The following is a 72,089-nucleotide window of genomic DNA, read 5'->3' on the forward strand; positions in this document are numbered from 1 at the left end:
ATAAAACAAAAGCACGTTGAAATACAGTCTGAAATAATCAGTGCTATTTGTACAGTAATTGTAATGTTGTTCCACTCCTGTTTTTGTCAGAAATCAGTTTGCACTGATTATACGAATGCCTATTGTTTTGCTCAACATTAGACAACAGTTAATTCTGGTCCACTAATTTGGACGTGTGATGTTCAAAGACATTTAGTATAAACAGCACATTTCACTGCATAAACCGTTCATTACACCAAACTACGAGCTGTCAGTCAGTCGCATGGCCTCACAATGCTCTACCTAACTGTAACTTTTTTTGGGAACTAGATTCATCGGAGCAAAAATAAAACATTTGGTCATACGGTCTGAAGTGTCAGTTACTCAATATTAAGTCTTTGCTTATAGAACTGTTGCATAAATGTAAGACTCACAATCATGCAGTTGTACTGAATATCATGAATACTAAAAGCGCAAGAGCATGATTGAGAGGGCAATTGGTTTTATGCAATAGATCTATGGATGTTCAGCACTCTGGTTCATGGAAGACTTAAATAATGATTACTGAGATTTATTTTTAAAAGTCAATTAGTAAACAGTTAATGAAATGATCCACAGTCATTTGAATTCCCAAAATCATGTTCCATATGCTTACATATGTAGAGACTGTACTGTATCTTCTAGTCCTTGTTTATCTGCTCAAAACCTACAGGTCAAGGTTCATACAAGAATGTCAAGTTACATTTTAATTAATTAAAAAAAAAAAAAAAAAAAAAAAAAAAAAACCCACTTATTAGCATACTAGGCAAAACAGCATGACAAGATACAGTGCTTCTGGCCAGAGGAGTGGGATTCAAAAACCTATTCAAGTTTTAATTTAAGACACAAAATGTGTTTAATCCCATTATATTAGAAAACAGCCATTCCATAGCTGCATGAATACCCCTAGATAAAGACAGACAATGCTAGCCAGAACAGAAATGGATCTCTTTCCATTATCACATTACTACAAAAACACATTAGTGATTAAGGCTACTCAGGAATAAAACTTGTAGGCTAATGATCCATTTTATTAGGCTGATGCTTATTTAGAAAGTCTTTCATGTAGGCAGCGAGAGCTTGAGCATCTTCCACAGACACTGCATTGTACAGAGAAGCTCGTATTCCACCAACCGTTCTGTCAAAAGAAGACACACAGAAATAAAAGCTGCACCAGAGACTGTTTGTGACCTGATCATTTCGATGATTATGCTTAATTTGATAAAAACTAGATCTGATTTAATCCAAAATGAATAAATGTAAAGTGGAATTTAACCTGCGGTCCATAGTACATTTGTGCATGATGTACACTACCTGTGACCTTTCAATGACATCATTCCAAGTTTGGAAGCGCCTTCCAGAAACACTTTTTCCAGGGCTTCGTCTCCCTCGCTGGTTCCAATGCGGAACGGAATGTTCATGTGACTCCGGCATTTCACATCAATTAAGCATCTGAGGAACAAGTAGATTGTTCAGAGCCTATTTGATACTTGGTCCTAGTCAGCGAGTCATTTGGTAAATTTAAGAACTTAAACTTGTAATAAATTACTAATTAGCACATTTTATGACAAATTAGTAATAAGACTGAATTTTATACAGAGTCATCTTTAAATTTGAATCAAATTATTAAAAAATAGGCTTCTGATTTTTCACCGTTTCAGAAAGTTTTACCTTTAGAAGTATTTTTAGTGAAAATTGAAACCGAAAACACCAAATATAACGAAGTGCACACCTCCGCCAAGCATGCATCATCAAAAATCACCTGAATCAAGGATAATACTAAAAGTTGTACATCAAATATGTTCACTACTTTTTGTGTTACATTGAGAACAGACACCCCCCCCCCCCAAAAAAAAAAAAAAAAATCCTGGATCCACATACATATCTGGATTTGCATCAAAATCTAAATCAATTGTTTCTTGGCCCATGGCACCTCTCCTCAAAATTTCATCAAAATGCATTCACTAGAAAATCTGTTTTTTGAGTCATGCTGGGAAAAGACAAAACATAACCTCATCCAGCACAGCTGGTGGAGGTCATGATTAGATCCACTGAAGCTGTACCAATGAAATAAAACTCCAAATTCAAGCCTCATAGCAAAACAAGGTGCACTCTGCTCCAGCTTAAACACAGCATCTGCACATGAACGTTTCAAACCTTCGCCCTGAAGCGGTTTCTAGGAGAACCTCAAAATACACCTTTTAAGAGAATATGGACTGTCGCTAAACAAATTTCAAATGACCGTTACAGTTTTAAATTATAATACACGTTTTACTAACGAGTAAAATGCATTGGAGTTGTCAATGATGTCATAGATCAGAGAGGATTTCTGCTTGCTCAGTTTACTCATGGTGTCTGTGCCTCCGTTATTCTTGATCCACTCCAGAACCAGTTTCATAATGTAGATGCTATGAAGTAAAAATAAGAGAAACAAAATAAGTGTGTGGGTTAAAGAAAAAAAAAAAAACCCTGCAGCTATGACTCATGGCAATTTGATTTATGATGAGAATAAATCAGCCCGTTTATAAAATGATGCCTAGAACAGAGACCTTATTTCTCAGAGTAATACTGGGTCTGATTCCGTATGAAGCAACACTAATCAGAAGAAGCATACATATTACAGACCTCAAAAAGCATGACGTTCAGTCAGCATGTGACAAAATGTACAGAAACAGTTAGTCTAATTACATTGTAGGATGTTATGGAAGTCATGGGAAGCTAATTAACTGAGGAAACCCAAATATTACTGTAATAGTACATGACAAGAGTTTTTAGGTAAACTAAAATCCTTTTTAAAAAAAAAAAAAAAAAAAAGCGTGCCTCGTTCCCAAAGTACATGAAAGTGGGCACGTTTTCACTGTTCAAAAAAAATCCTTACAAAAGTCCAGTCTGCTTTCAGTTAATATGGGGCTTTATATTTTGATTTCCACATCCTTGACCAGGATAAAAAGCAGCTAATGAAGAAATCAGTGAATGAACATCAGAAGTACTTTGGTTATTGTGGTTCACTTTTACGTCATCTTTAGGATTTCTACATCACTGTAGCTGATGGAAACATTTCGTATGAAATTTTATTATGCTGCCTTTTTGGAAGTGAATTTTGCAATTGTGAAACATTTGAAAATTTATTAAAAAAGACTAAACTCACGCACACCGAAGTTAAACAAGCTCATACATTTTACCTGTAGGTAGGTGGGGTGTTGTGAAGGGAATTATTTGCAGCTTGCACTTTATAATCAAGTACAACAGGACACTCTTTCAAAGCTTTTCCCAACAGGTCCTCCCTTACGATCACAATAGTGACTCCTGCACATCCGACATTCTTCTGTGCGCCTGCAAATATCAGCCCGAACTTGGCACAAGACAAAGCAATACAAATTTAAAACCACTGAAGAGACAAAAATCTGGCAATACAACAGCAAATTTAAAACCCATACAATGGAAATTATATCCCACCTTTGATACATCTACTGGTCTTGATAGGAAATTTGACGACATATCACTGACAAGAATCACGTCCTTGGTGTCAGGAATGAAGTGAAACTCGATGCCATGGACCGTTTCGTTGCAGCAGTAGTAGACATAGGATGCTGAAGGGTTCAGTGACCAGCTGCTGCTGTTTGGGATCCCTAAAGGGAGGAGAAACATTTTCCATTTACAATAATTACCCGTCTTAATCTTAACCTGTGTTTTTATTCAAAATGAGTAAAAAGGTTGAATGGGATGAAAAAAAATAAATAAATGAACAAACCAACCAGGGGTTTCTTGAAAATATCAAGTACACTTCCTGGTGAAAGAATTTCAAAAGACTAGTTTTCACACTTAAGCTGTTGCCAGTCATATAATCTGTAAACTATATTTGAAAGTTCATCTCATTATCTCTAGCCGCTTTATCCTGTTCTACAGGGTCGCAGGCAAGCTGGAGCCTATTCCAGCTGACTACGGGCGAAAGGCGGGGTACACCCTGGACAAGTCGCCAGGTCATCACAGGGCTTATTTGAAAGTTTTTGTATTAAATTAAAAATTAGTGGGAAAAAAAAAAAAATTCTCTCTGTGGATGTTGGCCTGGACATGGTTAAGTGTAATCCATTCACTGTTTAAACAAAAACAGGGCTACATTTATGATGTAATCATGTACAGGAATGAAAAGGTTAAATCTATACACAGTTCACATTTTCCATCGACCATCATTATACTGGTCCGTCTTCACACTGCACCAGTGAGAGTTCAAAAACCCCTGGCCATGCTCTAGTTTTGCCAGAACTCACCAGTGTACCGGTCCACTTTTGGAAGCACCACGTTCACCCTGCCGTATTTCTCTGCCTCTTTGGCAGCCTTTGCAGAAAAGGTTCCAGTTACGATATAATCAGCACATCTGTCCTCCTTCAGACCGATCAGATTCAGAGGTACAGCACTGAACTGGCCTGTACCACCACCTTGCAGAAACAAAACCTTATAGTTTTCAGGTATATTCCTGTATAAAATATAGGAAGAAAAAAAAAAAGTGGGCAATAAGACCCATTTACTGTGAAAAAAGTAACAGGCATTTGCATATTACATTTAAATATTATAACAGCATACACTTCAGAAGTGTTCATGATAACATGGTAGGAATTAAAAATAACGAGGCATTGTTTTTAGGAAAAAAAAAAATTGCCAGGATGTTGTGATGAAGCTTGATGTGAAGTAAAATTATACTTTCCACTCAGAAGATTGAATTATTTTCCCATAACACCACTTTAGAAAGGGCTTTAATGCCACAGCATCTGCTCAAGATTACAATATTCAAGTAAAGACCAAAACACCATGCCTTTTATATACATTTATAGTTACAATTAATGTAACTGCTGTTCCATGGAATATCCATGAAACAAATTTATCATCGCTTACATTAGAATAGCCATCATCAAGTCTTTTCTTCATCAGCTTCCCTTCTCCCTCTCTGAGTTAATAAAACAACCCGTAGCTTGTCATGTCCCCAAATAATACACAAGGGTAAAGTCCCTTGTCCTGAAGACTCCCATAAAAGGAAGCTTACTGTTACAAAGAGCTGACACTGGAGACTCCTTCCATAAAACGTAAAGAAAGACCATTAATGATGGCTTAGCTCACTCCGGCCCCGTCTGGTCCAGAAAGAACAATCTAAAAGTGGGCCACCATGCGCAATAAATATTGCAAGCTACAGTGGTGCTTGAAAGTTTGTGAACCCTTTAGAATTTTCTATATTTCTGCATAAATGACCGAGAACATCATCAGATTTTCACACAAGTCCTAAAAGTAGATAAAGAGAACCCAGTTAAACAAATGAGACAAAAATATTATCCTTGGTCATTTATTTATTGAGGAAAATGATCCAATATTACATATCTGTGAGTGGCAAAAGTATGTGAACCTCTAGGATTAGCAGTGAATTTGAAGGTGAAATTAAAGTCAGGTGTTTCCAGTCAATCAATGGGATGACAATCGGGTGTGAATGGGCACCGTTTTATTTAAAGAACAGGGATCTATCAAAGTCTGATCTTCACAACACATGTTTGTGGAAGTGTATCATTGCACGAACAAAGGAGATTTCTGAGGACCTCAGAAAAACACTGTTGATGCTGATCAGGCTGGAAAAGGTTACAAAGCCATCGCTAAAGAGTTTGGACTCCACCAATCCACAGTCAGACAGATTGTGTACAAATGGAGGAAATTCAAGACTGTTGTTACCCTCCACAGGAGTGGTCGACCAACAAAGATCACTCCAAGAGCAAGGCTTGGAATAGTCAGTGAGGTCACAAAGGACCCCAGGGTAACTTCTAAGCAACTGAAGGCCTCTCTCACATTGGCTAATGTTAATGTTCATGAGTCCACCATCAGGAGAACACTGAACAACAATGGTGTGCATGGCAGGGTTGCAAGGAGAAAGCCACTGCTCTCCAAAAAGAACATTGCTGCTCGTCTGCAGTTTGCTAAAGATCACGTGGACAAGCCAGAAGGCTATTGGAAAAATGTTTTGTGGACGGATGAGACCAAACTAGAAATTTTTGATTTAAATGAGAAGCGTTATGTTTGGAGAAAGGAAAGCACTGCATTCCAGCATAAGAACCTTATCCCATCTATGAAACATGGTGGTGGTAGTATCATGGTTTGGGCTTGTTTTGCTGCATCTAGGCCAGGACGGCTTGCCATCATTGATGGAACAATGAATTCTGAATTATACCAGCGAATTCTAAAGGAAAATGTCAGGATATCTGTCCATGAACTGAATCTCGAGAGAAAGTGGGTCATGCAGCAAGACAATGACCCTAAGCACACAAGTCATTCTACCAAAGAATGGTTAAAGAAGAATAAAGTTAATATTTTGGAATGGCCAAGTCAAAGTCCTGACCTTAATCCAATCGAAATGTTGTGGAAGGACCTGAAGCAAGCAGTTCATGTGAGGAAACCCACCAACATCCCAGAGTTGAAGCTGTTCTGTACGGAGGAACGGGCTAAAATTCCTCCAAGCCGGTGTGCGGGACTGATCAACAGTTACTGGAAACATTTAGTTGCAGTTATTGTTGCACAAGGGGGTCACACCAGATACTGAAAGCAAAGGTTCACATACTTTTGCCACTCACAGATATGTAATATTGGATCATTTTCTTCAATAAATAAATGACCAAGTATAATATTTTTGTCTCATTTGTTTAACTGGGTTCTCTTTATCTACTTTTAGGACTTGTGTGAAAATCTGATTATGTTTTAGGTCATATTTATGCAAAAATATAGAAAATTCTAAAGGGTTCACAAACTTTCAAGCACCACCGTATATAGGAGCTATATCCACCCAAGGAATACTGACCTATTTGCCAGAAATAATCCAAAATGGCAAGGAATTGGCTGAGAAGTGATTTTTGTTGAACTGCTCATTAAGGTTTAATTAGTCCATGATTTAATTAATAATTGTAATTAAGCAAATCTGGGTAGAAATTATATGCCCCCTAGATGCCCCTACCTTCATGCCAGAAAGAATCAAAATTGGTGAAGAACTGAGAGGGAAGCAGCGATTTGTGTGGAAACTACTTGTTAGGGCTTAATTACTCCATATCTTCATTATTAATTGCAATTATGCAAATTTGGGCAGAAGCTATATGTATCCCAGGCAGCCCTACCTTCCTGCTAAAAATAAAATCGGTGAAGAATTGAGAGAGAGAGAAGCAGCGATTTACATGAAATGTGGACAATGCTGGACAACACGATGGCGCGAGCTCATCGCCTGTCGGCCGGATGAGCCAATATGTCGTCTTATTTGGCAGGTAATGATGCATCGTGCAATGACATACTGTAATACAAAATTTGACACTCTGAATCAATGAAATTTAAAAGATTATCAGGCTACGTAATCTTCGTTTTTCCAAGCTGTCATGGCATTGTTTTGACACCAGAAGGTCATACAATAGTGGGAATGCACGCGATTTTACCATAGGTAGAAGTAACACCGCTCTAATGTCACAAAACCACACACAAAAAGTAACAACGATCTAAAAATGAGGAAAATGCTGTTGTGTAAATTTACTGCACAAATAGATTTAACAAGAAATCAGAACTGTCCTTTTACAGACTTCTGAAAGAAAGAAAAGAAGCAAATGGAGGAAGCAGAAATAAGTTTATGAAGAAAAGGCCAATTTTATTAAACTTTGTTTTTAACAAAAGAAAAATTTTAGTTAGTCGGCCATAACATTTTACTCCAACCCTTACAAATGTTGCTAAATAAATTATTGCTGGTTCTTAAGAAAATGAAATGGGCTTTTTATAATTTAACAAAATGAACAAGTTGATAAAGAACAAAATAAATATTGCATTTCTCTGGGAATAAAATTTCTCTAATTTTTTTCTCAAAAATATCGTGGGAAAATTGAATCATAAATCGAGCAACTCGTAAAAGGCCTACTCCTTACAGAAAGCGTCACCAAGTCAACAAGATCAGCTTTTTCTTGTGAAATATGCACGTTAAAAAAAAAAAATCTGGTTATATGAACAGTGGCTTCACCATTACTATAGAAATGATAAAGCATTCGAACAGTCACACAAGTTGCAGCCGACGCTACCATCTGAGCGGTGCTGTTACAAGAAACGAAACACCTGAGTAAATCAGAATTGAGAATTCAACAATGCTGTGGTACAACATGACTTATTGCACATTGTTACTTTCATATGTAAATGGACTGTAGGGTTTAAGGACTCACAGAAGTTCACGAAGTAGAGTTTCAGCAGAGTTGATTATCTTGGAAAAATCTGATGACCTGTGGCTCATTTCTAGGTGAAGATCATTAAATGTTAGCACACATCTCACACACAAACACACACACACACGAAGCAATTTCATTTTATTCCAACACTACATACCAAGGACACTAATCCCAAGACCGTTGTAATCCAGCAGTTCCCTCTGGGCCTGAATCAAAACCTGAAGGAAAGCCAGTGTCATTTTTATTCATTAGTACAATAACTCCTTATAAGTTTAAAAAAAAAAGTTTTCAGACATGACCTCCATTTTCATAAGCCATCCAGCAGCAATACAAGCCTGGACTTTTGTTAGTTTTTTCTTTTTTTAATCAGACATCTAATTTTTTAGGTTTGTTTACCTGACATGTTTCGACGTACGACTGTCGTCTTCCTCAGAGTGTCACCGGATGTTATTGGTGACGCATCTTTTATCAGCTGATGTTTCCGAAGGCGTGATCTTCCTGTCTGGATTGACAGGTCGGTCACGCCTTCTACTGTCAGTTCGTCCCCTGCAAGATGGCACTCCAGGTATGGGAGAGCATGTATGCTCCCTCATCTCGGTTGATGGTCCTCGGACTTCGCTTACGGATCTCTATGGCCTCCCTGATCCAGCGCTGATGTTTATCATCTTCTGTGCGGATGACTCTGGCATTCCCCCAGTCCATAATATGATTTTTCCCTTTTGCAATGATTTGTTATGGCTGACTTATAAATTTTCCTGTTGTGCCTTTTCTTTTATTGTTCGGGTTTGTCTTGTAGCTGTCTCCTTTTCGCACTCTATGTTCATTTTTTCTTGTGTTGAAACTCCTTCCTGTCTCCCCGATGTAAGTTTTATTGCATAATTGGCATGGAATCTCATATATGGTGTTGCATCTGTTGTCCGGATGTATTCTGTCTTTGGGATGAGCCAGGATCTGACGGAGTGTTGTGTGTGGTTTGACAGGTGTGTTAATGTTGTATTTCCTCATTGCTCTTTGAATGCGTTCCGTTATTCCTCTGATGTATGGTAATGTCAGTAGAAGGCGTGACCGACCTGTCAAGCCAGACAGGAAGACCACGCCTTCGGAAACATCAGCTGATAAAAGATGCGTCACCAATAACATCCGGTGACACTCTGAGGAAGACGACAGTCATACGTCGAAACATGTCAGGTAAACAAACCTAAAAAATTAGATGTCTGATGATTTAAAAAAAAAAAAAAAAACAAAAAAAAAAACCCTAACAATATTCAATATAAGACAATGAACGTAATCGAAAGAAGCCTGGACTTTATCTTGTAGTGAATGAGGAGATAAAAGTTCTTCCTGGCTGGAACTGAAAGTTTTGTTTAGTTAATTACTATTGAACTCTCTATTAATCTTACACAAGCTGACTTGGTCATCCAATAGCCAAATGGGAAGATATACTGACAGGCAGAGGTGGACAGTAACAAAGTACATTTACTTGAGTACACAGAGTTATTTTTTTTTTGGAAACTTCTGACTAACTTCACTACGTTTGAAAGGCAAATATACTTTTTCACTCCACATTTCTATCAAGGTCCTCGTTACTATGAAGCAGCTTTGAAAGTGGACAGTTTTTTTTTGTCTTTTCTAAAACACGATTGTTTTTTTTTCGCAGGTGACACAGAGACAGCCCATCAGTAAATCACTAGGGTCACCTCACATCCATAGACTGTATAAAATCAAGTTCAATGATTTCTCAGCAGCATTATTTGAACACGATCAGTTGACGGCAGAATGGAAGGAGGTGGTTCTTCTGGGGAATGCATGCACCCATGACCCAGGTTTCAGTTTTCTGAAAGGATTAAAGATTCGTTTGAAATGTTTTCTTTGTTTGCCTAAAATGAACCACATCATTGAACGTGCAGAAGCATATTGAGGTATATAAACATTTTATTCCAAGAGAAAGCTTGCAACGCAGCTGTGTGTGCTTTTAGAGCTAGCAATAATGTTTCAATAGCTATGCAGTCTGGTTAGTCAAAGGACTTTCTATGAATTTGCCCACCAAGTTGCCGCAGCCTTGTCCACGGCTAATGTTAACACATAGCTAGTTAGCAGGTAAAAACGGAGTCATGCCAACATGAATAACGTTAACTTATCTGAAGTCCTTTCAGAAATGTGTTTTAGCATAATCTTGCCAAATAAACAATGTAGAAATCTCTCTTTTCTAGTAGCATTAGCTACCCAATATGATTCCAAGTTTGAAAAGAGTTTGCTAGCATGTCAGGTGGAGTTTCACTGATTAGCTAGCTTAACGTTAAGCCACCATGACGACACATGCATTCATTTTGTGAATTCACATTTCTGTCTTTGGTAACAGCATTAGGTATTGTAAGCATTGTGGCAATAATACAACGATGCGTTGACAGAAAACGTACTTTGAATACTTAAGTATTTTAAGCAAGTACTTCAACTTCAGTAAAAAATTGACTGTACAATTTTCACTTGTATCGGAGTAACATTTGACCAGTGGGATCTGTACTTTGACTCAAGTAATGACTCAAGTAATGAAGTTGGGTACGTTGTCCACCTCTGCTGACAGGGCAACAGTTATGTCAGAGGTGGGGCGAGAGGAGCGCATGGCTCAGCGTGTCATGCAAGCAAGCGAATGATGGCTGGAATTACAGAAGTGTGTTTATTTACAAAACAAGCAGCCAAACCATTCAAAAACAGGGTCATGAAACGGGCAACAGTCACTCAAGGCACAAACAGAATGGTGGAGGCAAAGAAAAACAACACGAGTCCAAATATACAAAATAATCAAAAAGGCAATACACAGGTACAAGGCTTGGTAATGTGAGACACTAGGTATAGCACATATACTTGAAGTCTGTGTGTTCAGAGAGTCACAAGTGCATGTTGGGATTGCGCTCCAATCTGGAAAAGGCACAGAATAATTAGTCCTAATGGTATTTGGCACACACAGTGCTAACGGGTGTGGACATAACAGGTTTTTTTTGAAGACTCTGACTCAGTCAGTGCGTTTACATGCACATAGAGAAAATCGAATTTCTGCCGTTGCTCGACTGAAATCGAAGCTCTAAATGGCATGTAAACACCTTAGCTCGGCTGAAATTGAACCAAACTTGATTTCTCACAATCGAGCTACACGATCTAGATTATGCGATTGTAGCCGAGCTACTTAGTGCATGTAAACCCTATCAAGCTACGGAGTCGAGCCGCTTACTTCAGCGCTGCCCCTTCCGGAAGTGACGAGTGACGAGACCAAAAGCGGGAAAAACAACAGCCTCGGTCGGCATGACAACGGCATGAATCTTTTCTTTTTGTGGCATTGCTTGCACTGTTAAAATTTAGCTCACTTACTGTATCACCAAATACATCTGTACAGCTGTTGCATAGCTGTGAATTGTGTACATAAACAAGTCATTGTATGTGTGTGTGTGTGTGTGTGTGTGTGTGTCCAACATCTGAAGAATGTCAATAAAAACAAAACAATTGAACTTCTTGTGTGTTTATTAAGACATAAGTTAAATTGTAAGCAAAAAAAAAATTTTGTAAGCAAAAAATGGACTTTAGAAAAATATTATTGTGCAAAACAAGTTGTCTTACAAAACAGTGGTCTGCGCCGGACAGTTTGTAGCCATACAGTCTGTTAGAGCAAGCCTAACATGGAACTACCAGTGTTGCCAGATTGGGGGGTTTTAAGTGCATTTTGGCGGATCTGACCATGTTTTGGGCTGGAATACGTCAGCAGTATCTGGCAACACTATAGCTCTTCATGACGACAACCGGAAGTGTACCAACACGATGGGGCGTGTAGCGCCATGTGTGGCTCGGGTGCACAATAGCCCGATTTCACTTGGGCATGTAGGATTGGATATCTCTGGCACCCCTGCTGGGACCCTTTGCTCGATTACCGACAGTAGCTCGATTTGGATGTGCATGTAAACGTACTGAGTGTCATTAAAAGCAGGGGACACAAAGTTTGTTACATGCAAAAGCTGAGCAGTGTGGATGGCACTTAGCCAGCATCCTTTGCTCAAGAGACTCAAATGATCCTAATGAGGGCAAGTGGAATATTTTTTCCACGTTAGTAATCAAGTTCTGAACATTAAAAAAAAAAAAAAGTCACTATTTAGAAACAAATTTAGTGATCACCAGTTATTACCTACTGGTTTAATTTCACAAAATTTCAGTTAAAAAAAAAAAAAAAATTCAATTGAAAGCCTTTTGCTTGAGACTAAGCCCAGTGCAAAATGCTCCATTTTTATATACAATACAGGATAAACTTTAACATGATTAATTATAAAATAATTCTTTAAAACCCCCACCACCAAAAAAAAAGTTTTAGGTTTCACAATTTCTATAATAAAATGTATGTTATTTCTCACAAGTCTGTTTCGATGCCTGTCTGCATATGAAGGACTGGTGGCCAGTAGGACACAGGAATGAACAGGTCAGCAGACTGCACAAGGCCCACACTCGGGGAAGCTGCACTGAATCTTTACAACCATTGCCAGCCTCTTTCATTTACAAATGATTCAGTCGTTGAATAAGTCCCAAAGTTGAATGAAGTGTTAAGGGACCATTCAGTATTTGAGAAACAGTCTTGGAGTTGTGTGAGTGCATTGTTGGGCCACGTTGTGATGGTTTTAATGCAGGGCTTAGCTGTCCTCCTAAGGCTACATCCACACGACAATGAGATTTTTTTAGCGGGTTTAAAAAAAAAAAAAAAAAAAAAACCCCTATCGCGTCCACATGGGCAATGGATCAGTAAAATATCAGGTACATATGGCAACGCAACGCTTGCTGAAAACGATGCAATACACATGCCACACCTCTACGTGTGCTGTAAGACGGTCCCATCGGAGACACCAGAACAATAGAAGTAGGACGCATGCGCATAAACCCCTTCTTCTACCCGGCGTGAAGCACTCACAGGAACAAACACAACAAGATGGCTGCAACTACGCGAGGAAAAACCGAGACTCTTGTCTGCTAAACTTAGCAGCGACTGCAGCACTGAAACTACTACTACTCTGGGGTCCGCCATTGTTGCTGTTGTTACGAATGATGCACGCGAGAGTGCTGCTTGTTCTAGTCATGTGGTTGTGACGTCATCATAAACAAATCCGTTCTACTCACCCAGACGACTTTGCAATGGCGTCGTTGCCAGATTTTTCCACTCTAGAAACCGTTCTCAAAAAATACCGTTTTGGGGCACCCAAAACGCCGGTGCCGTGTGGACGCCAGGCTGAAACGATAAATTTTAATCGGATTCACCTGAATCCGTTGCCGTGTGGACAGGGCCTAAGAGAGGTGTAAGCAGGGAGGAGGAGCAGAGAGAGATGATCTGAGAGGCCCAGATGGGGGAGAACCACTGTCCTGTACGCATGCTTTAAGTTGCAATAAACATGGTCAAGAATATGGTTTCCCCTGGTAGCACAATTCACATAGAGTGAATTTAGGGAGTACTGACTTTAAGCTCGCCTGATTAAAGTCCCCTGCAATCACATGGACCCCCTCAGGGTGCCGTTTCTGCTGCTTGCTGATAAGCTGGTGAAGGTGGGCAAGTCCAGCACTAGCATTAGCATCAGGGGCGATGCAAACAGCAGTCAGAATGACAACACTTATCTCTCTCGGCAGGTAAAAGGGCCTGCACAACACTGACAGAGACTCCAGATCCCGGGAGCAGTGACAGTCAATAATACGGCTCTGTGTACACCAGTTATTATTTCACATACACACTTAGACCTAGGGCTGCTCGATATTGGAAAAAATCAATCACGATTTTTTCAGTAAATATCGATATCGCGATTTTTAAAACGATATTTATACACCTTTTTTTAAAGCCCTGATCATCAACACCTGAGGCACCGGGCCACATTTTTATAGTACAGGCCTCATAGGCTACCTGTCAAACCTTCCCGTTGTACCCTGAAACGCCTTTTACTTAAACTATTTACTGTGCAAGCGCGTGCTTTGCATAGGTCCTATCGCCTGCACCATAGACGTCGCCAGACCCATTTTAGGGTAGCTCCAGCCACCCTATCTTATGGCAAAGCCACCCTATATTTTTTGCCCTTTTTTAAATTATTTATATTTTTATTTTTTTCCCCAAAAAAAACAAAGGCAGTAAAGCACTGAACATGAGCCATCAAGAACGCAAGTTAATCCGAACAACAGTTTCTGCTTGCTTATTTATTGTTTAATGCAATATTATTAATATCGTTATGATTCCTCCTCATTGGCTCTGTGTCAAGCGTCACGTCGAGTGGTAGGCTAGTAGGACTTAAAAAACTACGCGGGCATTCTGCAGCAGGCGCGGTGCGGGCTTCCATTGAGTTGGGTTTGCAGAGAGTCAGAATTCTATGCTTTCATTTGCAGACACACATGGTGAGATTGTAATTTGATGTCAGTAGTTTGCATTTGCTTAACTTTACCTAGGCTATATTGAGTCTTCTGTAGAATGTTTACATGATGATTTGTGAAGCACTTGCCCTCTTCAGTTTGCGCAGGAATGCATGACACCTACCATTGTTTTTTTCACATTTTTGTAGTTTAGCTGGTGAAGTTGCTTCAGCAAGCAATTAAATGATGAAAGCAATTTTAAAATAGAATAGAAATGGTGGGAAGTGTGTCCCCAAGGTGTGATGCTCTTGAAATAATGAATTGATTGACAGCCTTAGTAGGTGCTCTGAAAAATGTTCGGCGCGCGCTGCGCGCGCACAATACCTTTTCTCCTCTGGGTGCTAAGCTACCCCTGTCTCTCAAACCTAGTGACGTCCCTGGCCTGCACAAGGCTCACGTTCTCCTCACTCAACATTTCCGATCACAGAGGATGGAGCCAGCGCTGGTATTACCAGTGATTACTGCGTAACGTCCACACTGGCTCGTAGCCAGCCAAGGATAAAATCTCTCTCTCACACACACACACACACTACAACGTAAGCTTGTGTGTTGTTAAGACACCAACATTAAACACGCACACACACGGACTGGCCATTGGGAGTAGCGGGAGTTTGTGGGCCGGCGGAGAAAAAAAAAAAAAAAAAACCCAGTTGCGCGCTGGCCTTTAATATGATAAGCAATGTTAACAGTTTCTTTAACAGTTAACATTGCTTATCATATTAAAGGCCAGCGCGCAACTGTTTTGTTTTTTTCTCCGCCGGCCCACACTGAACCACCGGGAAAACTCCCGCTACTCCCGATGGCCAGTCCGTGTGTGAACACGCACAATATAGAGACAAGTCCTTAAGAATTAACATACATGAAAATAGCTCAGCGGCATGTAAACATTCCCTGAAAGTGTAGGTGGCACTGCGGCTAGATGCTACGTGAAATGGCACAAGGCAAACACCATGCTTCGCTCAGTCAACAGGCAAAATCCACGAACCCAGTAGTCCTCCTACTACTGTGGGTTAGTGTTCTGTGGCCAAAAACACCCCATGCACAGTCATTCCAAAACATCCCCACTAGTTGCAGGTTATGTCTCAAATACAGATATGCGTTGTGGATTAAGCGATCTATTTTCAAGCATCAGGCTTCTCTTCCTTCATCTTCCAAATGTGGACTCCGCTATCTTTTTGGCATGTCAGCATTGAAATACCATTTGCAGAGATATTTCACTCAAAGTAAAAGCAACACATGATTAGGGCTACATGATTAGCAGGGGGACACCGTTTTAAGCGCACGGAATTTTAAAAACAATGTAATTACATCTGAGTCCGTCTACATCGCGCAATAAACCCGTCCTTAGCAGAACCTACTTCAAAGCATGATGCTAGCTGCAGATGCACAAGTCAAAATCAAATGAACCCAAGTAAACATGCCGCGGCGGGCAACATTAATAACCAAATTGCCTTACCTTAAAACGCTGCCTTGACCACAGGACGACTCGCAGTTATTCCACTTAAATCCACACGGTTTAACACATCTAACACAGCTAGCAAGCTGGATATGTGCTAATATTGTTGTGCTTGTTTTCTTCCGTAGATGCCATTTTTACATTACCCAGTCCCACATCCAAAAATATGACGTAAATATGTTAATTGTATTATTATAACTATTAGCAAGCAAATCAAACAACATATTAACAAATCAATATATCAAATCACCCGACACGTATGAAAACAGAAGAATTGATTTTTTACTGTTGCGGAGATATCGCGGGAGTAGAATGGATGACGTATGCAAGGCTACGGTGTGCCTTAGGGGACAGAAGGGTTCGTTTTACCTTACTGTCACGTCAATGTTATTGTTGTTTTATTGCCATTGTAGAAATATTGTGCACGTCCCTTTCGACAAATGACAAAAAATCGTTTCATATCGATATTATGAATTTTGATATCGTTTGACACCAATATCGATATCGCGATAAAAATACGATATATTGCACAGCTCTACTTAGACCCCCCTCCTCTGCTCTTACCGGTGTCACTGGATCTGTCCTGTCTGTGTAGCGTCCTGCTGGCTAGCTCAACGGCAGTGTCCGGGATGGAAGAGTTGAGCCATGTCTCTGTAAAGATCATGGCATTTATATTCCGTAAGGTGTTATTAGCGGCTAGAAGAAGCTCCAGTTCACCGATCTTGTGGGTGATGGACCTGGCGTTTGAGAGAAAGAGGCTGGGAATTGGTGGTTTGTGCGGGTCTTTCCGTAGCCTAGCACGGATGCCCGCCCTGCAGCCCCCTCTCTCTCCGGCATCTGCGTTGCTTTTCCAGGAGGGTAACCCACGGGGAGCCTGGAACTCCAGCGATAGTGGTAGGGATACTGTGAGTCCGCTGGAATGACGTCGTTATTGCCCTACTATGGGCAACTCCGAAGTCTATCAATTCCTGCTGACTATAGTGCTGCATTGACCGATATAGGTCGATTCGTAACAGCCAAAAACACACAAACAAGTACCAACTAGGAGAGCGAAGAGCCACTGCATTCACGCGCGCCGCCATCTTGAGTACCGAGTTGGAGTAGCAGCATAATTTCGTTGTACTTGACGTATAATGACAAAAGGCATTGAATTGAAGCGAAGTGGTGTTGGTCCCTGGTGTGCAGAAAGTCGTGTCTTTCATTTAGTTCCTGCTGACAGGATTTGCAATTTCAGACCACAAAATTGAAATGTGCAAAGCAGAACATTTAATTTCCAGAGATTTTTATGCAAGTTTTGTTTCTCTCTCTTTTTTTTTTAAATAACTTGCATACCTAACATATGGTGTACTTGAAGTTGTGCGTGTCCCAAATCAGCAGAATGTTCAGCCATAACTGATGTGAATCCATCCAGTCTTCGAGTCACTGAGTTCAAGGATTCGCCTTTACACGGCTCAAGCTGTCTGCCTTAAGGCCTCTGCATGCTCTTGCAACAAGGCTTTCGCAGATAGCTTTTCGCAGACAGTTGTAATTTATCGTTGAGCGGGGAGTAATAGGCGTGCGCGATGTTATTCACCGCCACAACGCAAGGGGGCGCGAAGTCGCTAGGAGTAGTTGGTGGGTGTGGTTAGTGGAGTGTTTATCCTCCGGTTACTTATAATGACTAGAACTGGAGTCGTATAGATGTACGTACTTCCTCACTTCCTCGATCAACCGCTCTTCGTGCTGCTCCATCTTCGCTCGTGTTTTTAAAAATGGCGGTCGTGAAAACAAACCAAACCAGGAAAGTAAGGAAGCGGAAGTGCGTGTACAGCAGATGTAGAGTGGACCAATCAGAGCCCTCGTCTGCGAGGCTTCTGCGGTGGTCACAATTTTTGGGAAGTGCGCGCAGAGCGTCTGCGAAGGTGGGGGGGGGCTACGCAGACACTGTCTGCAATGCTATCTGCGAGGACTGGGTTGTCAGCATAAATTGGCCTTTAAAGAGCAGCATTAACAGATGGATGAATGGACTAAAATGACAAGTCACAGAAGTATAAAAAGGTCATCTATGCTCTGAGCAACATTTGGGTTTAATCAACTGTAATATGGACTCCATTCTTCTTCACAGGTCTGTTGTAACTTCAAACATCAGACAGCCTTTAAATCAGGGTTTCATCCTGAGAGTTGTAGCATCACTTGTCCGAATTATTTTCTGTCAGTTGTGTCAAGTTATCGTACGTTTCTCTTTTTTTCACAGAAAGATAGTTTGCATATTTATTTTACCATTCACTCAGATACACTCACTGGCCACTTTAATAGGAACTTGTTCTTTATTTTAACATTCCTGTTCTTGGCTGGCAGGACTGGAACCCAAGGTGGTGTTCTGCTGTTACATGCAGAGATGCTTTTCTGCTCAACATGGTTGTAAAGAGTTGCTATATCCTTCCTAGCAGCTCAAGCCAATCTGTTTTTTTGCACCATTCTGCATAACCTCTAGAGACTGTTGTGAGAGAAAACCTCAGGAGATTAGCAGTTTCTGAAATACTTGAACCAGTTCATCTGGCTCAAACCAACACCCATGCCACATAGTGCAGCAGATAACTGAATATTTTAGGAGAATATTTCAAAATGGTGATACAAGCACCAAAATTGGCTCAAATATTCCACAGGCATGACTCTTTTGAAAAATCCCAAGGGCCACTCAAAATTCAAGATGGCTGCCAGTTTTCAAGATGGCCACCATTTCTGGTATGATTAAAATTACATTTTGCAATAGAATTGCACAGATTTGTTCGATTTGAATGATTCTATGCAGAAACCAAATTTGGACCTCTAGAAACACTCAAGTTTCCTTCAACTAGATTTCATATATTGTCACCATAATCTACTAACTGACAGCTCCAACACGCATGCATGAATCTGCTCTACTTTTGGGGTGTAGAAGCATAGTAGTAGAGGTAGTACTTTTGCTTCACAAGTCGGCCACATCCCCTGGATGGACTCCTAGCACTAGTCCTCACTACTGACCCAACTCACACCTATGGCTCCAAGAAGTTGTTCGTGCACAGCAACGGCCACACTCCAGTACCCAGTGTTGGCTCATAGGCAAAACTAGGTGAGGGTAGCACACAGAGCGTGTGTGATGGATTATGTTAGACTCCAAAACCTTATGTGCATGAAGTCAGCTTGTCCATGACTAGTAGATGTAGACCTCACAAGAAAGATGAGAACTGGAAAATGGATGCAACCACCAAGAGGAGTCAGAGAACCAAAACAGAGTGGATGTCAAGGCACAACCAGGGCACACTGGTGACATCACTGCTGTGAAACTCAGCATGGGGTTCAGTGTCCACTAACTAATAATTGCTCACCACAGTAGTTGTAGTGTCCCAAATGCTATCTAAATAGGCCCCACATATAACTAGTACAGCGGTTTTCAAAGTGGGGGCCTCAGAAATTTGGAGGAACGATAAATTCCAAAAAAAAAATATACTTTTTAAAAATTATTAAAAATTGTAATTAGTTTAATTATTATAAAATATAATTATTAATAATAAATCATATTGAAACGTTGTTTGATATTGTTTGTTGTCTCTCTGATTGCCTGTGACGTTGCAGTTTGCGCCATTTATCAAGCTGCTTTGCTCCTCAAGCTAGCGTATTGCTAGCGCAAAATGGACAGGTTTTTGAAGAAGAGACAGAAGGAACAAACCAACAGCCCTGCTGTGGAGGACACTGCTGTGAAAAAAACTAAGTCCTGGCCAACTAAAATCCGAAAATATGAGGCAGCATACATCAAGTATGGCTTTACAGCCATACAGAAAAATGGCCATGATTGCCCAAAATGCATCCTCTGTCTGGAGACCCAGGGCTCGAAATTAACTTTTTCTTTGTGTCCCCCAGTGGTCCCGAATTCTGTGTTGTATTGTCCCGAATGGAAGCAATAGTGTCCCCATTTTTTTCCTCTCTGAAATAACCAGTGGTTAATATTATCATATGAAGTTACTATTATATTTGTAACTATGCGATTTTGAACCCTTTATATCATTTTTACAATAAGTCACAAAACACAAGTGACATGTCCTATACATCATCTACTTCAAAATTACAGTTATTGCATTTTCAGTTTATTAAACTTTGGCGATCTCACTGTATGAATAGATACCTGTTTATTTAAAGGGGCCAACTAGCTCATTCAGAAAATGTTTCAACTCACTACATCTGCAGTACACTTTAGTTGAAAATAAGACCCCTTTTATGTTCATTTCATCTACTTATACCTTGAATATCTGTTGGCATTTATAAGCCCAACTTATCATTTTCACCATTACCGTTATCCATTTTTATGTAATATACCTGTTGCCCCATTCAGAGATGTTTTGAAAGCCATCAGCCATACCATCAATAGATGCAATGCCCTTGAGCAAGGCACCGACCCCAACATTGCTACAGGGACTGTAACACTGTAAAAACCCGTAAAGTCACTTTGGATAAAAGTGTCATATCATACAAGTGCAAACAAAGCAATGTAATCCAAGTTTTTTTTTTACTGTAACCTTTAGTCACAGAAATCATTTACATTATTTACAGTGCTTAATTTCATTTTCTTTGACCTAGATAAATTTCCCATTCATTTCTATGGAATTATTTGAAAAACTACACACATTTTCAAACATCCGCTGCTCTGGCATGCTTTCACCTAGAGACATGATTCAAACTTTAAAACGTAGAGAAACTTCTCCTCTGTGGATCTGGCATTCAACTTTTTGCTAGGTTCTATACTTTTGGCTCAGACCCAGCTCAAACACCATGTGGGTTCCTGGAGAAATTCCGGCTTTATAATGGGTGTTTATTGCGTTACACACCAATGGAGCTCGTTAAGTTAGAGTGTAGAGAGCTTAGAAAAATAGCTCAAACTTTCTCATTTAAACTGTGTTTTCAGCCCCAATTTTCACTCTACACACAATTTTCTCAAAAGTAGTAGTCACACTTGTCCTGATTCACACAATGTGTCTACCTACACGATAGGACTTGCAGTTTTTGAATGAGAAGCCTGAAAGTGAGGAGAGGACAGGCGTGCAGCCCCATAGACTGCCATTATAAACGTGGCTGCGCTTTGACTGTTAAATCAGAAAAGCCACTCGTTTTTAACTCGCTCTAGTGTCCTCAATTTTTACACTACAGACAAAAAAAGTACATCAGTGTGTTCAGGAGACCCTTGCGGCACTCAATGTGAAATAAGTTTGTGAATATCTCCTTCCGTTTTCGTGTAAACCCCCGTTGTTTGGAGGGAGCGCTCTGACGGAAAGCTGCCCTTTTTGTGTGCCCCTCCCCCACCCGCACGCTGAGCAGAGAGAGACAGAAATACAGTCCAGCTCAGCTCCGGCAACTGTGACTGCTACGCGCACTGCATCACTCTCACGATTTCCCCCGGGGGAATTGTCGTCTCTAGATCTATTTTTTTTCCATTGTCCCGGGATTGTCCCAGATATGATAATTTTGTGTCCCGATGACATTTTTTATGGCCCCCGGGACATCGGGACACCGTTAGTTTCGAGCGCTGTGGAGACCCTGTCAAACGAGTGCTTAAAACCTTCAAAACTTCAGCGTCACTTGGTACAAAAACATCCAACAGATACCGAAAAAAACAGTAGATTTCTTCAGACGCAAAGAGCATTTGGTCAGGCAATCTGCTGCATTCACCCAGCAAGCTACTGTCCCCGAGCGGGCCCTGAAGGCATCATTTTTAGCCTTGTACCACATTGCCCATGCTAAAAAACCTCACTCAATTGGAGAAGATTTGATTTTACCAGCCACCAAAAGACATTGTCCGAGAATTGTTTGGTGAAGATGCCGCAAAAAAACAAAACAAACAACAAAAAAAAGCTGTCCCTCTCTCTGAGAACACCGTGAGCCGACGGATTGGTGACATGGCTCAAGACGCATCTGCTCAGCTGTTGGAGCAGGTGAGAGCCAGCGAATACTTCGCACTTCAGCTGGATGAGAGCACAGATTTATCCAATGAGGCCCAACTGCTTGTGTACATCAGATTTATTTCATTTATTAATTTCCTTCTGCTTAACTCTGACAAGACTGAAGTACTTGTACTAGGACCACATACAGCTAGAAGTTAGTTTTCTGATTACACAGTAACTCTGGATGGCCTTTGTGTTTCTTCACGTGCAGCAGTAAAAGACCTCAGAGTGATTATTGACCCCAGTCTTTCATTCGAAACTCACATTGATAACATCACCCGGATAGCTTTCTTTCTTCTCAGAAATATTGCAAAGATAAGAAATTTAATGTCATTGCATGATGCAGAAAAACTAGTCCATGCTTTCGTTACCTCCAGGTTGGATTATTGTAATGCCTTACTGTCTGGATGTTCCAATAAGTGCATAAACAAGCTCCAGTTAGTTCAAAATGCCGCAGCAAGAGTCCTTACTAGAACTAGAAAATATGACCACATCACGCCTGTCTTATCCACACTGCATTGGCTCCCAATCAAATTTTGTATTGATTATAAAATACTACTATTGACCTTTAAAGCACTAAATGGTCTCGCACCACAGTACCTGAGTGAACTTCTGCTCCTCTATGACCCGCCACGCCTACTTGGATCAAAAGGTGCAGGCTATCTGCTGGTACCTCGTATAGTGAAGGCTACATCAGGGGGCAGAGCCTTTTCTTACAAAGCCCCACTGTTATGGAACAGCCTTCCAAGTAATGTTCGGGAATCAGACACACTCTCAGCATTTAAGTCTAGGCTGAAAACATATCTGTTTAGTCAAGCCTTTTGTTAATGGTGTTTATGAGGTAAAGGAGTAGATCTGGAGGGTCCTCAGACAGTGTTTTGGTAAACTGGGATGTATGGATGCTGTCAGTCCCCACTCGCTTGCTCACTCGAGTTTGTTGACGGTGTAGTGGCTGGCTGCTTTATGTCCCGGGGCTCCCTCATGCCTGTGTTACCTTCTGGCTCTCTCCTTTTAGTTATGCTGTCATAGTTAGTTGCCGGAGTCCCTGCTTGCAGAGGCGATTCTAGGGTCTGGTGGGGCCCCAAGCAGAAATCCCCCCTCCATCCCACCCAGGGCATGCATGGCACACCGTGCGGTCTGTTGGAGAGCCAACTTAAGTTAACTAACTTTGCTGTCAAATTAAACCAGGCAGTGACTGTAATACAGTCATTAAAATCAACAAAAGAAAAGTATGGCCATGCTAACGTGAGTGAAACTAGACTAGCACCATTATATAGCACTACATCATTCATTATTATTTCGACTGACTTACCACTGTCTTGCTTTCTTCTCTCCTCTTCCTCTTTTTTCTTTTTACATTCCCGGGTGGATAGCTCCTCTTCATTTTCTTCTTGACGTCGTAATTAGAAGAATAGCTGGTTTATGTACGACAGGCACAATTTTCTATTTGCAGGTTAATACGCGCAATGACTTTTCAAAACGCAAAGTCAAATCTCGACTCTCTTTCGCCACCTAGTGGATCAGGGGCCCCAAGCAGCTGCCTGCCTTGACTGGTGACAAGATGCGCCTCTGCCTGCTTGTACTCGGTGCAATATGTATACTGTTCCTACTTATTCAGGTGACATTGGGCATACCCAACAACCTGTGTTTTCTTTCCCTCCCCCCCCCACCCCAAATCTGTCCCTCTGAGTTACATGGAGTCAACAGGAAATCTTTTGGTGGAGAGGGTGGAGACCTTGACTGGCTATCGTAGCCTGCAGGGAATCGGCCGTCAGACATTCTGTCGCATGTCCCAGACCCGGTGAAATGTAACTGAACTGTCTTGGCCAGCCCTAAGGGTCCCATCTGCATCTCATCATTGCTGAGGAGTGTGCTCCCATCACCCAATCAAGCATCCAGCCAGAGCAGGTCATGATATTTTTTACCATATTAACATGCCATTGTTGTGTGTTACGCCTGATGTAAAGACTCTCGTCTCTGCGAGCCTACCACACAGATTTAATACTTGTCATTTTTAGGGCATACCTAACAACGTGTTTTCTTTCTCTCGCACTCCCCCCCCAATCTGTCCCTCTGAGTTACATGTTGATCCTGGGATTGAGATGCTGGCCTCTTCTGCCCCTCGGACCTGCTTGATCCATCCTGGTGCCCTGTGTCTGGTCGGAGTTTTATCGCACCGCTCCTGTGAAGGACGGCCCCATGAGGACAGTTAAGGGTTATACCTGTTAAAACTGTTAATATTATAGTCAGGCTGTCTGTTGCCCAAATGAGGATGGGTTCCCTTTTGAGTCTGGTTCCTCTCAAGGTTTCTTCCTCATGTCGTCTGAGGGAGTTTTTCCTTGCCACCGTCGCCACAGGCTTGCTCATTGGGGATAGATTAGGGATAAAATTAGCTCATGTTTTAAGTCGTTCAAATTCTGTAAAGCTGCTTTGCGACAATGTTTATTGTTAAAAGCGCTATACAAATAAACTTGATTTGATTTGACAGGAAAGATTTGTCCCAACAGCCAGCCGCTGTGTCCGGGGATCAGGTCGTCAAGGCCCCTGCCTTCGACTGCCACCCAATCCACACTGCACCAAACCCCTACTGCTACCTCTGTGGGTGGTGAACCCACAGGAGGTCGGGCCCACGTCACCTCTTCGGGCTGAGCCCGGCCGGGCCCCATGGGCAAAGGCCCGGCCACCAAGCGCTCGCATACGAGCCCCAACCCCGGGCCTGGCTCCAGGGTGGGGCCCCGGCTGCGTCCTACCGGGCGACGTCACGGTCCTGGATTTTTCCTCCATAGGGGTTTTTTGGTGAACTGCTCTTGGTCTGGCCTGTCACCTAGGACCTGTCTGCCTTGGGAAACCCTAACAGGGGCATAATGCCCCCGACAACATAGCTCCTAGGATCATTCAAGCACACAAACCCCTCCACCACAATAAGGTGGCAGTTCTAGGAGGTTGCCTCGGATCCAGGAGGAACACCTCGGATCCAGGAGGAACCCTCGGATCCAGGAGGAACAATGCGGTTTTCGTCCTGGTCGCGGAACACTGGACCAGCTCTATACCCTTCATAGGGTGCTCGAGGGTTCATGGGAGTTTGCCCAACCAGTCCACATGTGCTTTGTGGATCTGGAGAAGGCATTCGACCGTGTCCCCCGTGGTATTCTGTGGGGGGTGCTTCGGGAGTATGGGGTTCGGGGCTCTTTGCTAAGGGCTGTCCGGTCCCTGTACGAACGGAGCAGGAGTCTGGTTCGCATTGCCGGCAGTAAGTCAGACCTGTTCCCAGTGCATGTTGGACTCCGGCAGGGCTGCCCTTTGTCACCGGTTCTGTTCATAATTTTTATGGACAGAATTTCTAGGCGCAGCCAGGGGCCGGAAGGAATCCTGTTTGGGAACCACAGGATTTCATCTCTGCTTTTTGCGGATGATGTTGTCCTGTTGGCTTCTTCAAACCAGGACCTTCAGCATGCACTGGGGCGGTTTGCAGTCGAGTGTGAAGCGGCTGGGATGAGAATCAGCACCTCCAAGTCCGAGGCCATGGTTCTCGACCGGAAAAGGGTGGCTTGCCCTCTCCAGGTTGGTGGAGAAGTCCTGCCTCAAGTGGAGGAGTTTAAGTATCTCGGGATCTTGTTCACGAGTGAGGGAAGGATGGAGCGTGAGATCGACAGGCGGATCGGTGCAGCCTCCGCAGTGATGCGGTCGCTTTACCGGTCCGTCGTGGTGAAGGAGCTGAGCCAAAAGGCGAAGCTCTCAATTTACCGGTCGATCTACGTTCCGACTCTCACCTATGGTCATGAGCTTTGGGTAATGACAGAAAGAACAAGATCGCGGATACAAGCGGCTGAAATGAGTTTCCTTCGCAGGGTGGCTGGGCGCTCCCTTAGAGATAGGGTGAGAAGCACAGTCACTCGGGAGGAGCTCGGAGTAGAGCCGCTGCTCCTTCACATCGAGAGGAACCAGCTGAGGTGGCTCGGGCATCTTTTTCGGATGCCTCCTGGACGCCTCCCTGGGGAGGTGTTCCAGGCATGTCCCCCCGGGAGGAGGCCCCGGGGAAGACCCAGGACACGCTGGAGGGACTATGTCTCTCGGCTGGCCTGGGAACGCCTCGGTGTTCTTCCCGAGGAGCTGGCCGAGGTGTCTGGGGAAAGGGAAGTTTGGGCTTCCATGCTTAGACTGCTGCCTCCGCGACCCGGTCCTGGATAAGCGGAAGAAGACGAGACGAGACGAGGAAAGATTTGTGGAGGAAATACTATTTTGTAAAGCACTTGAAAGAAGAACTACTGGGAAAGACATTTTTCAAGTTTTGGACGATTACATAGAGTCTAACGGATTGGACTGGACCCGTTGTGTGGGGGTGTGTTCGGATGGAGCCGCGGCAATGACCGGGAAGATCAGTGGAGTGACCGCTCTCATTAAGCAGAAGGCCCCGCATGTAGTGGCCACACACTGCATGCTCCATTGCGAGGCACTGGTCGCAAAAAGGATGGATAACGAGTTAAATCAGGTACTACAGGAGGTTATACAGTTTATTGTTCAGTGTGAAAATATTTGTGTTGAAAACATGTTAGTTAATAATATTCTTATGCTAAACAAATGTAACAATTATTGAATAAAAGTAAGCGAAAACATTCTAAAAGTTGATGTTGCTTTACATATTTTGTAGCATTGTCTGTGGGTTTGCAAAGGGGGTCCCCGGCCAGAAGCTAAATGCTGTTTGGGGGGCCTTGGCATGGAAAAAGTTTGGGAACCCCTGAACTAGTATATTAGTTAGAGAGCCACACCTGAATAGACAGGACGTGCCAGTGCAGGACAGCCGAGCCAAGGGTAACAGGGCTTCAGCTGCCTGGATGGTGTACAGATCGCATGGGACTTAAATGGCACTGGATGAATGATCGGGCTAGGTGTAGGCCATTTGCATGTCCAAACCTCATCATACTGTGTTAAAGGTGGTAAAAGGATAATCCCTTGGCCTTTCAACACCGACAGTCCAACAAAATGGCAAGTTTAGATCCAGTGCAATCTAAATGGAAAACAAAGTGCAGCAAATGTTGCCTTTGCCAAGAAGAGAAGAATGAAGATCTCAAATCACCACCAACACATTATCCACGTGAATGGAATTCTATGGTAAAATATACAATTTTGTACCAAAAGGGCAGCCATTTTGGAATTTTGATTGGCCCGTGGGATTTTTAACATATGGCCCCTGAAGGATGTCTGTACAAATTTTGGTGCTTGTATCACCATTTGAAATATTTTCTCACTTACTTGCTCCACTAAAAGCGAAAGACTCACTTTGAGATCACAATTTTTCCTCATTCTGATGTAAGGTATTAGGCAGAGACCCGTCCACCCGTAAATTTGACGGGCAATTGCCGATTTCAACGGGCAAGTATACACACAGACGGATACTGAAACGGACGATAATGCCGAAAATTTTCGCACATGAATACTCCCACATGTCATCCGATAAATCCAGTTATGTTCCGCCCACACACGGACTGGCCATCGGGAGTAGCGGGAGTTTTCCCGGTGGGCTGGTGGTTCAGCGTGGGCCGGCGGAGGAAAAAAAAAAAAAAAAAAAAAAAAAAACCAGTTGCGCGCTGGCCTTTAATATGATAAGCAATGTTAACAGTTTCTTTAACAAACTGTTAACATTGCTCATTACAGTTGCGCGCTGGCCTTTAATATGATAAGCAACGTTAACAGTTTGTTAAAGAAACTGTTAACATTGCTTATCATATTAAAGGCCAGCGCGCAACTGTTTTTTTTTTTTTTTTTCTCCGCTGGCCCACACTGAACCACCAGCCCACTGGGAAAACTCCCGCTACTCCCGATGGCCAGTCCATGTGTGGTTCCGCCATCATTTACAAATCGTAAGAAACACAGTTTAATACGAAAAATACTGAAAACTTGAAATGAAAAATCAGAATATTTCATCGTTTCCGCCATTTTGGCCTGCACTGAATCTTGTAACATGCGGACTGAATAAATCGCGAATTCTGATTGGTCGAAAATTGCCAAACACCCTGCGTTGTAGTTTCCTCTTTCTTGGCGGGAGAACCGCATTTTTTTTTGCTGACTCACTCTTCTGGATCAAGATGAATCCCAACAAACGCCCCAAATTGAATGTGACAAAAACTGATTCGTTTTTCCACAAAAAGACAGAAAAGGTATGTGTGATACATTGATTAACAAGGGGGGTTCATTGGGGTATGGTAAAATAGAATACTGTTGGGTTTTTTTTTTTTATTAAATACTGTAACTAGATCAAAAGATTATATACAATTCATTGTTGTTTATTTTCTTTTCACTTTTGTTACCAAATCAAACACCATACATACATCTGATACATTCAGGAGTGAAACTGAAAAAAATACAAAGTAAAAATATGCAATATTTCTGATCAAAAATTACACGCCATTTCACCCTGAAAATGTCCTAGAATGCAGGAAATGAAGTCTAAATTTCAAAAATTTTCTGGGGGGGCATGCCCCCAGACCCCCCTAGAGGGACTTCGCGCCTGCGGCGCTCGTCTTCGCACCTGCGGCGCTTATCAGGATTATATAAAATATTATTTTTGACTGGTAAATTTCTTTTTCTGCCTAATACCCTATTCTGATGTTTGAAGTGAACATTAACTGAAGCTCTTGATTTGTATCTGCATGATTTTATGCATCGTGCTGCTGTCAAGGGATTGGTTGATTGCATAAAATGGCAAGTGTATGGGCATTCCTAAAAAAGTAGCTGGCGAGTGTACACTGTCTAAGAGCGAGCCTCATCCACCACATCTTGTCCTATTTGTTACCAAATTTATGGGTTTTTCAAGCATACAAAACATACTTCTTATAGGGAAGAAGCTATTGAAAAGAAAAATTTCAGACATTTGACCTTGCTCCTGTTTGGATCAATTCCAAAATTGAATCTGTTCCATCTAGTGGTGGAGGCACAGAAACATAAATGCATGCAAATAAACATTAGCGCAATAAAACTAAAGAATCTTTGGCACTTCCCAAAAAGATTAGATTGAGGTTTTAGAACACTGCAGGTTTGTGGAAACAAACCTCATCAACACACCGCTGATATTACCTCAAGGTAACCTTGACATACTGTATTTGTAAAACTGCATTATTAGCATACCTGATTGAACTTCAACGTTGATTAGCCACATCAGACATGCCTGTGGTGGAAATTGCAAAATAAAGGGGTGCCATGACAATTACAATCCGAGGAGGAGAGGTTTGAAAATTGATAAGCTGAATGAAGTAAATACACCATACTGGACTTATAAGATGTGATACTTTAAGAAATTTAGGAAACAAATTAAGTTGAGGCCAGAAAATGCTGCACAAGACCAAAAATGAAGTCATTTCTATTGGGACCAGAAAGAAATCAGGCTCAAATGTTTGCTCATCATCCTCAGCTGTGAGAAAAGTCTTGCAGAAGACTGTTTCTCCAGCACGTTACTACACATTACAACGAAGCTACTTTTTATTATAAAACTACTCTGTGACTAGTGCACTAGAGGCCATAAATGATTGCAGAACAATCTGAGGCACAAAGTGGCCACAGAGTGACGTCCATCCATACTGTGACAGACTGACTGGCAGTTTCACGGCACTGATTAAAAATTAGTCCAGTCTCATTCAAGTCTATTTTAAAGTAACCATTCGCTGAGGGAGCAAATTAATCACGAAGTTTGAGTTTAGGCCATCAGTGTTTCCCCCAGCACTTTCCAGGCAAGGCGGCCTCCCTGGGTAACTCGACCGCCCGCCCTAGCAAGGTTCCAAGAAAAAAAAAAAAAAAAAACCGAAGTGGTAATGCATTTCAGCGTAGGGACTGACAGCTAGACTAAACTGCAGCACTTAGTGGTTGGATATATTACTACGCCATATGTCCTCGAGGCCATATTTACAAACATTTTAATTTTAAATTCAACGGTTCAGCGGGAAAGTCGAGACGTTGCCATTATCGTCGGTGGAAGAAGGTAAGTTGTATTTGTAACTGCTCATCTAAACGGTGCATTTGCACTGTTACAGTGAAATTTAATTTTCATGTACTAATATAAGATAATAATATAGCCTAATGCTATATAATGTTCATGTGCTAATATAAGTAGGCCTAATATAAATGTATTAAGGTAGGCAATATAAAATTTATATTTATATATTTTATATAATAAAATCACGATGTTAGATGACTACTGAGTTAAATATCTTATATTCATTTCTCTCTGTGTGTAGATCAAAACAGACCTGCGAAGTAGGCTGCAGGGTGACAGCCTCACAGCCTGCATGACGATTAGCATAAATGGCCCACCAGTAGGGCAGTTCAATTACAGCAGAGCACTGGAGCTGTTTTTTGAAAAACCCAGAAGGATGGCCTGCAAGGACAAGACTTGCAAGATGTGCCATAAGTAGCCTAGTAAATGTTGCACTCTATGTTGTTTCTAACCGTTTTTCCCTTATGTAAATGACCTGCACTTTTTGTTACTTTTTTCTTGCTGCTGTACTGAGAGCACTTTTATTGGCCAGGAAACCATTTTACCTCAGTTTTTGTAAGTAGTTGTGACATTTAAATTTCAATAAATACCTATTTTACAGTTCTACACAGCTTTGTTATTATTGTAGTACTACTACCCCCCCGGACTATCTGTGCAACGTGTGACACGTTACGGCCCGACAACCCCCCCCCCCCCGGACCACTATCCGTGCCGCGCGTGATGCCCACCGAAGACTCACCACCTTGACTAAGCAATTTTCTGCGGGAAACACTGGCCATTATTAAAAAATGTTCTGTTTCTGGTCCACCGGCCAGGTGAGTGCCGTTTGTGTGGTTGAAGTTTTTTTTTTTTAAAAACGCCAGTTTTTCGACTTTTTTTTTTTTAATATTTTTTTGGGCTTTTTTCACCTTTATTGGATAGGACAGTGTAGAGACAGGAAATGAGCAAGAGAGAGAGAGACGGGGAGGGATCAGGAAATGACCTCGGGTCGGAATCAAACCCGGGTCCCCGGATTTATGGTGTGGCACCTTATCCACGACGCCCCCAGGTTTCGACATTTTTTTTGGGTTCGTAAATCTAAAATCAAACTTGACATTTACGCATTCCCAGGGCTTTCCACCAAGGCTCATACTAGTCAGCCATGACAAATAAGTCGCCAGCCGGGGGGGGAGGGGACAAAAAACTCCTGTGCACGCAGTTCCCAGGATTAAAATGTATTTTCCACAGACCATTTATTTATTCACTTTACTCAAATACAAAGTAAAATGCAGTAAATCTTTTCTTTTCTTGCATATTGCATCATGAGGCGTTCCTGGCTTGTAAATCTCTTATTTTCAGTGCATGACACATTCACGCAGCTGAGCATGCTATGAATTAACAACGACAACGGTCTGCAGTGGTGGCTACACAAACACTCAGCGAACATTTCTCCATTTGTGGATGAAAATACACTCCAACGGCTCAGTTTGGTTTCATTTACAACCAATGGTGTCTTTTGATGCCAGCACGTAATTGAACGAGAGAAGACTGGTTTACCGGAGACAAAATAAGCGTTATCTCTGCTTCTGTTCCCTCCAACGGCCCCGACACACTACTGCCTCCGCCGAGTGCGCGCGCGTGCACACACCGCATGTTGGGGCCGCGGATGAGTTACTCTCCCTTGATCAACGAAGTCGGCGGGGAATTCGTGGTTATTATCGGTACAAACAGCGCGAATCACAACTTAATCACAACAGTGCGGTTCAGTTTGACATTGTCAGTCCGTTAGATAAACATTTAATTTTATTACAATCGAAAATTAATATTTAGAGCCTGTAGGATACAAAAATGGTCATTAAAGTAGCCGGCTGGACTTAATTGTGTGGCCGGCAGCCGGCGCTTGTGGAAAGCCCTGCATTCCGCGCAGAATATAGAACTGAATCAGCTCTGCGCATGCGCCGTGCAGCACAAAAAAAAAAATGGCAGCCACCATGAAGGAAGGAGATCCGGAGTTTTCAAACATTTGCTCAAGTGTGAAATCGCAAAATGGTATTCTAGCGAACAACAAAATAAAGATTCAGAAAAACAAGGTGGCTAAGGCACCATACCATAAAATCCGGGGACCCGGGTTCGATTCCGACCCGAGGTCATTTCCCGATCCCTCCCCGTCTCTCTCTCCCACTCATTTCCTGTCCTGTCTCTACACTGTCCTATCCAATAAAAAAGGTGAAAAAAAGCCCAAAAAATATCTTAAAAAAAAAAAAAAAAGTGTAATTTCATCCAAACTAGGCCTAACGGTTGATTTAGAACTACAAATAGTCCGTGTGTCGGACATTTTAAGTACCTTTGTAAAAATTTTGCAAATGTTGCAGTCAGCATTTAAAATGCTAACTTAGTTTTTGTACAAGTTTCAGTTGATTAAACTGTCATTTTATTAAACGTGTCTGCTTTTGTAATAAAAAAAAAAGTACTGAAAGAAAAAGCAAACAGCATTGCGATTTCTTATCCATCCATATTTTTTAAAAAAAATAATCCCTCCCTCCTGACTGAAATTTTTTTTTGCTCACCCGGTGGACAGGAAACGGATTTTTTTTTTAAAGATGGCCTTATGTGGGTCTAATCCACTGAAGAGATGAGGGGTCAGATGAGGAAAAAGCAGAGCAGCAGCTTCTCTGATGTACAGGTGCAGATATGGAGGGTTTATGAGCATAGAGTTTGTCTCTCCCAGTTCCTCTCCATGTTTATTCCTCATGCTGTCAGTGTTTCTTCTTGCCACTATTTGCATAATACAAACAAATTGAGCTGAACCGTTTGTGAAGACATGACCTGACTACTGTGAATTTAGTCAATGATTTCAAATGTGAGGTCCTGAACTGATAAGATTCTAGTGTCAAAAGGTCCCCGAATTTCACTTCATTGCTCAGTGTTGTATAGCAAGAATTTAATACCTTCAGATCGCTCCGGCTCACACCATAGTCAGAATGTGTTATTTAGCAAGTGCATTCAAAATGTAAAAAAGTTTGACAAAAACAAACAGCTGCTATTTTTAACATGCATGTAGGTTTTTAATTGGCAAGATGAAATTTCCAGCAAAAAGTAAAATTAAGCACGTTGTACTATTAAAATGTTCGCATTGTGGGAGTTGAAGCTTTATTTTTGGGCTGTTTCACAATCATGGTTGTCTTTTTGAATAACACCAACTGACTCCTGCAATTAGGTCATGTATATATCCTGGAGTTTCTTCTACTTTATTTTATAGGGACACACCAGCCTGACCTCCAACAATAATATCTCACAAGTTCTTATAAATGCATTTGTAAGGCCAAATCCCATTTCACCCCTTGGACCAACCCCTTGGCCCTTCCCCTCCATTTTGCGCGTTCACGTGAAGGGGTAGGGGTATCCCAATCCCAGTTAACGCGGAGGGGTAGGGGAAGGGGTAGGGCTTCTGTACCCCTCCAAACGGAGATTTTCCTGGAGCTGACTCCAAACGAAGGGGTTTGAGTGATTTCCCACAATGCCATGCGGATTTCAGCGAGATTTCATGCGGATTTCAGAAAGATGGCGGTTCCCGCGGCGAAAGATTGTCATAAATGTATTTTCTCCATTATTTACGTGTTTTAAGTTGTTATCCAGAGGAAACACGCCGCTTGATTCGCTTTCGAGCTGAGAATGAGCAGCGATTTCTGAAATCCAAGCTGCTGCTAAAAAGCTTTGGGAGTGAGTATTGTTTTCGGTTGCTTGACTGCGTACGTTTTGTTCTGTTATTCTCGCTTTTATTGTTTACATGAGTGTTCTGACACCTCATTCTGTCGGATGTGGTGCACGAAGCGCCAAAGATATCCCATTCAGTGGTGTTAGTTAACAAATCACACCCTGCCAGCAGAGATTTCTGGTTCTGACTGTAGCGGCTGGTCGCAGCCAATGACGCATTTGGTCGCGTTTTGCTAACGTAAACGCTGACGGAGGTACGCGATGACGTATGCGATCGTTGAAGGGCTATCCCAATACGTAAGGGTTGAATTTCAAGCCCTATCCCTTGTAGCTCAGTTTCAAGGGGAAGGGCCAAGGGGAAGGGAGAGGGGTAGAAATGAGAATTGGGCCTAAGAGTCAAATGTGGACTCAGTTTTGAACTTGCAATCATTTAATTAAATTCTACTTTTTTTTTTTAAATACTTGAATTTTACTGGTTTAATTCAGAATTACATTTTGTAGCACTAGGTTTTACTTTGGGACACATACTTTCATTCACAATAGAAATATAATAAGTGGAAGTTAGATTTTTTTGTAAACCAAGTGCCTCCTTTGTCCGTCAAAAACATCCTCTCTGGAAAACACTCACCATGTGATGAGGTAAATTATTTTTTTAATTAAGTATCTCTCTTTTGAAGCAGAATACTCTGTTGCTGTACAGTAAAAACGGGGCTTGAAACAGACGCGAGACATTTGCAGCAGAGCTTCACACGTGGTTGAAATGCAAGTCTGTCAAAAAAAAATGTCCTCCTTGGATGATCCTTGTGGTTTTCACCACTTCGATTATTACAATTACCACCATGTACAAACATCACTGCAGAGTATGTACTTGGAAAAATTGTACTTATTTAAAAAACAAACACTTCAAACAAACAGTTTTTCCACTTTGTATACCTTACTCTTATGGACTAAGAGTTTTAGAAATGCACCGTTTGCAGTTTCTCATCACCAGTAACATGCCCAGTATATGACCTGTAGCTCAAATTCTGCAGTTCATTTCCACCTCAATAGGTTATTTCTGGCAGCAGAGAAACACAAAAACCCAAGGTTTGTTTTTTGGACTATTGTGGACCTGAAAAGTGTACTCCGTTTGTGAAACTTCCACTTAGGCTTTTACTCCCTCGGACTTTTAGACATTTACTGCAAGTTGACACAGATGGACAAAAACAAATTGTCTTGTATCTCATAAGTGTCCTCTGTGCATCCTACACAAACTTACAGGTAGACTGCTTTTCAGATTTTTCAGGTTTAGGTCATTTAAAAAAAAAAAAAAAAAAATCCCCCCCCCCCAATTATTTTTGTTTAATGGACCACTTGACCCTAAATTCGCTGCTATTTTTTCCTGCTTCACCATGACCCAATTCAAGATACTACATCATGCATCACGTGGTGGGTGTTCCCCATTCACGCAAGGTATTGTGGAATACAAATTTGAAACATGAGAGAAAAATGGAGGATGCGAGTTTGCGAATAAAACGTGAAAGACTGACTACAGTAACAGAACGCGAGAAGACGCAAATGTTACAAAAGGAAATGCAGGACCAAAATAAATATTGGCTGTCAGAGAGCACCTCGGTGCGATCAGCTGTTCGTTTAGCAACAAAACAATCATGCACAGTCAAGGTAAACCTGTAGATGGCAGTAATGCAACACTGTGGATGCCAGCTGCCGTAAACCCCAAAAGAAGGTGCGCGTACGGACTTCCTCTGTCTGCGCAAAGCGAGTAATTTCACGCATATTACTTACTAGGGAATTTCCTCAAATTAAATAACTTCACAGCCACAAAATGGCCTGCTTTTTTGAGAGATCTTACAGAACTAAACATATACCACAGTGACCAAGTTTCAGAGGGAACTAAATTTCACCGATTTTATGAAATCGAAAGGCCATCTAGCTTTAACTAGACAATTCCCCTGTGGGAAATCGTGAGTGATGCAGTGGCTGTAGCAGTCGCTATTGCAGGAGTTGTACTGTGAGAATGTGTGTGTTTGAGAGAGAGAAACCCCTCCCCCACCTGCTCCCTGACTGGAGCTCGTTGCCTTGGTAACGGTGCTGAGGTGCAGAGCAGAGACATAATATTACAAGCAAAGAGAGCTTTTTTTCAGATTCCCTTCTCCTCGAACAACAGTGATTTACAAGAAAACGAAAGGAGGTATTCACAAAATTCACATTGAGCGCTACAAGGCTCTCATGAACACATTGATGTAATTTTTTTTGTCCCTAGTGTAAAAAAATGTGGACAACAGAGCGAGTTGAAAACAACTGACATATTTCTGATTTTTTCATCAAAGCACTGTCGGGATTATAATGGGAGTCAATGGAGCAGTTGGGCTGTGAACCTGTCACTTTGAGGCTTCATGGACGCCAACGTTTTTGGCAAAATGGTATTTTATTTTCCACTGTTTAGGCAGCTTCAGCTAGGGCTGGGCGATATGAGGAAAAAATTATATCACGATATTTTTTCAAAATTTTCGATAACGATATATATATCACGATATAAATCAAATCACCATTTTTGTATTTTCTTTAATTTTCTGCTCAAAATATGAACATTACAAATTAGTAGTTCCTTCCTAATTAACAAAAATAGCTTAACAAGCCTTCAAGTTTCACAGAACCAAAACAAACTGGATGCACATTCTTTTGTTCTTTTTATTCAAATGAATAAACTGAAACTGAAAAATAAAAACTATATACCATTTGTTAATCGTTCGTGCAAATTCTAGCAGCTTTCAAATAAAGACATATTGACGTGTAAACCTTATGCTGCAAGGAGAAAAAAGTGCAATCCTGTACGTCAGTGTGTTTAAGGTTTTGTGTAACACTTTGTTGTATGTCTGATTTTAAATATCCAAAATACCTCCACACAACCGAAGATCTCTGGCCCTTCTTTTCAACGATGTCCTCCAGGGCAGTGCTCTGACTTTCCTGTTCAGAACTCCGGTCAGTCGGCTTCTCGCTCATTTTTAAAATCGCTTTGTTGGAGAAATGCCGCGCTCCTGCAAACTTCACCACAGCCATGCTGTGCGTTGCTGCTACACGTGTGTGCGTTTGTGTGTGCACGCAACCTAACTTGACGTGGCTCTCTTCCAACTGATTGGTTACGTGCGGTACTGTTTAGTTATGATTGGCTATTCGCGTGTCTGTCAAAACTTCGGATGAAGTAATTTTATTGAAGGCGTAGGCTTATCGTAGGCATATCGTACATGTCTAATTTCTAATCGTAGAGCTTTTATATCGTGAATAACATCGTAATCGTAAAATCGCCCAGCCCTAGCTTCAGCATCATACTGTGAGATTCTGCTCAAATTGTTTTTTTCCTTCTATGAAGCCTGAGCCATTTATTTTATTAGTTTATAATTATTGTTTAATTTAGTCTTCAGCAGAGAGTTCCTGCACACACTACTAGTATTAATAGTGTTTTTCTTACATGAAAGCTGAGGCATTTATATTATATTTTAAGGTAACTTCATGTTGTGCTGTGAGGTTCTATGCACTTTAACTTTTGAACCAACAGGTGCATTTGGATAAGTAAAGCCTATTTTTCTGCATTTTTGTAGTCCTGGTAATCTTTTATATTGGAAAAAGTTGTTTATAGGACTGAAGTGTAACACCATAGACACGTGTTTGATCTGTGACTGATCAAAAAGTATAGAACCTAGCAAAAAAGTTGAATGCCAGATCCACACAGGAGAAATTTGTCTCCGTTTTAAAAAGTTTGCATCATGTCTCTAGGTGAAAGCATGCCAGAGCAGCGTATGTTTGAAAAGCGTTGAAAAATGTGCGATTCCCCCCCCCAATTATTCCCATTGAAATGAATGGGGAAATTAAAATCGTAGAATGATGAACAAAGTAATAGCATAGCGAGTCCGATCGAGCCGCACATTTTGATGTATTGTTTGTGTGCGATGTACGGTTATTGGGTTATTGGGTTATTCGAAATCAAAATTTGTACGGAAGTTTAATAATAAAACACGCAGAAGACCAAGAGTTTGCTGTGCTTTGCACTGCATCACTAATAACCTGTGTTGTCTGACTTTGGCCCAGGGAAGCATCTCTCTCTGTATCTTAACCTTCCACACACGGAAAACATTCATACACACAAACACAACGTGAGTGTGTGTTTAAAATTAGGAAAATGAAGCGTGTTGCTTATCAGGGACACAATTCAATAAATTATTGAATATAACTTATTATAGAACAGAGCACATGTTCTATAATCTAAATTGTACAAACGAGTTTAGTTAAACGTTTACTTTAAGTGCTACATTTACCACAGAAGATACAGATACCAGTAAGACGCTCGCTAAATATGAAAATTCGCATTTTCATAGCTTGATGACGTCACGTAGGTGAGCGCACAGAAAGATGCGCGAGAAAAATAATTTAATCGCCTAAACGACACCGAACACAAATAACCGCAGTAAAGTGAACCCACACTGCGAGTCGTAACCAACTCCCAGAACGACAAGAAACATGGGAATTTTCTTCGTGTCAAGACAAGGAGGAGGGAAAAAAAAAAAGTGTAGCTGATGCAATAATCACCACGCATCACTAAAAAGTGAATATAACTGATTTTCCACGAATGGCTTTTTTTGTTTGTTTATTTCTCTGCTAGATCTGGTGCAGATTTCACCTAAAAACAATCCGATTTGCGTTGATTTCGTTTGTAAATGAGCAGTAAACCCGCATCAGAGAGCAAAACTGTTTCAGCTGCAGTTGACCTCAGCTCAGGGATGATGAGTTTAGTGCACAGAGAGAAACTAGCATGAAAATAAACTTACAGCTTGTGGAAGTTTCGCAGGTCCGGAACCAAAGTTAAGAACCTTCTTCGTTTCCATTGTATAAACAGTATAAGAACCGAGTAGCTGTAGAACCTGTAGAGGCGTTAAAAACTACTAGTGCTGCTGCTGCAACGCTTTATTCCTGCCAGTATTTCTACCTGCCTCCCGATTGGCTGCTGGAAAGCCGAACCCTGATCCTGCACTTCTGATTGGATGTCTGTTTTGAGCGAGGAACGTGATTGGCTTTTCTCTTCACGCCACAAGGACGTGATCACTTTTAGTGTAACCTACCGTAAAATGTGCCAGATAAACAAAAAGTGGTCTGTTTTCTTGTCCACGAAGAGGACAGCAGGATTGAAAAGTGTTTAAATTGGGTTAAAGGTTATGTTAGTGTGTGAAGAAGACACTTCACAAGTTGTGTGAAGTGCACAACTTCAAAGCAAAATCCACTGCACAGATAGAAATTAAATGAATGAATGTGTACAAATAACTACAAGTAAATAAATGAAGAAATTGTATCTCTCCTCAAGCCATTCAGCCCAAACTCACTAAGCCAGTGGTTTTCAAAGTGGGGGCCGCCAGGGGGCGCTAGGGGGGCCTCAGAAAGTTGGAGGGACGATAAAAAAAATTGCGAAAAAATATACTTTTTAAAAATAATTATTATTAAATATATTGTAATTAGTTTTTAATCATTATTATAAAATATAATTAAAAATAATAATACATCATATCGAAACGTTGCTTGCCATGCTCATCTCTCCGATTGCCTGTGACGTTGCGGTTTGCGCCATTTATCAAGCTGCTTTGCTCCTCAAGCTAGCGTATTGCTAGCGCAAAATGGACAGGTTTTTGAAGAAGAGACCGAAGGAACAAACCAACAGTCTTGCTGTGGAGGACACTGCTGCGAAAAAAACTAAGAAGTCCTGGCCAACTAAAATCCGAAAATATGAGGCAGCATACATTAAGTATGGCTTTACAGCCATACAGAAAAATGGCCATGATTGCCCGAAATGTGTCCTCTGTCTGGAGACCCTGTCAAACGAGTGCTTAAAACCTTCGAAACTTCAGCGTCACTTGGTACAAAAACATCCGACAGATGCCAAAAAAACAGTAGATTTCTTCAGACGCAAAGAAGAGCATTTGGTCAGGCAATCTGCTGCATTCACCCAGCAAGCTACTGTCCCCGAGCGGGCCCTGAAGGCATCATTTTTAGCCTCGTACCACATTGCTCATGCTAAAAAACCTCACTCAATTGGAGAAGATTTGATTTTACCAGCCACCAAAGACATTGTCCGAGAATTGCTTGGTGAGGATGCTGTCCCACTCTCTGATAACACCGTGAGCCGACGGATTGGTGACATGGCTCAAGACGCATCTGCTCAGCTGTTGGAGCAGGTGAGAGCCAGCGAATACTTCGCATTTCAGCTGGATGAGAGCACAGATTTATCCAATGAGGCCCAACTGCTTGTGTACATCAGATTTATTTCACAGGAAAGATTTGTGGAGGAAATACTATTTTGTAAAGCACTTGAAAGAAGAACTACTGGGAAAGACATTTTTCAAGTTTTGGACGATTACATCGAGTCTAACGGATTGGACTGGACCCGTTGTGTGGGGGTGTGTTCGGACGGAGCCGCGGCAATGACCGGGAAGATCAGTGGAGTGACCGCTCTCATTAAGCAGAAGGCCCCGCATGTAGTGGCCACACACTGCATGCTCCATCGCGAGGCACTGGTTGCAAAAAGGATGGATAACGAGTTGAATCAGGTACTACAGGAGGTTATACAGTTTATTGTTCAGTGCGAAAATATTTGTGTTGAAAACATGTTAGTTAATAATATTCTTATGCTAAACAAATGTAACAATTATTGAATAAAAGTAAGCGAAAACATTCTAAAAGTTGATGTTGCTTTACATATTTTGTAGCATTGTCTGTGGGTTTGCAAAGGGGGTCCCCGGCCAGAAGCTAATGCTGTTTGGGGGGCCTTGGCATGGAAAAGTTTGGGAACCCCTGCACTAAGCTGTTCCATCTGCTGTAGGTACAGGAGCCATGCATTGCAATACTACAAATATTATACGAAGTAAATATAAGGGAACATAACCCAGTTAATGAGTAACCGTTGAAATATCAAAGAACAAGAGGCCCATCACCATTTCACTAACAACTATACACAAACATAATGCTTTTATTTCAAATTAGAGATAAGGTAATGACATTTACAATCCTAATTGTGGCAGCGGGGGCGTGGCCGAGTGGCAGTTCGTGAATGGAGGGCAGAATCGGGGAAGGGGAGTGGCCAAATCGCTTCACCTGTTGTCAATTAATGTGTGTCTGTGTGTCTCTAGCAGTGACGGCGCTCCACAAAAGGAGTAAGAGAGCAAAGGCGGAGACTTGGGACCAGAACACGACGCTGTGTGTGTGTCTCTGTCTGTGCGTGTGACTGTCCCAGTTGGGAAAGTATTGTGCTGAAAAGCCAAAATAAAAAAAATCTGAACGCTCACAACAGCCTGCCGTACTTCTGTGCTCCACCCACATCCGGGCAGCTTCTACAGTGGTGCCGAAACCCAGGAGTGCAGAAGGGAGCCCTCATGGAGTCCTCGCCCTTCAAAGATCTCATCCATGCCCTTGCCACGGCCCAGCAGAACCAGCATCCAGGGGCGTCACTAGGTCTTTTTTACTGGGGCACGTGCCCCAGTAAGAAAACGTTGAAAGATTTTCGTAACAAACTAGTTTCTTTGGTAGATCATTTATCTACTGTAAGTTGTAGGACAGAGTGTGTTTCAAACTTCTATCGCCTCTTCTTTCTAACTAATTTTCTGATTGGTCTGAGAGATTCTCACTGTAAACATAGTGTGCGTGCGGCATGCCATGAGTCCATTTAGCCTACTGGAGAGATGAGTCTACTCTTTGGATGAGTCAAAGAACGGGCTCTAGATGAGTTAAGGTAGCGCGAAGTTTTTGCAGCAAAACTAAGCAAACCATATTCTAACAAACCCATTAAACTACATCGAATTAAACGATATTAAATTACTTTTCCAGATGGATATCAGACAATTCTTCTCACGAAACAGAGACAGGGGCAGGGAAACAGTGACAGATGAGGAGGAGGGTGAGAGAGGTAAGATTAAGGTTGTAGGCTATGTGCTAGTCAGTCATAACTAACCAGCTAAGTTCATGAATCGTGAGAGTTGAGGTGACACATTTAGCATCAGCATGCGTTAAAAGCCCAAATGCCAACAATAAATTTTTTGGGGACTGGGATGTGTTTTCCGTCTCGTTAACCTATTCCTCGCATAACTTCATCCACGAGAGCATGAGAATTATTCACTTTGCACAGGTTGGGGACAGGAACGTTAAGGTGCATTTTGTGTGTGTGTCGGGGGGGCAGTGCCCCAGTAAAGCTTAATTCCTAGTGACGCCCTTGCCAGCATCAAGCGCTGATTGCCCTCCAAAAGGAGCAGGAACAACACTTCGAAGCCTTGATGCGGGCCCAACAAGAAGACCGCCAGGCGTTCCAGCACCTACTTGCGTCGGCGGGACCCTCCCCACCTCATCCTAACCAGGATAGGTCTGCATGACGATCCAGAAGCCTTCCTCGCACTCTTTGAGCAAGCAGCCGAGGCATAGGGTTGGCCGGTCGAGCAGCATGCAGCGCACCTCCTTCCCCTGCTGACCGGTGAGGTGCAGCTCGCTGGGCTGCAGCTCCCTGCCAACAGCCGGCTCATATACGCGGACTTAAAGAGCCATTCTCCAGCGGGTCAGCTGCGCCCTGAAACAACAGCGTTAGTGCTTCCGCTCACTGCACTTGGAGGAGGTCGGCCGGCCATTCGCATTCGGCCAACAACTCTGGGATGCCTGCCGACGGTGGCTGAGGGCAGGCGACCATGACACCAAGGGAATTATTGACCTGGTGACACTGGAACAGTTCATCGCGCGACTTCGGGAAGGACCGGCGGAGTGGGTCCAGTGTCATCGCCCGGCGTCGCTGGATCAAGCCATCGAGCTGGCAGAGGACCACATGACGGCAGGAAGATATGCTTCTCCTTCTCTTCCTCTCTCTCTCTCTGCTTCCTGTCCTCACCCCGTTCCCCCACTGCGGAAGCGGGGGCTGGCTCCCCCCCAGCCAGCCTGATGCACCCGTGGTGTCCTCCCGTTTCTCCCTTCCTTGTCTGTGTCTTCTCCCCCCCAGGTGAGTGATGTCTGTAACACCAGTGCAGAGGGAGAGCCTGGGCCGGTGTGCTGGCGCTGCAGGGAGCTGGGACGTCTCCAAAATCAGTGCTCCACGATGGAGCTGGGTGTGGGGGTCCGGGTCTCCGACTCGCCAGAAACCGCCCTCGATCGGGCTGGAGCGTATCGTATACCAGTAAGTGTACAAGCGGATACGTATCAGGCCTTGGTGGATTCCGGCTGTAACCAGATCTCAATCCACCAAAGCCTGGTGCAAGGTGAGGCATGGGGGAGAGCACCAGTGGTGAAGGTATTGTGTGCGCACGGGGATGTTCACAACTACCCTTTAGTGTCGGTCCACATTTTATTCCAGGGAGAAAAGCATAGTGTAAAGGCAGCCGTTAATCCTCGTCTCACCTACTGGGTGATTTTGGGGATTGATGGGCTAGGATTTAAAGAGTTAATGGAACACAGTAAGAAATGGGTCCTGCAGTAATACGTCTCGGGAAGATCCCGGCCTAGCACTGGAAGGAGAAGCTGTCACAGAGCCGTCTACATCAGCACCGCGTCAGGGTGATGTGCAGAGCGAGGAGCACCCTGCCCCTCCTCCCTCCCTCGGGGATTCCCTTGAGGATTTCCCATTAGAGCAGTCACGAGATGAGACTCTGGGGCATGCATTTGACCAAGTGAGAGTAATCGATGGTCAAATTCTCCAGCCAAATGCGACGCTGGCCTTCCCCTACTTTGCTATTATTAAAGATAGGTTATACCGAATGACGCAGGACACTCAGACTGGCGAAAAGATAAGTTATTAATCCCAAAGAGCCACAGGGAACTCATATTCCATGCAGCTCACTTTAATCTCATAGCCAGATACTTAGGGCAGGATAAAACACTAGCCTGAATAATGGCCCGGTTCTATTGGCCAAGGATTCACGGGGATGTCAGTCAGTGGTGTGTGGCGTGCCGTGAATGCCAATTAGTAAATCCTGCGGCCACTCCAAAAGCACCTTTGTGCCCTCTCCCTTTGACTGAGACCTCATGTGAAAGAATCTGGATGGGTCTCATTGGGCCATTAGATCGGTCAGCATGGGGATATCACTTTATTTTAGTTCTGGTGGACTATGCAACGCGATATGCGGAAGCAGTGCCTCTCTGCAACATCTCAGCATGCAGTATTGTGGAAGCGCTCTTCCGTATTATCTCCTGGGTCAGGATTCTGAAAGAAATCCTGACAGACCAAGGCACTACATTTATGTCATGCATACTGCACGAACTGTATGGGTTATTGGGGATTAAATCTATCCGCACCAGTGCCCATCACCCACAAACGGATGGCTTAGTGGAGCGTTTTAATCAAACACTCAAACATAATTCGGAAGTTCGTAAGTGAGGATGCACGTAATTGGTATAAATGGCTTGAGCCCCTGTTATTTACAGTACGAGAGGTCCCGCAAGCCTCCACAGGTTTCTCACCATTCGAATTATTATATGGGCGTAAATCATGTGGTATTTTGGACGTGCTATGGGAAAATTGGGAGGAGGGACCTTCGCCTAGTAAGAATGACATTCAATACGTTTTTGATCTGCACGCAAAACTCTACACACTCACGCACTTAACCCAGGACAATTTGCAGCAGGCACAAGAACATCAAGTCCAACTGTATGACAGGGGCACGTGCCTTAGAGAGTTCACGCCGGGAGACAAAGTGCTCATATTATTGCCCACGTTGAGCTCCAAATTAATCGCTAAGTGGCAAGGGCCCTTCGAGGTCACACAGCGAGTCGGAGATGAGGTGAGGTGAACGGACAGGGGTGGGGCATTGCAAATTTACCACCTCAATCTGTTAAAATGCTGGAATGAAGAGGTCCCCGTGGCATTGGTGGCGGTAGTCCTGGAGAAGGTGGAGCTGGGGCTGGACGTACCAAAAAAAAAAAAAAAGACATCTCCAACCACTCCGGTCCCTTGTGGAGATCACCTCTCACCGGCCCAACTCACGGAGGTGGCCCAGGTGCAGAAGGAATTTTCCGATGTGTTTTCGCCCCTGCCCGGCCACACCCACCTCATAGAACACCACATTGAGATGCCCCCGGGGGTGGTGGTGCTCAGCCGCCCTTACCGCCTGCCCAAACACACAAAAAATCGTCCCAGCGCATGCTGTAAGTCACAGATTGACGAAGCCAACAGGACCACATCATCCGCAAAAAGCAGAGACGTGATCCTGATGCCACCAAACCGGACACCCTCTGCCCCTTGGCTGCGCCTAGAAATTCTGTCCATAAAAGTTATGAACAGAACCGGAGTGCTGTTGACCTCAACTGGGGACATCATTCAATGGTGTAAGGAATACTTTGAGGATCTCCTCAATCCCACCTTCATGTTGTCCGAGGAGGCCACAGAGTCTGAGAGTGCTTGGGAGGACTTGCCCATCACAGGAGCTGAGGTGGTTAAAAAGCTCCTTGGTGGCCAGGCTCCGGGGTGGATGAGATTTGTCCTGAGTTCCTGAAGGCACTGGATGTTGTTGGGCTGTCTTGGCTGACACACCTCTTCAACATTGCGTGGAGGTCAGGGACAGTGTCTCTGGATTGGCAGACTGGGGTGGTGGTCCCCCTTTTTAAAAATGGGGACCGGAGAGTGTGTTCCAACTATAGGGGGATCATACTTCTCAGCCTCCCTGGGAGAGCTGATGCTGGGGTGCTGAAGAGGAGAGTCCAGTCGATAGTCGAACCTCGGATTCAGGAGAAACAATGCGGTTTTCATCCTGGTCGTGGAACACTGGACCAGCTCTTTACCCTTGCAAGGGTACTGGAGGGTGCATGGGAGTTTGCCCAACCAGTCTACATGTGTTTTGTGGACCTGGAGAAGGCTTACAACCGTGTCCCTCATGGTGCCTTGTGGAGGGTGCTTCAGGAGTATGGGGTTCAGGTCCTTCTATGAGCGGAGCAGGAGTTTGGTTCGCATTGCCGGCAGTAAGTCGGAATTGTTCCCGGTGCATGTTGGACTCTGCCAGGGCTGTCCTTGGTCACCGGTTCTGTTCAACCCAAAAGTCATTAGTGTTTTTGGGGTTTTTTTGGTGGGGGGGGTGCTGTTCCAATGTTTTTGGAGGAAACTGTGCATTGTTTACCATATATGTTGATTTGGGGGTGTCTTAATGCAGAGGAGTTTGGCCGTGCGCAGGCCCATCAACTTAGAAAGTGAGAGATTCATAGCTATGTGTAAGCACATGTGATATCAATTTTCCTTCTGCAACCCTGATAGCTTTTACACACAAACTCAGAATTTGTTCTACACATACGTTGATAAATGAGAATCAGGGACTGTAGCTTTACAGTTATTTAATTATACATTACTTATCCAACAATTTGATGAAAGGATGGAAAACAGTAGAAACAAACAGTCATGCCACCCCAACACGGAGGTTGGGGACGATGTATAGTTGCATAGAAAAAATGAAAACTTATTGTTCTCATAATATGGTATTGCAATTTCATTCTCTAAGACTGTAGATCTGGAAAGTTGCCTTTACTGACACAAAACTACTAGTGCATCTCAAACAATATAATAATAAGTTTATTTTCCATCAGTTATTTAACAAACTGAAAATTTAACATCTTTAAGACTTATTACACTGAAACTAAAATGTTTTAAGTATTTTTCTATTTTGATAATTATGGCCCACAGCACAGAAAATAAATAAATAAAAATAAAACCCACACACACCTCAAAATATTAGAGCATTTCAAGCTTGAGTAAAACAGTAAATATCATGTATCTCTTGGTCTAGTTCAGTACATACAACCACAATCATGGGGGAAGACTGCTGATTTGACAGTTGTCCAGATGTTGTTCATCGACACCCTCCACAAGGAGGGTAGGCCACAGACGGTCACTGCTGAAAAGGCTGGCTGGAAAAAGTGCACAAGCAATGGAGATGATCACAGCCTTGACAGGATTGTCAAGAAAAGTCTATTCAACGGGGTTTTCTAGAAAATCTGAAGTAGCCGGCTTAAAAAAAAAGTAGTAGGTTGCTCTGGAATTTCCAGTGACGAAGCTGCTGTGGCATACCTAAGGTGTGCTAATGCTAGGGGGTTCTGGGGGCATGGTCCCCCCCAGAAAAGTTTGAAATTTACATGCCTTCTGGTGCATTCTCAGCTAACCATTTCCCTGTAAAATACTTACAAAATATGAGTGAAATTTCCCTCCAGATGTGTGTATGCTTTGCTTTTTCAGTTACCCTCTGTAGTATGCTGCCTGGCTCTGTAACATAACTACATGGTGTAACATAACTACCTACGCTACGGCGTGGTCACGTGGTCCTTCTCAGCCAATCAGAGCATGAGAATCGTTTAACAAATATGGCATTGTTTCCAGTCATGCGAGACCTGAATCGAAGACAATGTCACAGTGAACTTGTTGGATTTGCAGCAAATTATGGGCAGCGGAGATGTATTTAAACAAACAAACAAACCTACATATAAAATCGCTTGAACATTGAAAGGCAAGGCTCTCCCCAGGATTGAGTATTCAGTGCAGACTGTCTATGTAGGCACAGAACACCACCAGCCGCTAGCACTTGTGGACATATCAGATTCAAGAACTTGGGAGAGTTTCACAAGGAGTGAACTGAGGCTGGTGTCAGTGCATCAAGAGCCACCACGCACAAACATCTTCAGGAAAGGGGCTACAAATATCAACCCACTCCTGAACCAGAGACAACGTCAGAAGCATTGGGCTAAGGAGAGAAAGGACTGGACTATTGCTCAGTGGTCCAAAGTCCTCTTTTCAGATGAAAGTAAATTTTGCATTCCATTTGGAAATCAAGGTCCTAGAATCTGGAAGAAGAGGGGAAAGGCACAGAATCCAAGGTGTTTGCAGTCCAGCGTGACGTTTCTGCAGTCTGTGATAATTTGGGGTGCCATGTCATCTGCTGGTGTTGGTCCACTGTGTTTTATCAAGTCCAAAGTCAACGCAGCCAACTATCAGGAGATTTTAGAGCACTTTATGCTTCCATCTGCTGACAAGCTTTATGGAGATGCAGATTTCCTTTTCCAGCAGGACTTAGCACCTGCCCACAGTGCCAAAACTACTACCAAATGACATTACTGTGCTTGATTGGCCAGCCAACTTGCCTAACCGGAATCCCATAAAGAATCTATGGGATATTGTCAAGAGGAAGATGAGAAACACCCAACCCAAAAATACAGACAGGCTGAAGGCCACTATCAAAGCAACCTGGGCTTCAATAACACCACAGCAGTGCCGCAGACCGATTGCCTCCATGCCACACCACACTGATGCAGTAATTCATGGAGCCCCAACCAAGCATTTGAATGTATAAACAAACATACTTTTCAGAAATTTGACATTTCTGTATTGTAAATCCTTTTTTGATTGATTTTAAGAAATATTCAAATAATTCAAGATACTGGATTTCTGATTTTCGTGATGTATAAGCCATAATAATCATATTAAAACAAAAAAGACTTGAAATATTTCACTTGACACGTAATGTATAGAACACATGAATGTTTGCCTTTGTGAGTTAAATTATGAAAAAAAATTGATATATTCTAGTTGTTTGAGATGGACTAGTATATCCATAAATTCATAAAAGTCCATTAAAACCATAACATCTTTCACCGATATTAACCCTCGCTCAGTTCACATTCTACCCATATAATCAGTGATATAAAGAGTAATAAATTGCCAAAATATCATATACTATTATGATAGTATTAATAGCACTGCGGTATTGCAGCATTAACACAAAATCTCTCTCCCATAAGTCATAGCAGCTCAGGAAAAAGGGTTTAATGGAGTAGTGTCCTGTAATCAGTAAGGCTCAGAAGAAACGGAGGAAAGCCTAAAACACATCCTCATTGCAATGGATTAGCAGAGGCCTTGCTTGGAGTCATAACTTCTGTGTGGAGCAGATCTGGACTCAGGTTGCGAGTTTCTGCAATGAGACGCTTGACACCCACCATCCACTGACTCACTTCATTAACGTAGTCCACCATCAGAGCTCGGTGGATCTCATCTGCTTTGTCCCAATTCTTATCACTCAGCTCTTTAAAAAACAAAGTCAGACAAGTGTCATTTCGCAGAAAGCCGAACTTAAATCAAGGAACAGATTTGTTAATTAAGGCTTAGTTATATATAAAAAACCAACCAACCAACCAACCAACCAATCACATACATATATACACATATAAATAAATATATATACACACACACACTATATATATATATATATATATATATATATATATATATATACACACACATATCTATATACATACATACACATGCATACATACACATATACACACACACTATATATATATATATATATATATATATATATATATATATGTGTATGTGTGTGTATATATATATATATATATATATATATATATATATATATGTGTATGTGTATATATATATATATATATATATATATATATATATATATATATATATATATATATATATATATATATATATATGGGCGTTTCTTCAACTAGGGGCACTTTTACCATTGTGAAGTTGATGAAAAAAAAAAACTTTCAAAATTTACCTAATTCAGTATCATACATTTAAATAACATACCTAGTTTTAAGATATGTAAGAGTTCAAACTTAGATTACAAGACAAATTGTTATTTTTGACATTTTATCTGACCCGCAGTGAAGAAACGTCATTTCCACCACATCTTAATCTACAACTGTAAAGTAAAAGTAGAATAAATTACACCATTTAATAATTGTTTAGGATCATGTTTGTAAGTAACTTTACCCATTTGTCCATGATATAAAACAACCATGCATTTTTAAATGAAATAAATTAACTGTCCTATGGACCAAATGCTGTATTGAACACCTGTCACAGTGGGAAACTTAACGTTGGTTTGGGTAGGACCTTGTTAGAAAATAAATAGCATTATTTTTTATGTTAAATAACACAAGATCTCAGAAACTGTGCATATAGTTTTAATGTGTGATGAGAACTGTTTGAATATTTTCAAAAAATATGTGTGGTGATGGAAATGACATGTGGTGGTGGAAATGACCAGGTGTTGTGGAAATGACAATGAATTGACATAAAAGTATATTTATTAGAAAAATTATAAAACTCATTTCACAGTTCACAAAATAATTAAAACACACCCGTTTTTAGTTTAGTGCCAAGCCAATATCTGAATTTCATCAAACAGTTTGACTTGATGTCTCAAACATGAATGAGTACAGTTCATAGGCTGCAAATAACTCATTAAACCTATGGCTTAAGGCAGAAATATTAAAAAGTGGATTCTGAAAATTTCTAATTGGTCTCTTAAATGAACACTCTGTACTTGAAACTGTAACTAACTCCTGAAATTGTATGATTTGTATCATGGAACATCATGGAACTGCCTACTAATAGAAAGATGACCTAACAGAGGGTCTTAAAAACAGGGTATCAACGCCCACAATGCTGAACCTGAAGGGGGCTTAGATGGGTGTAACAGTCTAGGCCTATAAGTGTGTGTGTGAGAGTGTATGAGAGAGAGAGAGAGTGAGAGAGAGTGAGCGTATGAGAGAGAGTGTATGAGAGAGAGTGTGTATGAGAGAGTGAGTGTACTGTATGAAAGAGAGAGTGACTGAGTGTATGAGAGAGAGAGAGTATATGAGAGAGTATACTGTCTTTTCCACCACAGAGAGCAGTGTGGTGGAAATGACATTTCTACACTTTTTTGTGAAAAAATGGAAGATGGCTTCACTGATTAGCTTTGAATTAATACTTAGCATTTCATGTATGCAAGATACTCTTATTTAACTTAAAATTTTCATCTCTTTAAAAACACCCATGACAGTACAGCATGTTTGGAAATGACGTACAACAAATGTATTTACTGATCAAGCAATATTTACCTTGATTTTTCTTCAGTAGTTTTTAATGAAAATTTAAATGCCCTCCATGTTCGACATGTGCTCTGATGTCAGTGTAGATTTCCATGGTAACCACACAAACAATCTTTCTCACAAACTTTTTAAAAGGACATTACAGTGTTGTGGTGGAAATGATGCCAATACTGTGCGACAGGTATATTTTGTATAAAAAAATATATTAATGATGGACTCAAATGAAATATTATATGACACTGTATTTATGTGACTATTATTTAATACAGGTACATTAATAATTACCAGCTAAGTCATATTCTTAAACTTTATTTTCAGTCTTTTAGTTTAAAAGTCTGGGTGTGCGACAAGGAGAAAACAGTGATTTTGACACCTTCCAGGAGGTTGAAAAGTATGAAAAAATCATAATAGAAAGCTAGTAAATTTTTTTTTAAGTGGGTTTCATTGGTAGTGTGACAAAGAAAGTGGAATTTGTCCAAAATTGTAAGTATTTTTTAAATATGACCAAATAACATAAAAGTACCCGTAGTCTAAGAATCACCCATATATATATATATATATATATATATATATATATATATATATATATATATATACACACACACACACACACACACACACACACACACATACATACACACACATTTTATATATATATAAAATGTTAAATAAATAAATCTTCAGAAGCAAAAAGTACAATGACTGAATTTTTTTTCCAGGAACATCATTTTAAAGCAAAATTAACTGTCCAGTTTATTACAGGGCATACAAAGTCACCTAAATAACCACTTATGGTTTGAGTGATTTTTATAAAAATCGTGTAAAAATGTGTGTGAAAATGATAGGTAGTCATGGTGCACCCAACCCCTAATGTCATGGATCATGCACTACTTAAAATAATCTGAGGAGCATTAGCAGTATTTAAGATTGTCTAATTAATAAATATCAAACGGACAAAGCTAAAATAAAATGTTTATACCACAGCACTGTTGAATTCTTATGATTATTTGATGGTGTTGATTAGTTTTCTATAACAGCAGCTGTAAAAGTAGTTCCAGCTGCAAGATGAAATCATGTTTATATTGACACACATTCAAATTACAGTTGTGGTCAGAAGTTTAAATACACTCATCATGGGCATGAACAGGCATGCAAACTGGTCAGGGGTGAAAAAGGTGAGAAGGATGCACGGGGACACGGCACGCGCGCAAAAGTACATTTCGTAGTCTACGTTACAAAAAAAATTGCAGCCAGTGACATCTTGAATTTAATACAGTACAAAATAACTTTCCATAAACATGTCTTAATAAGTTACTGTTGAGTGGCCGGTAAATTGTACCATTTATTTGTCAGTGGCCGGTAAAGTTTGATATTTTGTGAAGTTAATTTTCACCCCTGTGTACAACACAGTGGGCTATTTACAAAAAGGTATATATTACTGCCTGTGCTATCTAACAGACATACCCCAGAGGACACACCTGGCCAATCCCTGTCTGTCAATTTTCTTAAAGACATCACCTATGTGAAATCAGGGGCGGATCTAGAAAAATATTTATGGGGTGGCAAGAGGGGGGCAGGAATTTTTGAGGGGTGGCAACGTATTACAGACATGTATATATACTGAATTTAATCACAGTTTGACGACAAATAGTATGTACACACTACAAAAGGGCACAGACTGCCATTTACAAACTCATACAGATAAACTTAATCTCATGCCTTTATTGTTCACGAAGAACACACATTCTCAGATGAGGTCTATACCGTTTCTGGACAGTTTTATACTGTATATGCAAAAGAACAGACACTAAAAAACAACAATAACAACACTGCTTCAAGTTCAGCATGATTTAAACCATTTACACCAGTGTCACATTTTATAGTTTTTTTCCCTCACGCTTTGTAAAGGCTCAGCAGTGAGCAGAACATGAACTTGTCATGCCTACAACAGCTGAATGCGGCGATTTCCATGTTGCTCAGCAAAACGCTTCACAAATTTATCAAGATCTAATGCTTTTGTGCGCTTTGATTCAATGCTGAGTACAGCCAAACTTGATAGTCTCTTTTCTGTCATAGTCGACCGCAAATAAGTCTTTATGAGCCTGAGAGATGAAAAACTTCGTTCACAGGATGCACTGCTCACAGGCAAGACAACCGCTATTTTACACAACCTGAACAACTCAAAAAAAAACAACATCATCATCTTGGTATGGGTCCAAAAACAGTGAACTCCATGAGAGTGGTAGGACTCTCCTGTTCCCCCTTTTTTCTGTCTAGTACTCTCCTCGTCTGATGTAACTCATGTTTAAGATCCTCAATATTTGAATCATAAGCTTCAGCCAATAGCAATGTTTTCCTTGACAGACGGTGAATCAATATTAACTTTTGTGGCCGACTTTACACAAAACTAATGTCAGACCTAGCTAACATTAGGCCAAAAAAAAAAAAAAAAAGTGTGTTTCAGGTAACATGAAATACTAAAATAAGGTCGGTAGGTAGGAAATTTTTTTTTCTTAATTTTTTTATTTTGTTCGAAAAAATTAACACAAGTAAACATCTTACAAAATAGTATTTTGGCACAGAATCCTTTATACCACACATCATAATAAAATAAGTGTTTTAAATCTTTAAACGAATAAAAAAAATATCACAAGAGTTCGAGTTATGATCTGCGGAAGCGTATTGCTGCCACACTCAAAAAAAATAAATTGGCTTAGACTCAAGTAATTACGTGAAAAGATATTGTTAACAGAGTTATCACGTTTTTACAATATATTTATCATGTAATAACATAACACGTAATTTCATGATATTTTCATGTGATAATGTGAAAACACCTTATCAAGAAATAACGTGAAAATATGGTTTAACGTCCTAGGCTAGGCTACTTCCATTAAAAGCAGACGGCCTCGCCCAGCCTACTGTAGAACTTGGGTCGAGCAAAAACACGGAGCAAAAACATGGCTGAATCCTGAATGACTCCTATTTGTATAAATAGGGGACTACATAGGCGGCAAAATGTAGTGTTTTTCCCTGCCATGGAAGTGCACTTGTATACTGAAGAGGAAGCAATTTGCATTACAGCCAGGAGGGCTGATAGAAGTGGCAAAACATTTTACTTTTTATCGTTTCTTTCACAACTTGAATGCGTTGAAACAAAAAAATTATGACAAACTAACGCTGCTTACACTAAAATATCGAGGGAAATTTGTAATAAAAACTTTACGGTCGGCAATTTCGACGCGGAAATTCTCGATCGGTCGGGTTACCGGAAACACACTTTTTTTTTTTTGCCTTACATGTATAGTTAGCTAAATAACCTTCTCCAACCTGATTTTTATCCTCTCAAAATCAGCATCGCAACTATACTAGCATTGTTCATTCATTATAATTTCATTTTTTGATAGATAGTTAATCAGCTTTTACCCCTTTCCTCCCGTGTCTCCTTTCCTCACGACTCCTGGCTCCCTCGCTTCGCGCCTCTCAATTTTCCAAAACAACCAATCTCTGGCGTTATCTCGTGCTGCATTCGCCGCAGTCGGACATTGGAAATTCGCGCACGTAAATGTCAAATTGGCCGTAATTTTTCTTTGAATTCGTCGCTGCCAACTGGGGTAGCAGCAGGGGTGGCAAGGCTTTCTTTTAGAGTGGCATATGCCACCCCGGTAGATCCGCCCATGGTTATTCACCCCCGAGCGCGCCGGAAACTGTTCCATTGGTATTCAGATTCAGTCGCGAGATGAGGTTGCCAGATCTCTCTATAAAAAGGTGACTTTGCGGTCTGAATCTGTGGAATATTCGTAAGCGAGGACTGGCAACCAGCAGTGGGTTGTGCACCAGCTGATCAGAACTCCAATGGAAAAGAAGCGTGTTAGTAACTGTTTATCTTGATTGGCTGTAACCTTGTAAGTGAAATGTTTGGCAACAATAGCGTTGTAGCCTGCCTACACCCCCCCCCCCCCAAAAAAAAACTCTTCGGATCTACACGATTCACACAAGTGACCTATTTTGGGACCAAAACGGCGAATTTCGCCGAAAGGTGAGGAGTTTGCATGTGTGATGAATGTCATGGAAATTTTGGGCTGTTAAGGATTTCCTTGAACTGTTGTTTTTCCAGGGTGGAACGATTGTACAGTATACATCTTTAATGACTTCAAAAAACAAGAATTGAGTGCACAAGTTTGAGTTTACTTTGGATTTTCTCTAATCCACACAGGGTCAAAATTATACATACAGCTTCAAATGTATACATACACCCCCACTAATATTTGGTTAAATGTCCCTTAGCAAGTTGCACTTTGACCAGATGCTTTGGGTAGCCATGAACAAGCTTCTGGCACAATTCTGGCTGGATATTTAACCACTCTTCTTTCTGAATTGGTAGAGTTCATTTAAATTGGTTGGCTTCCTGGCATGGACCTGGCTTTTAAGAGTAGTCCACAAATTTTCAATAGGGTTGAGGTTGGGGCTTTGGGAAGACCATTCCAGAAGCTTAATGTTAGCCTGCTTTATCCATTCCAAAACCAGTTTTTGATGTGTGTTTGGGATCATTGTCCTGTTGGAACACCCAATTGTGTCCAAGTTTCAGCCGTCGAGCTGTTGATTTGAGGTGAAGTTGAAGAATTTGAAGGTAGTCCTTCATTATTCCATCCACTTTGTGCAATGCACCAGTACCACTGGCAGCAAAACAGCCCCAGAGCATGATGCTGTTACCACCACCATGCTTGACAACTGGTACAGTGTTCTTAGGCTACGTTTACATTAGACCGTATCTGTCTCGTTTTCTTCGCGGATGCACTGTCCGTTTACATTAAACCGCCTGGAAACGCTGGGAAACGGGAATCCGCCAGCGTCCACGTATTCAATCCAGATCGTGTCAGCTCCGGTGCTGTGTAAATATTCAGAATACGCGGATACGCTGTGCTGAGCTCTAGCTGGCGTCTCATTGGACAACGTCACTGTGACATCCACCTTCCTGATTCGCTGGCGTTGGTCATGTGACACGACTGCTGAAAAACGGCGCGGACTTACGCCTTGTATCACCTTTCATTAAAGAGTATAAAAGTATGAAAATACTGCAAATACTGATGCAAATACTGCCCATTGTGTAGTTATGATTGTCTTTAGGCTTGCCATCCTTCCACTTGCAAGTGGTAAGTGATGTGCGCTGGGATCACACACACAGCGGCTCAGTCCCGAATCACAGCTTGTTCACTTCATTCGCGTGCTCTGTGAGCTGCGCAAGGCCGGAGTGCACACCCTCCAGAGGGCACTCGCTGTTCAGGGCGGAGTGATTTGGAGCGCAGGATGCCTGCGGAGCCGAGCGTATCCGTGTATTGGTATTGCTGTGTGCACACAAATCGTGTATTGGTGTTGCTGTGTGCACACTAATTGTTTTAAAAACGTTAATCTGATGATCCGCTGATACGGTCTAATGTAAACATGGGCTTAGGTTTGAAAACCTCACCTTTACTCCTCCAAACATCTCTCGTCGTTGTGGCCAAATGGCTCAATCTTTGTCTCGTCTGACCATAAAACTTTTCTCCAGAAGGCATTTGGCTTGTCCATGTGGACAGCTGCAAATTTCAGTCGAGCTTGGTGTTGATTTTGGAGCAGGGACTTCTTTCTTGGTCGGCACCCTCTCAGTCCATAGCAATGTAAAACTCGCTTCACTGTGGACAGTGATGCTGGTGTTCGAGCACTTTCCAGTTTATGGCAGGTTTGAGCCTTGGTGGTGCCTGGGTTGTTCTTGAACATCCTAACCAATTTCCTCTCATCTGAGGGTGACAGTTTGGGTCTTCTTCCAGACCTTGCCAAAGTGGTGACACATCCGAATAACTTGTACTTATGCACAATTGTTTGAATTGATGACCTTGGAATCTGCAGTTGTTTAGAAATGGCCCCAAGAGACCTTCCCAACTTGTGTAAATATACGATTCTCCGTCTTAGATTTTCACAGAGTTCCTTGGACTTTCCCATGGTTCTGAGTATCAGTCAATCCAATGAGTGCTGTCAAACACATCCTTTTAATGCTGGCAAAGAGAAACTACCAATTATAGTCAATCATGATCACTAATGAGAAGTTAATAGGCCTTGTCAAGTTAAAAGACATTGTAGAACCTTCAGCACCACTTAACAGATTTAAGTGCATGAATGTATACATTTGAGCATGTACGTATAATTTTGACCCTGTGTAGATTAGAGAAAATCCAAAATAAATTCAAACTTGTGCACTAAATTCTTGTTTTTTGAAGTCATTAAAGATGTATGATGTACAATCATCCCACTTACTTTAATATCTCTCTTTGCACCATACTAGAAGTTTTTGCTCTTTGTTGAATTAGAGTAATTTAGTGTTGATTTAGTGTAATTTAGTGTAATGTTGATCTAGTGTAATTTCTTCCCTCTCTGTATCTTAATATGTTTTTTGTATTTTTGTATAAGCTACTTGACACTTTAATTTCCCTCTAGGGATCAATAAAGTTACTCTACTCTACTACTACTACTCTACACTCTGGAAAAAGAACAGTACAAGGAAATCATTAACAGCCCAAAATTACCATGACATTCATAACCATGATGAGTGTATGTAGACTTCTGACCACAACTGTAATTAATTATTGTGAACTTAAGCAAAGATTTATATAGCAGATGCTACACATAAATGAATTTTAAAAAGTGTATTATTGTAAATATGGCTGAGAGTAGATGTTTATTGAACATTTATAGAGAAGTCTTCAGTGTCAGTGCTTTGTAACAGTCAGAATCTAAGGTCTAACTTGTGTTTTCAGACAAGTTTTTAAAACAAAGGTTTTTGTGCTCTCCAGTTTCTCAGCAAAGGGTTTATTAACTTTAAACTTTAATAAGTAAAAAACTGGTACCATTAGCTGTGGTGTAAGAGAAGTAAACACATCGAGATGTTCTCTTATAGGAAAATAATCAACTTTGATATAGCAACAGGGTGGCACGGTGGTGTAGTGGTTAGCGCTGTTGCCTCACAGCAAGAAGGTCCGGGTTCGAGCCCCGTGGCCGGCGAGGGCCTTTCTGTGCGGAGTTCGCATGTTCTCCCCGTGTCCGCGTGGGTTTTCTCCGGGTGCTCTGGTTTCCCCCACAATCCAAAGACATGCAGGTTAGGTTAACTGGTGACTCTAAATTGACCGTAGGTGTGAATGTGAATGGTTGTCTGTGTCTATGTGTCAGCCCTGTGATGACCTGGCGACTTGTCCAGGGTGTACCCCGCCTTTCGCCCATAGTCAGCTGGGATAGGCTCCAGCTTGCCTGCGACCCTGTAGAACAGGATAAAGCGGCTAGAGATAATGAGATGAGATGATATAGCAACATCCCATTTTGCATCAATCTGTTCCATACCACCTCTCTGTTGATTATTTTCCTATGATAGCACACCCCATCATGTTTTATTCCTTAGATGTGTGATTTTTATAATTGGCAGAAGGTCCGACAGTTCAAGAAGCCACATTTGATTAAAATTAATCTGACAGACTCGGATGTAAATGTGTGATCAAGCTCAGCATCTAGCAAATAAATGGTGCTCATAGGTTTTGTTTACTTTCTCATTTCCAATCCTGATTCCAAAAACGTTGGGACGCTGTGTAAAATGTAAATAAAATAATGTAATGACTTGCAAATCATTTTTGACCCATGTTCAACTGAATACAATACAAAGACAAGATATTTAATGTTCAAACTGATAAACTTTGTTTTTTGAAAATGTATACTCATTCTGACACCTGCAACACATATCAAAAAGTTAGGACAAGGGCATGCTTACAACTATGTTACAGCATTTTTTAAAAACACTCAGTAAACGTTTGGGAACTAAAGAGACTAATTGCTGAAGTTCTGAATGTGAAATTCTTTCCCATTCTTGCTTGATATATGATTTCAGTTGCTCAAAAGTCCGGGGTCGCCATCATATTTTGCGCCTCAATGCACCACACATTTTCAATGGGAGACAGGCAGGCCAGTTTAGCACCCGCACTCTTTTACTATGAAGCTACACTCTTGTAACATGGTACTGTCTTGCTAGAACAAGCAGGGATATTCCTGAAAAAGGCATTGTCTGGATGGGAGCATATGTTGCTCCAAAATCTTTCAGTATTAATGGTGCCTTCAGAGATGTGCAAGTTACCCATGCCACGTGCACTAACCCCATGCCATCACAGATGCTGGCTTTTGAATTTTGTGCTGGTAACAATCTGGATGGTCCTTTTCCTCTTTAGCCCAAAGGACACAATTTTGAAAAACAATCTGAAATGTGGACTTGCCAGACCACAGCACACTTTTCCACGGTCCATCTCAGATGAGCTCAGGCCCAGAGAATTTGGTGGCCTTTCTGGATGTTGTTGATATATGACTTTCGCTTTGCATGGTAGATACAGCAACGAACTGTGTTTATCAACAACAGTTTTCTGAAGTGTTCCTGAACCCATGTAGTAACATCCTTTACATAATCATGTCTGTTTTTAATGCAGTACCGCCTGAGGGATCGAAGGTCACAGACATTCAACGTTCGGCCTTGCCCCTTATATGCAGAGATTTTTCTGGATTCTCTGAATCTTTTGATGATATGGATTGTCAATGGTGAAATCATGAAATTCTTCGCAATTTTATCTTAAAGGAACAGTCCACCGTACTTCCATAATGAAATATGCTCTTATCTGAATTGAGACGAGCTGCTCCATACCTCTCCGAGCTTTGCGCGACCTCCCAGTCAGTCAGACGCAGTCAGATGCGCTGTCACTCCTGTTAGCAATGTAGCTAGGCTCAGCATGGCCCATGGTATTTTTTGGGGCTGTAGTTAGATGCGACCAAACTCTTCCACGTTTTTCCTGTTTACATAGGTTTATATGACCAGTGACATGAAACAAGTTCAGTTGCACAAATTGAAACGTAGCGATTTTCTATGCTATGGAAAGTCCGCACTATAATGACAGGCGTACTAACACCTTCTGCGCGCTTCGGCAGCGCATTGATACGGAGCTGTATCAATGCGCTGCCGAAGCGCGCAGAAGGTGTTAGTACGCCTGTCATTATAGTGCGGACTTTCCATAGCATAGACAATCGCTACGTTTCAATTTGTGCAACTGAACTTGTTTCATGTCACTGGTCATATAAACCTATGTAAACAGGAAAAACGTGGAAGAGTTTGGTCGCATCTAACTACAGCCCCAAAAAATACCATTGGCCATGCTGAGCCTAGCTACATTGCTAACAGGAGTGACAGCGCGTCTGACTGACTGGGAGGTCGCGCAAAGCTCGGAGAGGTACGGAGCAACTCGTCTCAATTCAGATAAGAGCATATTTCATTATGGAAGTACGGTGGACTGTTCCTTTAAGAAATGTTCTTAAAAGTGGTGAACCTGACCCCATCCTTACTTATGAATGACTGAACCTTTGGAGGATGCCCCTTTCATATCCAATCATGATACAATCACCTGTAACCAATTAAGCCTTTTTTCCTGTAGAATGTTCCAAACAAGTGTTTGTTAAGCATTTCACAGCTTTTCCAATCTTTTGCTGCCCCTGTCCAAACTATTTTGGAATATGTTATAGGCATCAAATTTAGAATAAGCATATATTTACAAATAACAAATCAAGTTTATGGGTTTGAAAAATAATGATCTTTGTATTAAATCCAGGTGAAGATATGCCAAAACACATTCACACATCATTGCATTTTGTTTTTAATTTACGTTTTACACAGCATCCCAGCTTTTTTTTGTTACTGGGGTTGTACATTTGCCTCCTAGCTCCAGTGAAAGGAGGTAAAAGCATAAACAAAAGCAACTTACGCCAAATTCAGAACTAAACTATGACGCATAATAAAGACATTTTTACAGAAAACAAGACAATGTTGGATATGATAAGAATGGAATTTGTTTAACATCTCTGTAAAGCTAGTTATTAACCCACAGACCAACATTTTGGTTGCTTTTTCTCATCTCCCCCCCCCTCAAAAAAACGACAGAAAAACTCACCTTGGGAAAGTCCATTCATCCTACATTTGACCGGAAGAGAGAGTTTACCACTTCTCCACATCTCTTCAAATATCTTTAATCGCCTCTCAACATCGTCACACACCTGTTTCTGTAAAAACAGAAGCAAGTTTGGATTCAATGCTCCTAAATGTCATACACCCTCGGTTTCAGACATTAACATGCAATTTATGCACAAAGTAGACACTCAAAGAAATATCATCCAAAATACATAGGCATGGTCCAGGCTGTGACAAACAGCAGGCCTGAAACTGATTTTTATCAATGAAAAAAGAAAAACCTGATTTGCACTGTCTTAGTATTTAGGTCCATATTAGATCATAGAAATGAGTGTTTTACTGGGAAACATGCATCTCATATTTTTCATATGAACTACATCTGGAACATTGAGATCTACAACCGTGACATATTTAAATAATATTGGCTGGCGTTGAGTGGTATATCAGATATAATCCATTCAGCTAGCATGATAGTGAACGAGTCAAAGACGAGTTCAATATCATGCTTGCTGAATGAAATATATCTGATATACCACCAAAAAAAAGCCAGCCAATATTATTATACATACACATTCCTTTTGGGTGTTTAACGCGTCTTTCTCTTTCAAAAGTCTCTCAAAATCTTCTGTATTTAATGAAGCAAACCTGGCAGCCATGTTTGTTTACAAATTGTCATAGTCGCTCTCTAGCATGGAAGTTTTACGTCTCCGATGTGCGATATGTTGTTGACAACCATGCAGTATCGGAAACCACATTCAATGCTCATTTTCCAGTGGGTAGAGTGACAATACACGTAGGATAAGCGATATGCTAACAATATTGCATGCTATCAAACCAAATGAATTAAACCTGCTAGAAGGGAATAGAATACGTTTTTATTCCATCGAAAAGGTGTCCTGTATGCATAATAAATAATTCCCCATATTTCACTCCAATGACATAACTCTCAATGTTTTCCCGCTGAAATCATGCGCATTGTCAAAATGGCGAGCCTCATTTGCTCTGCTCACTCATGAAATATATTCACTCGAAGATGAACAGCATATCTTCACATAACCATGTAATATCCTCATATATGATAAATGGATTATACACACACGAGTATGGCAATTATGAGAGTTACTAGGTTTGCCTAGGTGTCTCTAGGATCATATCCAACTAAGCCATATGCACATTAAATTTAGAACCAGATCAGTTTTCCAAAACTCAAACCCTGCATTAAACATGCTAATATTTTAAGTAAAAATCTATTAAAAAAAAGTGTATATATTATATTGAATGCCACAAAAAGTGCTACTTCAGTTAACAAACACTGCAAAACTAACCGATGAGACACAGCCACACTCCTCCAAAAAGTCTTTAGATTAGATTATATTGGGATGTTTGGACTTGGACTGTATTATTTAACTAAAACAGACATTTGTGATTTTTAGAGCGTAATATTTTTCATATTGCTGTGGGGACATTTTTAAAAGGAAGCAGAAACCTTGCTATAGATAAGATATGATACCACTGTGCCATTCTTTTGGATATTCATAAAACGCTTCTCCTGTTCATTTGTTTTAGCATTGCAATGATGTCATGCTTTATTCTTATGATTTTACTAAACTTATTAACTCTATATTTTCCATATTATTACCTTTACAGTTTGCCGGCATGCTGTCAGTGCCCAGAGAAGTGGTGCTTGAACACTGTTAAGGTTTGGTTCATTCTCCAGTTGTATAGTCAATTCAGGCTGGTTCTTCAGAGAAGACTGGTGCGAATCTGCTACTCCACCTGAAGAAATGTTACTCTTAGGAGGGGGAGTGAATCCACCCACTGGAGGAGGCGCTGAGTTACTTGGAGGAATTGAATTAATGGCTGGAGAGGGATGTAACCCTGATCCAGGATCTGCAAACACAGTGTAGGAAGTCAGTGATAAGCTCAAATCTTAAAATCAATCATTTCACCACTCAGCCTGAGGAGCCTCGTCGACTCTTAACTACATTTGATTCTGAACTGATGGATGAGAGATGAACACTTCAAACCAATCACCTCAGATTACTGCTTTCAACAACAATCATGCATCAGCTTCATAAAGCAGGCCTTGAAAAATACATACACAATTCCCACAAACTCATCCAAGTTTATGAACAGTAAACCTGATGTGGAAATGTGCATATTGAAATCACGTCTTGAAACTGTGTTCCTGAATTGGAGCCAGCACATTGTAAATCATTTTGTAAATCAAATGTAAATCATTGTAAACGTAGGCGTGCTCAAGTTCAGTCCTGATCTACTGCGCTGGAGAGTTTACCAACAACACAACTGGCTTTACCATTCAGCTCTTGAAAGCACTGATTAAAGGGGCTCAGGTATGTTAAATCAGGGTGGGAACTAAACACTCCAGATAGATAGACCTGACTTGGGAAGTCTGTAGATAAATCAGGCATCTTTACAGCTCCTGACAATGGCCCTCATTTATTAATCTTTAAGTAAAGTTGCATATAAACATGTGTAAACTAAACTACACAGAAATGCTGAAATTAGACTATTATTGGATTCGTAATAGACTATATACACAGTACATTTTGAGATGTACCTCTGAAAACTAAATGACTGAGAAATATCCACAGAAATCTCTTGAATCTCTGATTTAAAAAGCTACTCAAATAGCTCTCCACGCAGCAAAAAAACAAACCCCAGCTTATGAATGAGTGCATGTGTACGGTGCCCTGAAATGGACCGGCTGACATCCCACCCATACCCCTTTTCGATCAACAGGAAATGGGTTTCGCTCTGGTTCAAGCACTAAATTTTGACCTTTTCATAGCATTTCAACCAGAAATAAATTGATTCGGAACCTGAAAAGTTGGCTTCCAACTGGAACCAAAATATAGCTGGTTTTTCCAGTGCAAACCATGATGACATTAGTGGGTGTGTCATTAGTTTGGAAAGGAAGTGGAGCACAGCAATGGAGAACACAATGGAAAAGGAGAGTTTCAGAAAAAAAATGGACCGAAAATAAATATCTGCAATAACAGACCAAAAGTTTGCAGGTAATCAATGTGCTCCACCATCTTGCTACTACTGTTTACTATTGGTGTTGTCCAATGTGCAACACTGTTTGTTCATGACGCATCCTTGATTACGACGGTTCTTCTCAAAACTGGTGAAAATATGGGCCGGTTCGTTAGCTACCTGGCACCAAGGTCCTGAACGGAACCGCTTCAAGAACTTATTCCCTGTTGGTCAAACTGGAGTACCAGGGTATATTTCTGCCTCATGTCCGCTGTTCCTGGGATAAGATCTGGATCCTCATCCAACCAAGATAAATCAATTGCTAAGTGAGTGAGAAAGTACGAAAGAAAGCTACAGATGAAAAAGGAGCCTTTGTTTGTCACATGCACACTGAAGCACAGTGAAATTCGTCCTCTGCATTTAACCCATATGAGGTGTGTATGCAATACACACACAGAGAGAGAGCAGTGGGCAGCTATGCTCCAGCACCCAGTTGGGTGTTGGGTGTCTTGCTCAAGGGCACTTCAGCCCAAGGCCACCCCATGTTAACCTAACTGCATGTCTTTGGACTATGGGGGAAACTGGAGCACCCGGAGGAAACCCACGCAGACACAGGGAGAACATGCAAACTCCATACAGAAAGGCCCCTATCAGCCACTGGGCTTGAACCCAGAACCTTCTTGCTGTGAGGCAACAGTGCTAACCACTACATCACCATGTCGCCCACGGATGGATGGATGGATGGATGGATGGATGGATGGATGAAGGGTCCAAGTACCTAAAAATCCCTTGCACAATTAAAATTTATCTTCAATTGATCCTCCCGTTCCTTAATATTATAATGGGTAGCTTACACTGTATTTTAGTTATTATTAAGGTCCTGTCATTTATTGAGAAGAACGTGGTTAGATTAGCGACTAATAGTGAAGCTCATATTTCTTAAACAGAAATACACATCACATGATGCTAAAAATAATCATACACTTTATTTTACAACCTTCATCAAGCTTGTATATCTAAATCACAGTGAGACAAGCTGAAGGATAAGAGTGAAAGTAGGTTTTATTTTCCTGACCAATGAAGTTACTTTTCATTGCATGACATCAAACAACTGCTTCAGTGAAACACGATCAAGAGCGATGGTCAAAGAGTGCACGCAATGGTTTAAAAGCGACAGTCAAAGAGCGAGCGAGCGACAGTCAAAGAGCGAGCGAGCGACAGTCAAAGAGCGAGCGAGCGACAGTCAAAGAGCGAGCGAGCGACAGTCAAAGAGCGAGCGAGCGACAGTCAAAGAGCGAGCGAGCGACAGTCAAAGAGCGAGCGAGCGACAGTCAAAGAGCGAGCAAACAATGGTTTAAGACTGATGGTAAAAGAAAGCACAACAGTAAAAGAAACAGCAATAGTTTAAGAGCGAGGAATGGTTCAAGAGCGACGGTAAAAGAAACAGCAATGGTCCAAGAGTGACAGTTAAAGAAAGAGCGACAGTTAAAGAAAGAGCAACAGTTAAAGAAAGAGCGACAGTTAAAGAAAGAGCGACAGTTAAAGAAAGAGCGAGCAATGGTTAAGAGCGATGGTAAAAGACACAGCAATGGTTTAGGAGTGAGGAATGGTTTAAGAGCGACAGTTAAAGAAAGAGTGATGGTTAAAGAGCGAGCAATGGTAAAAGAAAAAGTGACAATTTAAAGAGTGATCGCTTAAAGACTGATGGTTTAAAGAGTGATGATGGTGGGATGCTAACAGAAGGGCTTTAAACAGATACACAATGTAGTGCAAACAGACAAAAAGCACGAGCTCACCTCTCCATACAGTTCATCTAACATGATTAAATGTGACTCACTGTGAGCTGAGAGCTGAGGTGGAGGAACCCTCTTGTTAAGAAGATTCCGTTTCTGTCCACCAGGGTTGGTCTGCAAGCCATAGGAGAACTGTGGAGGGTCATTCCATCCCCGCTCTTGATTCCCTAAACAACACAAAACAAACCAGATATGTACATTACTACATATTTTAGCTTTGCTAAAAACAAAGCCGGCGCTGTAACACTCATGTTGACACTTTTTCCTATCCGTATTCAACAACTTCCGCCTCCAAGCACCTTGTAAACAAGAATGAAGACCAGTCCTAGAACAGAACACGAGAAACCAGCCAATCAGAGTAAGAGGCAGGATGACTCTTAACCAATCATAGTGCACTTGTCGGAATACGGGTTGGAAAAATAACGCTACGTGGACTGGTCATTAATATATAGCTGATTAGTTCACAGCAGGTAAGAACCACAATTCCTAAATTATTATTTCTACAGCTCATTTCTCACAACTGAGTATTATGTTTATTTTTACCTGGTTTAATATAAAAGTCGCTCATAGCAGCCAATCACAAAACTTAAGACAAGACACGGATACCGACACACACACTGAAGCTTTAACACCCGGAACAAAGAGTTCTTCTTCTTCGTTAAGGTTTTATGGCGGTTGGCAAACCAACTTAAAAGGTGCATTACCGCCACCGACTGGGCTGGAGTGTGGAACAAACGCTATAAGGGCGAGGGGAACAAACCCCCTATATTCTTTTAGCTAATTCTGAATCTTTCAGAAATTTAATAATGTAACAATACATCTGACTTGATGCTCTCTCTAATAAACCAGGTACAGTGAAATTGTGATGATTAACCATTCTGAGAGATTTATAAAGCTCATTTCTCTCCGCGAGCGGAGCACCATACCGAAGAAAAAATGGTAAACCCATCGAATCGATTTTTTGTGGTGTGTACGTGTACCACCACTCATACACACCGCCTAGTGGCCAGTGTTAGTAATTACCAGTCATACATACCGCCTAGTGGCCAGTGTTAGTAATTACAGTCATACACACCGCCTAGTGGCCAGTGTTAGTAATTACAGTCATACACACCGCCTAGTGGCCAGTGTTAGTAATTACCAGTCATACACACCGCCTAGTGGCCAGTGTTAGTAATTACCAGTCATACACACCGCCTAGTGGCCCGTGCTAGCCAGTAAAGAAATAAAACAAGAGAGACTGGCTACGACATAAGAAAATTCTACAACCCAGAAACAGATGGGAGCTCCGCTTTTAGGCAGTGCCTAAATCTATATATTATTTAGTGAAGTATTACATGCTCTAATGATTCCGGATGGGTGTTTGCCTATTTTGTTAAGAGAATAGTTAAGTCCTGTATGTCCAATTCTTAAACGGGTGATCATGATGTCTTCTCTCCGACTCCTGCCCCCTGGCTATCCTTCCACTATTCATCTGTTTTTCAGTGTAGTATATAGATGTCTTCCTGTTTCACTGCCATCCCAATCCTCCTGCCAGACTGACTTTGCGTAGGACTTGATGTATATCTTTGCCTCTGCCTTACTGACTGGGATTTGCAATTCTATATTTATATTATTTAGTGATTGCTTAGCCAGCTTGTCCACCTGTTCATTTCCCCCCATGCCAACATGCGCAGGTACCCAAAGAAAACTAGTTGAAATACCCTTTGAATCTATTTTACGCAAAGTTATAAAGATTTCATTGATTATCTCATGTCATCTCATTATTTCTAGCCGCTTTATCCTGTTCTACAGGGTCGCAGGCAAGCTGGAGCCTATCCCAGCTGACTATGGGCGAAAGGCAGGGTACACCCTGGACAAGTCCCCAGGTCATCACAGAGCTTCATTGATTATATCTGTTCTAAATGATTTACCTGACTGAATACTTTCCAATGCTGAGTAACTATCTGAGATTATGACTGTTTTGTTTATTGCATTTTCTTTAACCCATTTCAGGGCCAATAATATTGCCACCAATTCTGTTGTACACACCGTCACATTGTTGGTCACTCTTTTCTTAATACTTGCTCCTTTCTTTGGGATATACACTGCTGATCCAGGACACACTTTTTCGGGGTCTTTAGAACCATCTGTAAATATACATGTATATTTAGAAAAATAAAAATCCAAATAATTTTGTACAATTTCCCTCACTGAGCTATCCTTTGATTTCTTTCTTATTTCCTGATGAATATTTAAATCTACAACTGGTAATGGGAATAACCATGGTGGGACTGGTGATAATGGAACTGTTGGGCAGTATTGTAGCTGATGTAGGACAATACTCTCTGCTTCAGTATCACTTATCCATCCAAAACTTAGGAAATTAAATTCATGATGTTCCCAACAATCTTTTCTTATACTTTTAGCAGGATGGTTGTCATAATGCCCCTGGAGATTGACCCAATATGCCATCATCAACTGTAGCCTTCTAATCCTTAAAGTGCATATTCTGGACCAATTTCGTGGTGTTTTTTTTTTTATATGAAAGTATGTCCCTTTACTCATCCAGAAGGGTAATTTTGCCCGAGGCCATCTGTCTACAGCAGAAAAAAATAAAATAACAAAACATGTCTGGAAAAATCCCAAGGGAGTCTGGAGCCAGATTCGTGACCTCACCTGCGGAAGCGCCAGCAGGGTTTCAGTGCACAGCCTGTGTAGACCAAGCGCTCCCATTTCTCTCTCATTGTCCGGTCTTTTGGAAAACGATGAGTACTAATCCCATCAAGATTGGTGTTGCTACACCCCTACAATACATCTGTTAACCATTTTAATAATTACCCGATAATGTTGAAGAAATTTGCAGAAAACCACCAGGTCGTTTTCTCATAAACGAACCAGCGCTAACGTAGGATTCAGAGGGAGGCGTCCCGCAGATGATGTAATGAAAATCAATGTTTGCTGGGAAATTCAAATGCCAAGTTTTTTCAGAGGCGGACCAATTCGCCTCAAATGGCTTGATTTTAACTGAATTTTTCTGGTATTGTGCAAGGTAAAATAATTGCAGAGAATGCAGAATGTTACAGATATTTGACCAAAGTTTAATATAAAATAGGAGAATTAGATTGATCTTGCTCCTGAATTTACCCGTGATATGCACTTTAATGGCATGTCCCCTATTTCCACATGTGTTGACACTGGGGATGTTTTAAAAGACCCACTGCAGATCCTCAAAGCCTGAGCTTGTCGTACATCTAATGTTTTAATGTTTGATTCTGCTGCAGACATATAACCGAGACATCCATAATCAAACACAGACCTCATAAGAGCCCAATATATGTTTTTTAAGGACGCTCTACTTGCTCCCCAAATTTGTCCTGTCAAACACCGGAGAATATTGAGTATCTTTTTGCATTTATTTTTGACCTTATCCAAGTGACTCTTCCATGTTAGCTTTTCATCAAACCAAACTCCTAAGAATCTTACTACCTTGACTTGCTCAAGAGGATGACCATATAATTTTATAGAAATGGGTGAGATTTTATGCCTTCTTGTAAAACATATTACTTGTGTTTTGGAAACTGATAATCTAAATCCCCATTTATTTGCCTATTTTTCTACTTCATTTATTGCAGTTTGCATTTTTGTTTTGACATATATATTGCAGCCTCTAATCCATAAGGCCCCATCATCTGCATAGAAAGATTTACCTATACCTTGTTCAACTGTTGAGAAGATATCATTAATCATAATGTTAAATATTAACGGGCTACACACACTACCTTGTGGAGTTCCATTTTCTATTGTGTATACTTTAGAATATTCTGCACCTATCCTTGCCTGTATCCTTCTATCAAATAAAAAAAAATCCAGAATCCAATTATATGCCCTGCCACCTATTCCCAAATAATCTAATTTAATTGATAAACCCTCCTTCCAAAGCATATCATAGGCTTTCTCTATATAAAAAAATACTGCTACTACTACCTCCCTATTAGTCTGTGCTTTTCTGATATCAGACTCTAAACATAATACTGAGTCCATTGTATTACGGCCCTTATGGAATCCACTCTGATGTGGAGAAAAGAGATCATTGATTTCAAGAAAGTGATTTAATCTTACCGTGATTATTCATTCCATGGTTTTGCATAATTGTGAAGTTAACGCAACTGGTCTATAACTAGAAGAGTCTGATGGCTCTTTCCCTGGTTTTAGTACAGGCACTATTGTTGCATATTTCCATGCTGTTGGAAGTTGACCAGAACCCCAGATCTTGTTAAATAGTTTTAGTACTTTTTCCAGTGTATTATCTGACATATTTGCTAACATTTTATAACATATCATATCTATCCCTGGAGTAGACTGTTTAGCGGAATTAATTGCTTTTTTCAACTCAAATATATTAATAGGTAAATCCAATGGATTTCCTGAACTCTCCTTTTTTTAATAACTGTTGGATGACTTTCTAAAACTTTACTTCTGTTTATCTCAGCCTCTTTGGTGAGATTTACTGAGCTGTGACTCTCCTGAATGTCTGGGCTAAGAGTTCAGCCTTTTCTGAATTATTTATTGCCACTTTATCTCCATTGATTAATACTGGTAACTCATATTTCTCTCGAATCCCTCCCATTCTTCTTATCATGCCCCATACATCTAATAGTTGCAGTGTCCTTCCAATACTATTGTAGTGTTCTCTCCAAAAAGGTTCCTTTTTGTTTCCTGATTGTTTTCCTGACAACTGCCTGTGATCTTTTATAATCTATCAGTGTATCATGAGATTGGGATTTAAAAAAAAAAAAAAAAGTTTAAATGCTTTATTCCTTGCTTTTACCACTTTACTACATTTATCATTATACTACATTTCCTCCTCCTTTACCATTCTCTCTATCCCTCCTAACTGCACTACATCCTTTTGTATTATATAAAATAATTCTGATATCAGGCGGCATGGTGGTGTAGTGGTTAGCGCTGTCGCCTCACAGCAAGAAGGTCCGGGTTCGAGCCCTGTGGCTGGCGAGGGCCTTTCTGTGCGGAGTTTGCATGTTCTCCCTGTGTCCGCGTGGGTTTCCTCCGGATGCTCCGGTTTCCCCCACAGTCCAAAGACATGCAGGTTAGGTTAACTGGTGACTCTAAATTGACCATAGGTGTGAATGTGAATGGTTGTCTGTATCTATGTGTCAGCCCTGTGATGACCTGGTGACTTGTCCAGGGTGTACCCCGCCTTTCGCCCGTAGTCAGCTGGGATAGGCTCCAGCTTGCCTGCGACCCTGTAGAACAGGATAAAGCAGCTAGAGATAATGAGATGAGATGAATTCTGATTTCAACCATGTCTCTTGTACACAAATTATGTTGGGTTTCTCTCTAAGTTTATCAATATATTTCTTGAATTCTTGACCATTAGCTATCAAGCTTCTAGCATTCCACTGCAGTATTAACATCTTTAATATGACCTGGATCCTGTCTAAGATGATTGTGCGTCTTCATTTAAGCATTCTCTAACGGTTTCCCATAACAGTCCCTTTACCCCTAAATATTTCTCAGCTGATTTCACAATTATTTTAATCCTTTCATTATGGCTCTGTGTCTGGGCTGAACAGTTTATAATATCTGCCATAAAAAGCACGAAGTGATTTTTCTTAACTATTACTAAGGCTTCCTTTCCCATCCGATCACATTCTTCCTAACATATTGTTATTAACTATTTACAGGCCTCCGAGACATTCAGCCAAAGTTTTTCTGGAAGAGTTTGGTGAACTGTTGTCAGTCATTTGCTTAGAGTTTGACTGTCTTATTATATCTGGGGATTTTAACTTGCATGTAGATAATCCTGAAAACACTTATGCCAGAGAACTACTTGCACTTATTGACAACTTCAACCTAGTACAACATGTACAGGGGCCAACCCACTCTCGTGGTCATACCCTTGACCTCGTCATCACAAAGGGTCTTACTGTTTCTACTACTGTTGTTGACCTGGCCTTATCTGATCATTTCTGCGTTTTCTTTGATGTTTCTATGTCTCCTCACATTCAGAACAGCTCAACGACTATGGGTAGGAGAGTCATAAACGACAACACATGTTCTCTTTGAGCAAGCTCTCTATCGGATCTCAACCAAAATGTCAGACTCTGTAGATGATTTACTGGAAATTTTTAATTTAAATATGACCCAAATTATGGATGATATTGCTCCATTCAAAATCAAAAGAGTCAATGACAAGCAGAAAGCACCATGGAAGCAATACCCAGCTGTTAAATTGCTAAAGAGAGAATGTAGAAAGACTGAAAGAAAATGGCGCAAATCTAAACTTCACATCCATTATCAAATCCATAAAGAGATGCTTTGTAAATATAATTATGAAATTCGTAAAGCAAGACAGTCTTTCTTCTCCAACATCAACAGGAATATGAACAATGCCCGTGTGCTATTTTCAACAGTAGAGAAGCTAACTAATCCCCCACCACAATTAGTACCTGAACTTCTCTCAGTTAATAAATGCAATGAGTTTGCATCCTTCTTCAAAGGTAAAATTGATAAAATATGGCAGAATATTGCTCATAATATATCTCAGTTGCAAATAATTGAAAAGCTGCAATCACCAGTGACACAGACAATTTCAACACAATGTCAGAATTTTGTTTGATTGATTACAAGACACTTGAAAAAAACTGTACAAAATCTCA

At 41.2% G+C, this 72,089-nt stretch overlaps 2 protein-coding genes across 3 annotated transcripts in view; both read right to left on the reverse strand.

Annotated features, from left to right (window-relative positions):
* Positions 1-534: 534 nt before the first annotated feature.
* psat1 (phosphoserine aminotransferase 1) lies at positions 535-38,711 on the reverse strand. Its single transcript, XM_060906793.1, has 9 exons — positions 38,550-38,711; positions 8,389-8,449; positions 8,229-8,298; positions 4,287-4,492; positions 3,475-3,647; positions 3,201-3,370; positions 2,298-2,426; positions 1,333-1,470; positions 535-1,156 (listed from the first exon to the last, which is right to left on the reverse strand). The coding sequence occupies exons 1-9, from the start codon at positions 38,604-38,606 to the stop codon at positions 1,036-1,038; spliced, it is 1,125 nt and encodes a 374-aa protein (XP_060762776.1). The 5' UTR covers positions 38,607-38,711; the 3' UTR covers positions 535-1,035.
* Positions 38,712-46,038: 7,327 nt separating this feature from the next.
* sra1 (steroid receptor RNA activator 1) overlaps positions 46,039-72,089 on the reverse strand; it is a 30,443-nt gene continuing 4,392 nt past the window's right edge. The window contains exons 1-5 of one of the 2 annotated variants that reach the window (XM_060906795.1): positions 65,971-66,257; positions 65,472-65,594; positions 62,274-62,524; positions 60,618-60,726; positions 46,039-48,785 (exon numbers count right to left, since the gene is read on the reverse strand). In XM_060906795.1, the coding sequence (XP_060762778.1) occupies positions 48,595-48,785; positions 60,618-60,726; positions 62,274-62,524; positions 65,472-65,594; positions 65,971-65,995 (699 nt within the window). In that variant the 5' untranslated portion in view covers positions 65,996-66,257 and the 3' untranslated portion in view covers positions 46,039-48,594. Of the gene's footprint in view, positions 48,786-60,617; positions 60,727-62,273; positions 62,525-65,471; positions 65,595-65,970; positions 66,258-72,089 lie in introns of those variants that run through there. The other variant, XM_060906794.1, reaches the window with a different exon arrangement.

The sequence above is a fragment of the Neoarius graeffei genome, chromosome 24, assembly GCF_027579695.1.
Source record: "Neoarius graeffei isolate fNeoGra1 chromosome 24, fNeoGra1.pri, whole genome shotgun sequence".
NCBI lineage: Eukaryota > Metazoa > Chordata > Actinopteri > Siluriformes > Ariidae > Neoarius > Neoarius graeffei.

Bases quoted from the DNA above. Each gene is read 5' to 3' on its own strand.
- psat1 (XM_060906793.1), bottom strand. From the start codon at position 38,606: ATGGAAACGAAGAAGGTTCTTAACTTTGGTTCCGGACCTGCGAAACTT. The intron at 8,299-8,388 runs GTATGTAGTGTT...ATCTTCACCTAG, and splicing joins TCTTGGGATTAGTGTCCTTG to AAATGAGCCACAGGTCATCA. The intron at 2,427-3,200 runs GTAAAATGTATG...TTTACTTCATAG, and splicing joins AACACCCCACCTACCTACAG to CATCTACATTATGAAACTGG.